At 54.1% G+C, this 64,246-nt stretch overlaps 7 protein-coding genes and 1 non-coding gene across 22 annotated transcripts in view; 5 read left to right on the top strand and 3 right to left on the bottom strand.

Moving 5' to 3' along the window:
* The window catches only part of ELP5 (elongator acetyltransferase complex subunit 5), a 6,626-nt gene extending 1,859 nt beyond the window's left edge, over positions 1-4,767 (bottom strand). Inside the window, exons 1-5 of one of the 4 annotated variants that reach the window (XM_088828845.1) lie at positions 4,719-4,767; positions 3,797-3,857; positions 3,630-3,710; positions 1,392-1,612; positions 124-305 (exon numbers count right to left, since the gene is read on the bottom strand). In XM_088828845.1, coding sequence (XP_088684971.1) covers positions 124-305; positions 1,392-1,612; positions 3,630-3,710; positions 3,797-3,857; positions 4,719-4,752 — 579 coding nt within the window. In that variant the 5' untranslated portion in view covers positions 4,753-4,767. Of the gene's footprint in view, positions 1-123; positions 306-1,391; positions 1,613-3,629; positions 3,711-3,796; positions 3,858-4,012; positions 4,232-4,718 lie in introns of those variants that run through there. The other 3 variants (XM_055405266.2, XM_055405275.2, XM_055405257.2) reach the window with 3 other exon arrangements.
* Positions 4,768-5,161: 394 nt separating this feature from the next.
* Positions 5,162-11,251, top strand: CTDNEP1 (CTD nuclear envelope phosphatase 1). The gene is made up of 8 exons (XM_055405288.2): positions 5,162-5,413; positions 8,374-8,440; positions 8,531-8,649; positions 8,861-8,932; positions 9,353-9,469; positions 9,698-9,809; positions 10,220-10,304; positions 10,599-11,251. The coding sequence occupies exons 1-8, from the start codon at positions 5,312-5,314 to the stop codon at positions 10,657-10,659; spliced, it is 735 nt and encodes a 244-aa protein (XP_055261263.1). The 5' UTR covers positions 5,162-5,311; the 3' UTR covers positions 10,660-11,251.
* A 1,035-nt stretch (positions 11,252-12,286) lies between these two features.
* GABARAP (GABA type A receptor-associated protein) lies at positions 12,287-14,319 on the top strand. Its single transcript, XM_055405312.2, has 4 exons — positions 12,287-12,503; positions 13,057-13,135; positions 13,274-13,392; positions 13,824-14,319. The coding sequence occupies exons 1-4, from the start codon at positions 12,414-12,416 to the stop codon at positions 13,887-13,889; spliced, it is 354 nt and encodes a 117-aa protein (XP_055261287.1). The 5' UTR covers positions 12,287-12,413; the 3' UTR covers positions 13,890-14,319.
* Positions 14,320-15,195: 876 nt separating this feature from the next.
* PHF23 (PHD finger protein 23) lies at positions 15,196-19,547 on the top strand. Of its 2 annotated transcripts, none has more exons than XM_055405241.2 (5): positions 15,196-15,434; positions 17,012-17,043; positions 17,209-17,301; positions 17,831-18,662; positions 18,763-19,547. In XM_055405241.2, the coding sequence occupies exons 1-5, from the start codon at positions 15,401-15,403 to the stop codon at positions 18,975-18,977; spliced, it is 1,206 nt and encodes a 401-aa protein (XP_055261216.1). In that variant the 5' UTR covers positions 15,196-15,400; the 3' UTR covers positions 18,978-19,547. The 2 variants fall into 2 exon arrangements, with proteins under 2 accessions (XP_055261216.1, XP_055261222.1); XM_055405247.2 differs by lacking the exon at positions 15,196-15,434 and adding an exon at positions 16,371-16,448.
* Positions 19,548-20,060: 513 nt separating this feature from the next.
* Positions 20,061-28,001, top strand: DVL2 (dishevelled segment polarity protein 2). 5 transcript variants are annotated; one of them, XM_088828844.1, is made up of 16 exons: positions 20,061-20,498; positions 22,776-22,845; positions 23,296-23,441; positions 23,569-23,678; positions 23,806-23,941; positions 24,025-24,118; positions 24,254-24,323; positions 24,413-24,552; positions 24,638-24,714; positions 25,336-25,403; positions 25,593-25,721; positions 25,841-25,972; positions 26,085-26,264; positions 26,692-26,910; positions 27,055-27,150; positions 27,376-28,001. In XM_088828844.1, the coding sequence occupies exons 1-16, from the start codon at positions 20,305-20,307 to the stop codon at positions 27,501-27,503; spliced, it is 1,989 nt and encodes a 662-aa protein (XP_088684970.1). In that variant the 5' UTR covers positions 20,061-20,304; the 3' UTR covers positions 27,504-28,001. The 5 variants fall into 5 exon arrangements, with proteins under 5 accessions (XP_088684970.1, XP_055261195.1, XP_055261188.1 ...); XM_055405220.2 differs by having other exon boundaries at positions 23,569-23,666; positions 24,028-24,118; positions 27,055-28,001; XM_055405213.2 differs by having other exon boundaries at positions 23,569-23,666; positions 27,055-28,001.
* A 147-nt stretch (positions 28,002-28,148) lies between these two features.
* Positions 28,149-33,398, bottom strand: ACADVL (acyl-CoA dehydrogenase very long chain). Its single transcript, XM_055405229.2, has 20 exons — positions 33,239-33,398; positions 33,091-33,166; positions 32,760-32,825; positions 32,598-32,670; positions 32,436-32,500; positions 32,196-32,330; positions 31,699-31,843; positions 31,319-31,448; positions 31,103-31,228; positions 30,582-30,780; positions 30,225-30,329; positions 29,710-29,796; positions 29,566-29,628; positions 29,372-29,473; positions 29,198-29,295; positions 29,047-29,119; positions 28,883-28,955; positions 28,718-28,790; positions 28,542-28,617; positions 28,149-28,457 (listed from the first exon to the last, which is right to left on the bottom strand). Exons 1-20 carry the CDS (start codon positions 33,298-33,300, stop codon positions 28,317-28,319), a joined length of 1,968 nt encoding a protein of 655 aa, XP_055261204.1. The 5' UTR covers positions 33,301-33,398; the 3' UTR covers positions 28,149-28,316.
* Positions 33,399-35,695: 2,297 nt separating this feature from the next.
* Positions 35,696-58,964, top strand: DLG4 (discs large MAGUK scaffold protein 4). 7 transcript variants are annotated; one of them, XM_055405164.2, is made up of 20 exons: positions 35,697-36,159; positions 43,688-43,852; positions 47,211-47,264; positions 47,403-47,453; positions 47,651-47,775; positions 47,872-48,041; positions 48,130-48,266; positions 48,419-48,563; positions 52,480-52,775; positions 52,889-52,991; positions 53,306-53,420; positions 54,709-54,885; positions 55,156-55,192; positions 55,301-55,328; positions 55,460-55,507; positions 55,616-55,717; positions 56,036-56,208; positions 57,124-57,233; positions 57,891-57,982; positions 58,173-58,964. In XM_055405164.2, the coding sequence occupies exons 1-20, from the start codon at positions 36,130-36,132 to the stop codon at positions 58,277-58,279; spliced, it is 2,265 nt and encodes a 754-aa protein (XP_055261139.1). In that variant the 5' UTR covers positions 35,697-36,129; the 3' UTR covers positions 58,280-58,964. The 7 variants fall into 7 exon arrangements, 6 of the variants coding, with proteins under 6 accessions (XP_055261139.1, XP_088684966.1, XP_055261156.1 ...); XM_088828840.1 differs by having other exon boundaries at positions 47,211-47,265; positions 47,395-47,453; XM_055405181.2 differs by having other exon boundaries at positions 35,700-36,159; positions 43,688-43,753.
* A 3,428-nt stretch (positions 58,965-62,392) lies between these two features.
* LOC129544832 (small nucleolar RNA SNORA1) lies at positions 62,393-62,524 on the bottom strand. Its single transcript, XR_008683576.1, has one exon. It is a non-coding gene; the product is annotated as a small nucleolar RNA SNORA1 (small nucleolar RNA).
* Positions 62,525-64,246: the final 1,722 nt, after the last annotated feature.

The following is a 64,246-nucleotide window of genomic DNA, read 5'->3' as shown; positions in this document are numbered from 1 at the left end:
AGGAGATAAAATGGGGGAACTGCTACAACGATGAGGGCCCAGGGAAGTGCTCCATCAGATCATGTGTTTTACTGCTCTCCCTCTCTGTCTGACCCCAAACTCCAGTCCCCTGCTTCTCCTGACCTGGTGGGTGGGGCGCTGTCTCGGCCTCTGATAGAGGATATGAGCTGATGCCTGGCCCATTGTTCCACTCAGGGTCACCTCGGTCTGAGCAAGGCTGCTCAATGCTCCTAAAGGGCCTAGGCCGTGAAGCTCTTCATGCAGCAGGCCCAGCACACGTACCTGCTCACCTGGGGGGGTGTCACCTGCAGAGGGACAAGAAATGTGGTGCACGAAGGGCAGTAGGGAGCATTCCAGGGATGCGAGGGATCACACAGTGGAGAGGGAAAAAAGGCCCACATCAGAGGCCCACATCTTCTTAGAACTCTGCCCAGATTCTGACTGACTTCAGTCAGTTTCACCACTCTGCTCTGACTTCTTTCAGGCCTCACCTTAATACACATTCTGATTCCAGCGTACTTCGTATCAAGGCACTGTTCTGACCTCAATCCTCAGGATCGCCCCAAGGCCTCCAGGAAGGAACTCATACTTTCAATGTTTGTTCTCCACTTGCTTTCAGCCTCATCTCTTGTACACTGAACTACCTGCAGTGTCCGGAACTTGTCAAAAATCCCAGTCGGTGCCTTAGATCCCCTCCCATCTTCCCTCTCTTTTTAGCTGCATTTAGTGTCAGGCACTACACTAAAGACTTGCATTTTTAGGTTGAACTGTATAAAACTGCTAACATCTGATCATATCTGACCTATAAAAACAAGCAGTTCCAAGTGGTTCATCCTAATACTATAAACTCCATCCTCCCTTGACTTTTACAGAGGAAACTGAAACACTGTCAAACCAAACACCTGTGTACCAAGCTGGGTATCTGACTCTAAAGCCCATCCTAGGAGCCACTGTACTTTAGGGCTAGTCCCAGAGCTATCAGCTGGACAAATTGGCCTGGTTGATCCTTTGCTCTTCAAGACATTCCTTCCTTAAGGTACTCTGTGCATGTTCCTTTATCATCACAGTCCTTATCAGACTATCCAGTAAATCACTTGTTTACTAGTCTGTACCCTTTACGGGACTTTGAGCTCTTGGAAGGCAAGGACACAACACAGTGTATGTATATATTTAACATCTGTTGAATGAATGAATGAGAGAAAAACAAACAAACTTGGAAAAGAAAAAAAGTGATTGATAGCATTATGAAGCAACCAAGAAACAGAATAAAGATCAAAGTGATGGAAGAAGGCCCAACTGGAGATCCCTGATATGTTTCTTATTAGAGTGGAAAGGGGCACATGGTTGACAGGGGGAATGTATGAGGGGAAGAAACAAATGAGGAGCCTCACCAGGGCAGGAGTCCTGATGGCTCAGGGCATGCAGAGTCTGACAGAGCGTGGGGCAGGGAAGGTGATGCAGCAACCAGCTGAGGGAATCAAGAGCAATGGTGACAGGGCCAGAACCTGTCCTCTTGTCCAGGGCCTTCAAGGCTTCCAGGGGCCCACCAGGAAGGACTTTCCCAGGTTTTGACCAGCTGAGAGGGTCTCTAAAGAGATCATGATAAACCAGCCTGTAAAGGGAAAATAAAAGGCAAGATTATACTGCTCCCCTGCCCCCGCCATCTCCAACTTTGGCTTCTGATCTTTGTGGTTCTGTTTCTTTGATTTTCACTAATATTTTAAACAGCAGTGAAAAGGTGTTTTTTTAAAAAACTGAAAGGTAGAATATAGTGACTGACAGCACAGACTTTGGTGTCAAACAGCCCTGAGCTCCAAGCTTGCTTCTACTTGCCTAAGGTCACCTGATACATTACTTCATCTAAGACTCAGTTTTTTCACTTATAAAACAGGAATACCAACCTCCTGACATTTAGCATAGTGCTTGACAAGTTCTAAACACTTGATAAATGTTAACTATCATCATTATCAAATATTTCCTGAGTGGTGCCTAAAATGTATCATTCTCTGAATGGATAGAGAGGAAGGAGAGGACCTGAGACATGGTTCCTGCCTGTAGAACAGCTTAGAGAAAGTCAAGAAGCAAGTATAACAATTCAGGAAAAGAAACTGGCATGGACTAGAAATCCTGGGAAAGTTTCACAGTGGCAGAACTTGTTCCCAGACACCTCCTTTGTATCTTCTGCCTCTTTTGTGAATGTCATCTTTACAGCATCACATCTACTCTAACAATTGATACAAAATTTGGGCAGATGTAAGCTACCATTATCCAGCTAACTACGCAGACCAGGAAATAATTTTTCTTAACCAGCCAACATAGGTTCAGGGACCTCCTGATCTAGGTGCTTTTCTCTGCCCCACATCAGTCTGTAAGCCCTGGAAGATGTACCTCCTTTTACATTTGTCCCAAACTCTCCACCCTGCCTTAAGCCAGGCCTCTGTCTCCTTCTATCTACCATTATTCTCTGAGATTTCATTGGAATATGAATCCTGTCTACTTCAATCACTGCTCTAACCTAGCACAGTTCCTGGTTCACAACTAGCTCTTAACCAGCACTTCTACATCTGAGAGAACCTGCATTTTTGCAAAATCCTTCCCACTTGGTCTCCCTAAGTCCAGGCTCCCCGCCCCCAACAGTGTGGAGTCTTTCTAACAGGTATGATGTTATCACTCTCCTTTCAAATTTTCCTTTTCATGCTCTGTAAGACTTTTCGCTATTATCAGATACTGCTCTTTGTCTGACCTCAGGAAGCTCCTGCATCTTCCACAAACAGGTATGGCTTCCACGTTGTTGTTTAGTCACTAAGTCGTGTCCAACTCCTTTGTGACTCCATGGACTGTAGCCCACCATGCTCCTCTGTCCATGGGATTTCCAGGCAAGAATACTAGAGTGGGCTGCCATTTCCTTCTCCAGGGGATCTGCCCGACCGAGGGACTGGACCCGGGGCTTCTGCTGCATCTCCTGGACAGTAGGCAGGTTCTTTACCTCTGAGAGACCAGTGAAGCCGGATGGCTTCCATATCGCCTCAATTATGCATAAATTGTTCCTTCTGCTTGTAGGACAAATCTCTATGTAGCCTGCAGTTAGTGCTGATGTATGTTGATCCCTAGACTCTGATTAACTCAAAAGACAGAACGTGTTTCTTCTTAGTCTCCAGAGTAGTCTCTAATGCTAGCCTGTGCTGTCGGCCTTTTATTACTTTATTCCTTTCATCTTCTGTAGTCCCTGTTTTGGATTCTCCAGATACTATTCTTCATCATTCCACTTACTAATTCCTACCTCCTTTGAAAGACCCATTTCCATTCAATGAATTGTCGACTAGGCTTTAAGCTTCTCTGGTGGCTCAGATGGTAAAGAACTGGCCCGAAAGCAGGAGACCTGGGTTCGATCCCTGGGTGGGGAAGATCTTCTGGAGAAGTGAATGGTAACCCACTCCAGTATTCTTGCCTGGGAAATCCCATGGACAGAGGATCCTGGGCTACAGTCCAGGGGTCGCAGAGTCGGACACGACTGAGCAACTGACACTTTCACACTACTACATATCAGGTTTTTTCCCTGTTGCTGGAAGGGAAATTCCTCAGTAACATTAGTCCCAAATCCAATTAAATTTCTTCCAATTTGCACTTACCGGCTGTTGATACTGGAGTCAAAACCTTCACGAAACTCTTCTTCGCTCACTTCACAGCCCAGGACGTGGACTTGCTCCCCACTGAGGCAGAGATGAGGGGGACTGTTTAAGAGTGGGACCCAGGCTCCTTTATCGGATGGAACGGCGAGACGCTGGGGGATACTCACCACAACGCAGATTTCTTGACAAGTGCCTTCAGGAGACTACGCCCCTCCCACTCCACGGAGTCTGAAAGAGCGAATGATAAACAGCCTGAGAATACTAAGGTTTTCGCATTCACGAGGTGGTCGAGACCTCCACCCCTGGCTTGTGACCTATGGCCCCTCCTTTCCACCTCCGCCCCTTGAGCCCAGTTCCGAAGCGCCCGTGCCTTCGACCCTCACCTCGAAGCAGCACCAGGCCACCAAGAGCCAACAGCGACTCCAACATCGCCAATATGCGTCCCGACCCTCTTCGGACGCCCTCTGATGGCGTCACTGCCCATTGCCCCGCCCCGTCCACATGAAAGGGGCGGGGCACCCACGATCCCTCCCACCACTAAGACCCGGTATAGTCTGGAGAGGTGATTAGATTCACTATCCCAGAAGGCTCACGGGGAATAGTGCCTCCTAAGTGCTGGTACATACACGTAGGGACAACCCCCCTCTCTACAATTTTACCGTGACCGGGGCGGAAAGAGCCGTTGGGGCAGTTGTCCGTGGGAGGGGGAGGTGGCCGCGCGAGTCTCAGACCTTCCGACGGTCAGAGACTCGGGGACAAGTGACGTCACTCCGCCCAGCCCATGCAATTCAAGGCGGGCCTGCTTTGCTCCGGGCCCCGCCCCCCATCGCCCCCGCGCACGCGCAATATTGGGGCCTGGTTCGGAGCACGCCCCACTTTCCTTATTCCCACCCCCATAGACCGAGTAGGGGGAACTTTAGTCCAGGTGAAGCGAATACACGTCACCACCGGAAGTAGTGTCAGAGGGGAAGAGGAGGGGGGAAGAAAGGAGGAGGGAGCCCTTTGGGCGGTAAAATGGCGCCTGTCAGAGTGGGAAATCCAGCTGCAGAGGCTGAAGCCCCGCTCCCCAGCGGTTGAGGCGCCCCTGACCTCGGGGAGGGGGAGGCGGCTCTTGTCCAGCCATCCGCGTCCTTTGGCTCCCCCTCCCCTTCTTCCTGGGTCCTTGGCTCACCCGGCCCGTTCGCCACCGCCTCCGCGGCCCTTCGCGCGCCGCTGCCCCCGCCCGCCCCTTTCCCGCGGGCAGCCCCCTAGCGCGCCTGCGCAGCGGGCCACCCTCCGCTTCCCCCCTTCCCTCCCCCTTCCTTCTCCCTCCCTCCCTTCTCCCTAACCCCCTCCCCCATAGCCCCCTCCCCCAGTTCTCCATCCCCTTCCCTCCTGGTCTCGGAGGACCCCACTGTCGCCTGACCTGTCTCGGTCCGCAACCTCGGCGAAGCCGTCGGTGCCACTCCCCGCCCATGTGGGCCCCCGCGGGCTGCCCACGCCTGTCCCCCAGCTCCCCGTTCCGCTGGGCTTTCCCCTCGTCGTGGGTGGCTTTGTGAGCCGCCCGCTCCGTGCCCCTCTCTGCAGCCTCTTCTGCCACTCGGGGCCCCCGTTCCCCCTCCCGGTGGCGGGGGGCTGCCCCCGAGGGGCTGGCGGAGCTGGGCCGCGGGGGCCCCGGGGCCGGCGGTGCCGGGGTCATCGGGATGATGCGGACGCAGTGTCTGCTGGGGCTGCGCACGTTCGTGGCCTTCGCCGCCAAGCTCTGGAGCTTCTTCATTTACCTTTTGCGGAGGCAGATCCGCACGGTGAGCCTTGGGTGGGCGCTGGTGGTGGTGGGGACCTCTTGTCAGCGGTGCTCAAGGGTTCTCGGAAAGTGTCGGGCCTCTGTTTGGGCCTAGGAACCGAGTCCTGGCGGTAGCTTCTACCGCTAGAGAATTAGAGCACCCGTAGCTGGGCATGAGGTGGGATGGGGAAAAGGAAGACCCTTGCGGTAGAACCGAGATGGTGGAGGGGGGCAAGACGGTAAAAGGATTTGGCAATTCTTGGGGGCCAGGGCGGTGGGTGGGGCTCTCTTTAAGAAAGCTAAAGTTGTTGCTAAAGAAACCGAGAGGCGGGGAACACCTGTTTGATGGCAGCAAATCCATCGATGTAGGCTAGTCAAAGACCCTCATATTATTTGGAATCTCCGTGTGTGTTTGGTCTTAAGACAAGGAATATATACATACCGGCTCCTGTGCCAAGGGTGGGGGTGGGCAAGAATGGGAACTTAGGAAAAGCCCTGGGTGTGCATGAGAAACCCCTGCGGTTCAGATTAAGGGAACTCTTCCCAAAAGGTCCTGAAAACCCAGTTCATAGTGTGAGTGTGAATATTTAGGCTTATCAAGACTCTGGGATTGAAAAACGCATAAAAATGCGTTTATGACGGTCATCTTTAGTTGCAGAAGGGAGCACATTAAAGTTTGAGTGTCCTTATCAGAACACGGTGCTTGTCAATTGTAAAGACTTCAATCTGAGGGCATGCTTGTTTTTTCCAGGAGACCCCAGCGTTGCGAGGGATACTGTGGGGAGTGTATCTCTGGGTTCCCTCCCCCTAGCTTTTCTCCAAGGTTAAAGCTCCTTAGGCTAACATAATTTAATAAATGTGCTGTGTGTTCTCACCCCCATGGGGGAGAATCCACTGAAGGAGGCTGGGCAGGACTCAGGGAGTTGGGGTGTTGAGAATCTTCAGTCTGTACTCTGGCATAACTGAATAAAACTGGAAGAAAGAAAATCTGGTAGGGGCTGCCTAGGTAAAATTTCCAGACAGCCCTGAGTGGTAGTGGTGAAATGGGCCTGGCCTTGGCTTCAGTGTCTCCTTTATCAGTCTACTTTCACTTTTTGATTTAGGGTGAGGATTGTTTCTGGGTGGTCATGATTGTAGGCAGGGCTGTTTCCCCAAGACAAGGGTTAGGAACTAAGAAGAATCTGAGGTCAGAGATGCTGAGATGCATGTGTGGCTAGCTCCTAGGGTTTTCCTTCCATGTTAGGTGCTGTCCCCTCTTCCTGGCCTTGCAGAGAGCATCCCCCTTGCTTCCCCTTCTTTTAGGGGAGAAAATAGCAGTTTTCTGGGTGCAGAGATGTGCACCAGCCCACCAAGAGACAGGTTCCTTGACCCCACAGCCTTTTGTCTTCCTTTCCTTCCTTCCAGTCTGGTTTCTCCCCCTGCCCTCTTTCTGGCATATGCTTAGAGCATTCCCTACATGCCCAGCATGTGCAACCCGAGATAGCAGGGCAGGACACCCGAGCTGTTGCGGCCCTCATCGGCAGCCCTGTGAGAAAAGAAGGGCAGATTCCTTGGGATTAGGGGGAGAGGGCCCTTTGGTTTGCAAGTGGGGAACCTGATTCTGGTGAGGCTTGGCGCCTAGGGATGGACTGTGCTTAGAAGAAAAGGGCAGAGGAGGGAATCACCAAGCTCTGCATGCAAGAGACCTGAGTGTTGGAAACAGGAGCCTCTAGAGAGACGGACAAGCTGGAAGCCAGGCTGCTGACATCCTTGTCCCTTCCTCACCTCCCACTCACAGCCCTTCACTCTGGCCTTCTCGGTGCTCTATCAGTCTGCCTGGTGAGTGGGGCTTTCCGGTGTTCTCTGCCTTGCCCTGGGTACCAGGATAAGGAGGCTGTTCAGAGGGCTGAGGTTCTCTGCAGCTTGTGACTTGGCTAGTAGAGAAGAAATGGACAGGTGGCTGGTTAAAATAGGCCTGGTGGCCCCCAGCCAGAGGAACTTAGCTGACCTGACAACCCCTGGATTCCCTCAACCTCTGTTCCCCTTAGTGACCCAAGGACCTCCCCTCCTGATAGCTACCCTCTGTCCACTAAGGATTCTGAGGCGCTCAGCTTCCAACACGAGGTGATGGGAGCTGTCACAAAGAATTCTTGAGGTGGAGGTAGGCAGGGCCATGCATTTCCACGTAGAAGGATAATATCATGTATAACAGGACAGGTTCTTGGGTTGGACTGCAAGGGTACAATCGTGGCTCCACCATTTCATTGATTCTAGTGTTGAGTGACCACCCTTGCAATAGTGTTCTAGGAATACAGCTATGATCAAAACAAAATCCATGCTTTCATGGTCTTCATTCTTACTGGAGGGGCAAACCACTAATTCCTAGCTGTGTGGTCTTAGATTATTTAACTTCTCTCAGCCTTGGTTTCTTCATCCTTAAAACATACTATTGTTATTATTAGGGTTGTTTTGAGGATTACATCAGTTCAGTTCAGTCGCTCAGTCATGTCCGACTCTTTGCGACCCCATGAATCACAGCACGCCAGGCCTCCCTGTCCATCACCAAATCCCGGAGTTCACTCAAACTCATGTCCATCAAGTCGGTGATGCCATCCAGCCATCTCATTCTCTGTCGTCCCCTTCTCCTTCTGCCCCCAGTCCTTCCCAGCATCAGAGTCTTTTCCAGTAAATAACCCTAAATTATACCATGCCCAATTTATAGGGGCTTCCCATGTGGCTCAGCTGGTAAAGAATCTGCCTGCAGCACAGGAGACCTGGGTTCGATGCCTGGGTTGGGAAGATCCCCTGGAGAAGGAAAAGGCTATCCACTCCAGTATTCTGGCCTAGAGAATTTCATGGACTATACCCATGGGTCACAAAGAGTTGGATACAACTGACTTTCACTTCACTTCAATTTTTAGTAAATGTTCAGCATGTGCTTCCTATTGTTAGTGGGGAAGATTTCCTTGTCCAGGGTTTAACCCTCTCTCTTGCTATTCTTAGGTAATTCAGTACCAAACTGTTCGATATGACATCCTTCCCTTATCTCCTGTGTCCCGGAATCGGCTAAGTGAGTATGCTGGCTGGGAGGAACCCTAGGTGAGGTCGGGTTCAAGGTCTTGGCTGGAGGTTGGTTTTACCCCTTCCCCTTGTGGTTCAGGCCAGGTGAAGAGGAAGATCCTGGTGCTGGATCTGGATGAGACACTTATTCACTCCCATCATGATGGGGTCCTGAGGCCCACAGTCCGGCCTGGAACACCTCCTGACTTCATTCTCAAGGTGTGTGGGAGTGGGAAGTGATGGAATAACTTGTGTCTGTAATTCTGCTCAGATTCTTTCCCAATCCCAGAGTATCTCGTCCCTGGCCCCATCCTTGGGCCCTGGGGGCAGCCTGATAAAGGGGAGCAAGCAGTGGGAGGGTAGGGGGTGTCCCTGAGGCCTGGGTGCAGGTGCTCAGGATTTCTCCCAGCCCTGCTGTGTTCCTCCGCAGGTGGTAATAGACAAACATCCCGTCCGGTTTTTTGTACATAAGAGGCCCCATGTGGATTTCTTCTTGGAAGTGGTGAGTTTGCAGAAGCTGAAGGCAGTTCTGGGATGAAGGAATGGTTTTAGGGCTCTGGGAATGTAGAGGATTTGGAGGAATTAAGGGATCAGGAGAAATGGGCAGGGGCAGTTTTGGAGAGGGGAGGTTGTTGGATGGTCAGAGAATGGCTTTCCATAGTTAGGGTTCATTTATTGTGCTGATGCAATTCTGTTTTTTCGTGGCCTTCCTGCTCTCTTGTTCTTGCATCTCTGAATCTTAAGTGGGTATGATGCCTAAAACTTGGAGTCTGAGGACAGTTTCAAATTTTTGTGTTCTCAGAGATATTCAGTGTTGCTGAAAAGCCTGAAGATCTACACTGGAGTCTTAGTAAAAGGGAACTATATGTCCAAATGAACAATCATCTCTTCTGACAGCTTCCTCTTCTCCAATCTATTTCAGGTGAGCCAGTGGTACGAATTGGTGGTGTTCACAGCAAGCATGGAGATTTATGGCTCTGCTGTGGCAGATAAACTGGATAATAGCAGAAGCATTCTCAAGAGGAGATACTACAGACAGGTAAGGGACTAGAATCTAAGCCGAAGAATGAGGCTGGCGAGGCAGGCCATCAGGGAGGGACTTCAGTTTGAGGCAACTGCCCAGGAATGGGACCTTCTAAGGGTGTGTGTGGGGGTACTACATAATCCCCTTTTGTGGGAACTGGCTGCCTGTGGGCATTGTTGGGATTGGGGGAGCAATCACAGAGGGCGAGTCTCCTTTTGATGCCCAGCCCACCCTGCCTTCCAGCACTGCACTTTGGAATTGGGCAGCTACATCAAGGACCTCTCTGTGGTCCACAGTGACCTCTCCAGCATTGTGATCCTGGATAACTCCCCAGGGGCTTACAGGAGCCATCCAGGTAAGGGAGAAGGCAGTGAGTCTGGCAGGACTAGAGTGGTTCTGAGGAGGTATTTTGAATGCATGGGGCTGGGATTCCCTGGTTTACAGTAGGTCAGGATGCAAGCTGTTTTTTTTCATATGAGAGTGTTCCCTGCCTCTCCCGCAATATCTGTTTCATAAATCAGATTTTTCATATCAAATTTGCTTTAGGTAAGACACAAGGCGGAAGTTTGACTAGAAGCCTTACCCTAGTATGAGATACGGTGATTAAAATTTAATTTTGTTTTGGAAGACAAATACAGGTTTTACTTAGGTCACTGAGTTTGGGAGGGAGGTTATGTATTTTAAAGTAACCACCGGCAAATAAAAGGGAAAACACCCTTTCTCTCTTGAACCCTTTATTCTCATGTGCCTTTTCACCCACCCTAGACAATGCCATCCCCATCAAATCCTGGTTCAGTGATCCCAGTGATACCGCCCTTCTCAACCTGCTTCCAATGCTGGATGCCCTCAGGTAAGGGAAGCTAGACTCTTAGATTTCTAAGGAGAAGAGTGGTAGGGGATTCCAAGAAGGAATAAAAGTTTGTCCTGTTTTACTTCCTTATCTCTTTTCCCTAAGAATATAATTTTTGAACCTAGGTCTTAAGAAAACTCACCTTTAGCCATTGGGTTTTGGGCCAACTGAAGCTCAGTCTGATGAGAAAATGGTGGCTCTTTCTGTCCCACGTCTTCAGTGAGGCTGCTTTACACTAGTGTGAGGAGGCTGTCCCCATGAGGACTCTACCAATGCAAGTTATTGTCGTCCCAGGTTCACCGCTGATGTTCGTTCTGTGCTGAGCCGAAACCTTCACCAACATAGGCTCTGGTGACAGCTGCTCCCCCTCCACCTGAGTTGGGGTGGGGGGGAAGGGGAGGGTGAGCCCTCAGGATGCCGTCTGATGCCCTGTCCAACGGTGAGGACTGCCTGGGCAGGGTCTGCCCTTCCCACCCCTCTCTGCCCTGGGAGCCTTGCACTCCCTACGGAGTCTGGATGGACACAAGGGCCAGATCCTGAAGCAGCCTCACTCTAACTTCGTGTTCGCACTCCTGGAAACCCCACACTGGGACATAAGCGGAGACCTCACAGAGCCGCAACAGTGTCTGGTGGAGAGACACGACTGGCCAGAGTGAGACAGACATTCGGTAATCCGGGAGGCTCAAAAGAGAAGCCAAGCCAGCTTTGTTGTGATTTGATTTTTTAAAAACTCTTGTACAAAACTGATCTAATTCTTCACTCCAAGGGCTGGGCTGTGGGTGGGAAACTGGATTTTGGGCCACTGGACTTCCCCCAAACTTGTCCCCGCCCTTACTTTCCCTCTATTTGCCCTTCCTCCTAGATTCCTTCAGATCTGTAACCAGCTTTCTCTCTCCCTTTTTTCCTTTCTTCTCTTTTAAACCATGCATTATAACTTTGAAACCAAAGCTGCCCTAGGTCCTTCTCTGGGGTTTGGGGAAATGAGGGAGGGGTTTTTGTTCACATCTACCCTGTCCACTAGGCAGAGAGAGAAGAGCCTGCTGTAGACCCTAAGGGCAGGGGTAAGGGGAGTGTTGGCTTTCCCTGGCAGGAAGGGTCTTAGTGACAGAATGGGCACCCTGGCGGGGAGTGAAGGGACAGCTGTGTGTCCTGAGAGAACCTGAGTTTCAGTGCAGTAGGACGAAGTATTAAAGGAATAGAAACCTCGACGACAAGAAAGGCCAGGCTTCGTCTGCAAGACTGGCATGTATTAGCTAAGCAGGCGCCTCCTTCGCGCAGCGGGCTCCCCGGCTGGCCCGGCCCCACGTCCCCACCTCCCCGGGGCCCTCCTCCCCAAGCCCAAGCCGGCTCTACTTCCACGCGCCCGCCACGTGACGCTCCGCCCCTTGAGATCACATGATTTTCTCGGGCATACAGCGGCTGTGTTCTTCCGCGCTGACGTAGTCCTTACCTTTCAGACCTCCTCTCCAGTCCCTATTGGTCCACTCATTACTGGAACTTAGCGTCCAGTGAGTCTCTCCAAACACAGGTTTCGTTTCTGCCCTCTATTTCCGGAGACCACTTCCTCCACTTGGGTACTACTTTGTTTTGGTGTCAACGGCCGCCTTCAGCGTACCAACAGATTTCGTGAATAGCTATCCTTGTAATTATCTGCTTTTCCTCTGCATTACTTCCGAAAAGAGCTTTCGGAGATCCAAGTCTCAAATTAACGGTTACCATCTTTTAGCCCTATTCATCGTTACCTCTCTGGGGGGAAAGTCGGGAAATGGATTTTCAGTTATTTCCGACGATAGCAAAAGGCAACCATCTTTTCTACGCCGCCTGCGTAATTTACAAATTGATTCCAAAGCGATTACGCTGACGGCGTGAGAGAGGAGGTCAGTAGGTGGTGCTACGCTACTGGCGTTAGGGCAGTTACGCCAGTGGCGTAACATAGCACCCTGGGAGGCCCCTGTTGGCCGGGGGCGGGGTTGGTGAATAGGGAAGTGGCGCAAGTCCGGGGATCGCTCCGCTGAATCCGCCCGCGCGTCGCTGCCGTCGCCGCCGCCCCCTGCCCCGGCCCCCCCGGGTTCCCTCAGCCCAGCCCGGTCCAGCCCGGTTCCCGGGAGGATGAAGTTCGTGTATAAAGAGGAGCATCCGTTCGAGAAGCGCCGCTCTGAGGGCGAAAAGATCCGAAAGAAATACCCGGACCGGGTCCCGGTGAGGACAGTAGCCAGGGCCGAGGGCGCGGGGCGCTGGCGCTGGCGCTGACGCCACAGCCTGGGCTTGAGTCCGGGACCCACAGCCCAGGCATCAGGCTGCCGGTTGTGGCGGCGTTGGGAACGAGCCCCAAACCGCTGTTTCTGGGACTGGAGGTGAAAGGAACGGGGTACCAAATAGGGCTGAAAGTGAGGAGATGTAGACTCGAGAGACAGACCTTGGGGTTCGTGTGGGAGGCTGTGGGGCGTTTGACAGTCTGAGCTTCACATAGGGTTTTTGAAATTGAAGCTCTGGTTGGTCCGAATAAGTCATCCTTGTCTGATTAACATCCTCGTCTGATTGTTTTTTATGACGCCGTATTCAGGGATCTTGGATGTTTAGGTGAGTTAGAGTCAATGGGGTCAGAATTCCTATTCAGGGCTGCGCCGCGTGTTAAGAGACAAAGAGAAGTGAGTCTGTGGTACGTGTGGGTGCTAGGAATGTTGAATTCTTGACAAGTGGAGCTGTGCTTCTGTGTATCTAATGTCTGCTATTTTTATCTTCTCTTTAACAGGTGATAGTAGAAAAGGCTCCCAAAGCTCGGATAGGAGACCTGGACAAAAAGAAATACCTGGTGCCTTCTGATCTTACAGGTGGGAAACTGACCCAGTACCCAGATTTGTTTCCTGGGGGTGGGAGTGCAGTCTCTGATGGAGAAGACTCCACATAGCAGGTGTTCATTTGAGGGTATTTGTGATCTCTGACTTTATCAGGCCTTGTATTTTTGGCAGTTGGTCAGTTCTACTTCTTAATCCGGAAGCGAATTCATCTCCGGGCAGAGGATGCCTTGTTTTTTTTCGTCAACAACGTCATTCCACCCACCAGTGCCACGATGGGTCAGCTGTACCAGGTATGGTGCCTGGGAAGTAGAGGAGGCTTTGGGGAGGAGTTGGAAGCGCTTGAGAGGCAGAAAGTTTGAAGTCAGCAGTTCTTGAACCAGCTGGCTTACTTAGCTCTCAATTTTATATTCACCCTTAAGATTTCCCCATCGTTCTGGGTTAGGGATTTGGATAGGGCAGTGAGCCAGAGTAACTGCTGTGGTCCAGACTCCCCTCCAGCCACTCCGTGTTCCAAGGTAGTAGAGATCTTATTGTCCAAGACTGTGGATAGGATAATACTGCCCAGCACTTACGCTCTGGAGCAAGTGAGAGAGAGAGTCAAAGCACTTGTGTTTGGGGTCTTCAAAAAGAATGGTTGTGGAAGAATATGTCCCAGTGCTGGGTGGTTCAAGTAACTAAAGCTCAGATGCCTGAACGCTGTTATTTTCTCCCTTCATCCCAGGAACACCATGAAGAAGACTTCTTTCTATACATTGCCTACAGTGATGAAAGTGTCTACGGTCTGTGAAGCTGCTGCCCCTAAGGTGGGGGGTCCCATTCTACAAAGAGAGGTGGCCCCCCTTCCTTGACCTACTCCTCCTTGAGGTTCAAACACCACCTCCCTTCTTCAGGACCTGCACTTCCTAATGTTTGAGACTCTCCTCCAGACCCTCTTAACACAAGGATTAATGGGGGAGATGGCCTCTTATACCTCTCCTTTCTTTCTTCCCCTTTCTTTACCACCTTTCCCATTCTACTTTAGACTTCTTGATTGTCAATCTCTGTCACATCTGGTGATTGTTTTGGTTTCTGTTCCCTTTCTAACTGCCCAAGGGGCTCAGAGCCCCAACAATCCTTTCTTTTCACTACCTTCTTTTTTGGGGGTAGATGGAAGGGACTGAAATTGTAGGGGAAGGTAGGAGGCACATCAATAAAGAGGAAACCACCACCAAGCTGAACTGGATTTTTTCTTTGTGTTGTTCCCCTCCCCTTTTTGTTCTCTTCAAGTGGTGGGGAAAGAGTAGGTTAGAGGGAATAGTATATTTTGGTTTGTTCAGCTTATGTTGGGCTTTTCCTTGTGTATATAAAGAGTGTGCTTTTGTTGTGATGGATGGAATACTGAATATCATTTCATGAAACTTCAGTTTTATATACGTGCATATGGATTGGGTCCTGAGGTTAGTAAAGTTTTTTACAGTGGGTTCCTGTGGATAAAGTTTGAAAGCACCTGCTTCAGGTAAAACATCCAACTGTGTCGTAACTTTTTGGATTAAGGAAGAGATTTTCGAGTATGGGAGGTAGTGAAAGGACTCCGTCCTCAGATGTATGTCGCTTTGCCAGACTTTGTGCCGGCGTAAGGGATCCAGTGGAGTGGAATCCAAGGGAGGGAGACGACTGGGAGGAGGGAGCCATTATCACCGGGAGAACTTCATTTCCCAGCAGCCTTCCTCTGTCTAGCCGGAAGTGGGGGTGGTCCCCGCGGGGGTATAAAGCTGCAGAATTGAGGCAGTATGGTGGCCGAGAGCTCTAATCCCTTCTTCCCGTTCTTTCTTAACTCCGCCTAGCCTACATTTCCCAGGAGCCTGCGCGCACTCTTCCGCTCTCCCCTCTGCTCCCAATCTCCCCGCCACTCCCCGGGGGAGGAGAGCATTTTAGTGCGCCTGCGCCAGTCCGTGGTTTGCTGGGAATTGAAGTTCCGGATGCTTATACAGGCCCCTTCTCGCTCACCGCGGACTGACTACAATCTCCTTGATGCATTGCGCGTTAGCGGCCGCGAAGGGAGGGGGAGAGAGGAGGAGGGAGGGTGGAGAGGAGGAGGGAGCAGGCGGCCGGCGGCGCGGGGGGAGGGGGCCCGGTCCGGGAGTGCGGGAGGCTGTGGTAGAGGGAGGTGGCGGCAGCGGCTAGCGGACTCGAGTCACAACCGAGCCGAAACAGACACCTCTGTGGAGCGAGGCAGTAGGAGCACCGAGCACCGGAGGCGGCACCGGAATCCCCGGCTCAGGGGAAGGGGGCGCCGAACCGGGAGGAGGGTAGGGGGCGATGCTGGAAGCCATGGCGGAGCCCAGTCCCGAAGGTGAGCTCTCGACCGGCACAGGGCGCTGAGCCGGCGTGGGGCGGGCGAGGAATCTATTGGCAAACTTGGAGGTCGAGCCCCGGAGCCCAGCAGGGGAGCGCGGGGAGGGGGTCGGGGGCCTGCCCCTGAAGGTGGGAGAGTGACGAGTTGAGAGACCTTGGAGGAAAGAGGAGTGCGAGACTGGGTCGGGGGTAGTTGGGAGATTAGACGCTGTGTGTGTGTAGAGGGGGTGGGGTGGGATGGGGGAGTGGGAGCTGGAAACCAGAGCTTCGAGGGTTAGGGGCCGAAAGGGCCTCCGGCAGGTTGGGGCCCTAGAACTGAGAGGTTAGGGGAATCTGGGAGCCGGAGAGTTGTTGAGGAGAGAGGATGTAGGAGAGGATTGAGTGAGGAGCTCGGTAGTTCGCCGAGGCGGGGTAGTTTGTGGCGGTGGTGCCGGAGCTCCCGGTAGTTGCCGCCGGAGGTAGCCCGGTGATTGTTGGAGGGGTGGGCAGATAGTTGTGGGGAGACAAGGGGGCCTGGGCATTGTCTGCGGTAGAGGGACTTATGCCGGTGGGTAGCTGTGGGGAGAGGGAGCCGGGGAGCGACGAGAGCGGGGTAGTTTGGGGGGCGGTGGGGCGGGGTGGGGGTTTAAGGCCGGCGAGTCGGAGGGGGGGTTTGGTCGGCGAGGGTTAGAGCCTGGGAGTTGCGGAGGGTGAGGAGGGCAACGGCGGCGGCAGCTGGGGTTACTGGGCAAGCAGAGTAGCTGGGGTGGGGGCTAGAGTTTAGGGGTCTGTAGTCTAGTGACTTGGTGGCGAGTCCGGGGGCGGAGGGGGGTCGGCGGCCGAAGAGAGCTCGGAACTGGGCCCGGGGGCCCGGCGGGGAGCCCGAGGAGCTTGAGACGGGGAGGGGCCAAAGCCCCGGATGGGGGCGGAGGGACGCCGAAATTGTGGGGAGCGCGGCATGGGGGGGGCAGGTGGGGCCGCGTCCGGGTGAGAGCTCTCTGGTCTGTCCCGGCCGCGAAGTGGCGTTGTATGTGTGAGCCCGTGTGTGTTTGGGGGTGGTGGGGGTGAGGGGCGCGCCGGGCCTCGTGCTCGAGTAGAAGGGGCCGGAGGGCGGGGAGCGGTTCGGCGTGGTCATCCTGGACCCTGGGGGCCGGCGGGCGGCGTGTGCAGGCGCGGAGGGCCCGGGGCGGTAAAGCGCGGCGGGGTGGGAACTCGGGGCACTAAGCGCGTGTGAAGGACAGGGGCAGGCGGCAGCCCGGGCTCGGTCCAGGGAGCGGTATGGCGGGGTGGGGCGCGGAGAGAGCCGAGGAGCTCGGAGTCTAGAGAAACCGTGAGTTGGGGGGGGGCGGGGCGCCAGGCCTCCGGTGGGGGGGAGGGGAGCGCTATAGCGAGGCCTGAGAGGGCGCCGCGCCCAGGCTCCGCCCCTCGCGGGGCGGAAGGGGGAGCAGGGGCGGGCCCAGCACCGCTGGGGGCTTGCTCGCCCGGCTGAAGGACCTGGGAGTGGAGGGGGTTCACTTGGGACCGCGAAGGTTGAGAGGTGGGGTTTCACACCGACTCTTTCCTAGTGCCTTGACTCAGCTTTTATTGCTTTTACAGATCCACCTCCGACCCTTAAACCAGAGACTCAGGTGAGGGTTTCCCATTCTTTTGCAGCCCAATATTATTGCAGCCCCCGCCCCACCCCCCGGCCTCTCTTCTCTCCCTCCTCCTTTTCCTGATTCCTCACTTGGGGGACTATGCCTTTGGAGATGCCCCTCTTAAACTCTTGTGTGATAGATATTTCCTTCTTTCAGCCACCAGAGAAACGTCGGAGAACAATTGAGGATTTCAACAAATTTTGCAGTTTTGTTTTGGCCTATGCAGGTTACATCCCCCCTAGCAAGGAGGTAGGGACAGTACAACTGACTGGAGGGTGGTGTCCTAGGGCTGTAGAGGAGCTGTTGAGCTTATGAGACTTTGTTACTTTACATACCAAGCCTCGAAATTACATGTGAAAGACTTAAGGAAATGGGAATTCTGGTGGGAGAACTAGTATCTGGGGTGGGAGTGGGATTAATAGATGGCTTGAGTGCAGTGAATGGTTTTGGGGTGTTCTTAATGGAAGGTCCTCTGGGATAAGTGTTAGGAAGCTGGAGATAGTAACATATGAAGCTGTATAGAAACAGCTGAAGAAATACTGCTCTGGTCTAGGGGATGCAGTGTTGTGAAGGCAGTGGGTGTTGGGGAGATGGTGAGAATTTGAGGGCAGAGGTAACATGGAAGTGTTCAAGAGGAGATGTTGAGGAGAACTGGGATGGTGATAAGTGTTCTGAATACAGTGAGATTTGGTGGTTTTGGAAGGATATTTTTGTCTGGTATGTAGAGGGGCTGAGATAAGGCTGGGCCCCCTCTGACCCTGGTTTTTTGTCCTTTAAGGAAAGTGACTGGCCAGCCTCCGGCTCCAGCTCTCCATTGCGAGGTGAGAGTGCGGCAGATAGCGATGGCTGGGACTCAGCCCCCTCAGATCTCAGAACCATCCAGACGTTTGTTAAGAAAGCAAAGTCATCCAAGAGAAGGGCGGCTCAAGCAGGTCCCACCCAGCCAGGACCCCCAAGGTCCACTTTCCCTCGTCTGCAGGCCCCTGACAGTGCCACTCTGCTGGAGAAGATGAAACTCAAGGACTCTCTCTTTGATCTAGATGGGCCCAAAATGGCATCTCCACTCTCCCCCACGTCCCTGACACATGCCTCCCGGCCCCCTGCTGCTCTCACCCCAGTGCCCCTTTCCCAGGGGGACCTCTCCCAGCCTCGAAAGAAGGACCGAAAGAACCGAAAGTTGGGGCCAGGAGGGGGGACAGGCTTTGGGGTACTACGGAGGCCCCGCCCAGCCCCTGGGGATGGGGAAAAGAGGTCTCGAATCAAGAAGAGCAAGAAGCGGAAGTTGAAAAAGGCAGAGCGGGGGGATAGACTCCCACCTCCTGGGCCTCCCCGGGCACCCCCCAGCGATACAGACTCTGAAGAGGAGGAGGAGGAAGAGGAGGAGGAGGAGGAGGAAGAGATGGCAGCGATGGTAGGAGGGGAAGCCCCAGCCCCTGTGCTACCAACACCTGAGGCTCCTAGACCCCCTGCCACAGTGCACCCTGAAGGAGCCCCTCCTGCTGACGGTGAAAGCAAGGAGGTGGGCAGCACTGAAACAAGCCAAGATGGAGATGCCAGCTCCAGTGAAGGCGAGATGCGGGTCATGGATGAGGATATCATGGTAGAATCAGGTGAGAAGTCTGGGGCTGCCCAGGGGCAGCTGGGTTGATGGGTCTTGGGGTAGTGTGGATCCAAGAACTCAGAACACCAAACATACCTTCTTTTTCCCAGGTGATGATTCATGGGACCTGATCACGTGTTACTGCCGAAAGCCCTTTGCAGGCCGGCCCATGATTGAGTGCAGCCTGTGTGGGACGTGGATCCACCTCTCCTGTGCTAAGATTAAGAAGACCAATGTCCCTGACTTCTTTTACTGCCAGAAATGCAAGGAACTGCGGCCAGAGGCCCGGCGATTAGGGGGGCCTCCGAAATCTGGAGAGCCCTGACACATGCCATCTCCAGGCTGGAACTTCAAATGGAAACGTGACTTGGGAACTGAGCCTCAGGGTCAACATGTCCCCTGAAGCTGGGATGTTGTCTCACTTTGAGGCAGAAATTCCCAAGGGAGACTGGTTTGGAAATGTGTGGTTTTCCTACCCTACCTTTGCTTCTCACATTGTGGACTTGAACTTGGACCCATTGCAGTTGTGGGTGGGAGGCTCTTTGGGTCCCTAGACACTTAAACTGTCCCTGCCACTGCTCAGTTTCTGGGCCAGGGTTAGAACTGGGATGGAGTGGGACAGTTGTCTATAAAACTCTAGTGTAAATATAGCACTCCCCTCCCTCATCCTTTCTTCTATCTCACTCCCCATTTATTCTACACCGGTTGTATTTTTAATTTAGGACTTCCCCTTTTGAGCGTGGCAGCTCAGAGGTGGAGTGCCAACCAGAGCTTGGCCGAGGGAGGAAGGAAAACAGAAAGGTGACGATTTCTCACCTCTTTTGTTTTTAATAATACTGGCCAGCTGTTTGTACAGACAGCCTGCGTGTTGTAAATAAAGCAGAGTGGGCTCTTCTGTGTTTATAGCCCTCACTGACTGTCGTGCTGGGGAGGGAGGCTTTGGAAAAGCTGGCTGGAGGTGGTGCTGAAACCCACCTCTCTACTAAAAATAACTTGATTGCGCCTTTCCCACCAACCCTATGACCTCAATTGGCTTTGCCCCGCCTCATCCCCAGTCAAGGACCACCACCCCCCAATTCCCACCCACACCTCCCACGCGCGCGCTCCAACGCATGAAAGTTGCTTGGAGTTTCCTGCCAGAGCAGATAAAGCGGACAGGCATTGCTTGCTTCCCCCCTGAGGGCAGAGCCCAGCCTGGTAGGGGTAGTCGGAGGACGCGGGTGGGGACACACACGGAGGCGGAGCCGCAGAAGGTTGGGGGACCGTTGCTGAAAGCAGTAATCATATGGTGGGGGTACTAGGCGGAGTCGAGAGGTCACGTGACCACGAGAGGATCACGTGGTGGAGGCGTTTCTAAGGGGGGTGGGTCAGTTCTGATCACGTGACGTGGGGAGAGGTGGGCGGGGCGCTGGAGGGCACTCGCGAAGGCGGTGGCGGCGGCGGCGGAGCCCGCGGCTTTGGGTAGCACTCCACAGCCTGCCCCCCTCTCTCCGCCGCCACCCCGCTGACCCCCGCCTTCCTCCCCTTCGCACCTCTCTGGCGCTGTGTTGGTCTTGGTGCTCGTGCGTCGGTTCGCGGGAGTGCGCAGGCGCGGCGGGGGCGAACAGCCCCTTTGGGTGGGCGGCGGAGCCAGGGAGCGCGCGGGCGAGACCATGGCGGGCAGCGGCGCGGGGGGCGGTGGTGTTGGGGAGACGAAGGTGATTTACCACCTGGATGAAGAAGAGACTCCCTACCTGGTGAAGATCCCCGTCCCTGCTGAGCGCATCACCCTCGGCGATTTCAAGAGCGTCTTGCAGCGGCCCGCGGGCGCCAAGTACTTTTTCAAGTCTATGGATCAGGATTTCGGGTGAGCGCGAGGCCTAGACCAGGATGGGTGGGGGCTGTGCTTTTGTGGAGTGGGTGATATTGAGGGGCACCGGGCTACTTTGGAACATACTGGGATTTTCTGGGCACTAGTGGAGCGGATTTTACTGTGCTGGTGTAGATTGGTTATCTCAGGACGGACAACGTTATGCTTGGATAGATTGAGGCGCACGGAGCTGTAGGAGGACAGACTGGGCAGTGCTAAACCAGATTAGAGAAGATTAGGCTATATTGGAGTAGACTGGGGCACAGTGGTTTATTTTCGGGTGTTCTGGACAGCGATGAGGTAGGTTGATGTATCCTCTGGTAACTACATTGTGAGCAGTCCTGTGCCACACAGGTTGTGTAGGGATATTGGGAAACCTGCTGATGTCAACTGGGCTATACTGGGCCAATTTGGGATGTTCTGTCTGATACTGAGGCAGACAGGATTGTTTGGGGGATATTCTAGTCTGTACTAAGGCAGTGTGCTGTATTGGGCTGCCATTATGGTCTGCACTGGGTTCTGCTGATTGATCTTCCTTTCTTTGGGGGCCTAGTTTTTTTGGGGATACTCAATATAGGGGTACACAGGGCTGACCACGTCTGTGTTAGTACAGACAGCTGTATTGGGATATTCTAGTCTATATTGGTGTAGACAGCTGCGTGTGGGGACATTCTAGCCTATACTAGAATAGTTTGGGGCTATCCTGGATAATTTGGGATAGTCTGGAACCTTAAATAATTCAGGGTAGGCCTTTTTGTGTTTTATACCTTTAGGACTGTACGCTTTGTCCTCAATCTCAGCTCTTGAAGGGAGGCTGGCTTAGGCTGGGTTAGCCTGGATTCTAGGAAAGCTGAGCAGACTGGACTTTACCAAGAAAGACTTGGACGTTGGGATGGTGGTACTGTTTTGGGAGTTACCTTGTATTGAAATTCAAGGTTCTTCTGTTTGTCGGCACTATGTAACCTGGGGCATTTAACTTTGTTCATTGATTTCATCTGTGAAACAGTTAACCAGAGTAAAATGCTTTAGCACAAGTGCGTAGTATGTATGTTCTTGGTGAATGGTCTTTGTCTTTATTAGCTTGCAGTCTACTTCTTCAACTACAATGATACAGAATAAAATCACTTGACAGGCTGGACTATGTTGAGATTGGATTATGTTGTGAAGAATACAACTGTTATGCTGAGACAGATTGGTAGTGACTGGGCTGTGTCTTCACGTTAATGATAGATGGGATTGAGTTCACATATATCCAGGGTAGTGTTCTTGCCTGGAGAATCCCAGGGACGGGGGAGCCTGGTGGGCTTCCGTCTATGGGGTCACACAGAGTCGGACACGACTGAAGTGACTTAGCAGCAGCAGCAGAATCCTGTTAGGCTAAAGTGATAATTAGACAGGAGGTCCTAATTTGGGGGGTGAATGTGTTTGAGAGTGTTCAGGGCAGAATGTCTCCTAGTCGGTATGTTTATTAGTTTAGCCAACAGATATTTGTTAGCACTTGGGCAGCATTAGGTACTTTGCTGTGTGGTCAGGGACTTGGTGTTGAACAAAATTGGCACTGATGATTTCGTGTGGTGGTTGAAAAGAAGGAGCAAGTTCGGTCCATTGAAGGAACCCATGGGTGAGATCGCCATCAGGGCTGGGCTTTGGGGTCTGTCAGGAGGAGCAAATTGCTTAATGCAGAGTTTGTGCCAGGTAATGCACAGAGGAACAGGGATCTGGGCATCACCACTCCTTAGAAGCGCAGTCTACTAAGTACTATTCTTTGATCTAATGGGTGTTTTTACTAGATGACAGTACATTTGAACATCCAACTGAAAGTGAGTTAGAGAAGACTAAGGAAAGCTTAAGATTAGAGACATAGACGAGGACCACAAAGCCTTTGTGGGGCAGTTGTGTGTGGAGTGGGGTGGAAGTTGGAGGCAGGCTGCCTGTGAGGCTTCTAAGGTTAGATATTTGGGGCAGCTAGGGCAGCCTTAGGGGAATGCCTTTGAAACTGGGCTGAGAGGTTTGAATCAGACTCTTGGAAAGCTCTGGAACAATGCTGAGCCCAAGGTTGAACTGGGGAGAGAAGGAGAAATAAGGAAAGGGAATTCAGTTTGGTGATTTCTTGGGTGTAAGAGTGAAGTGCCTCAATGTCAGAGAAGAGGATTTGCCATGGTGGGAGGAAATCAACATCCTTGAGCTGGATGAAAATTGGGAGAAACTTCGAATGCAGGTGGGAGTGGGGAGAGCTGCTGCAGTTTCATTAACCTTTATCTTATCTCTTGGCAGGGTGGTGAAGGAAGAGATTTCAGATGACAATGCCCGCCTTCCCTGCTTCAATGGAAGGGTAGTATCCTGGGTAAGCAGCCTGGCTTTGAGGACCAGTCCCCCTGGCACTACCCAGCTCCTCCAAGCCTCAGCCTGTGCCCACCACATCTCAGCTGCTGGAATCTCTGACTGTTTGCTTCCTTACCTGTTTGTTTCTTTGTGTTTGGCTGTGCACCATGTGGCTCTCCCAGCTTGGGATTGAACCCGGCCTTGAGAGTGAAAGCACCAAGTCCTAACCACTGGACAGTTGGGAAGTTTCCATCCTTCTTAGATGTTAGGAGAGCCAGCCCGTTGGAGCCTCTCAACCTTCTCTTTCTGGAGCCTCTAACACTTGCTGCTGCTTTTTTTCTGTGTGCTTTTCTCCAGGTTCTCTCAGGCCCCATTGCCTTTTCTAGTTCTTTCTCTTACTCCCACCTCACAGGCCTTCACTTCCCTATTGAGCTGTGTTGGTTTTTTTTTTATATCACTTATGCCCTTCTAGCTAGTGTCATCAGATAACCCCCAACCTGAGATGGCGCCCCCAGCCCACGAGCCTCGGACAGACCTGGCGCCTCCACCCCCACCTCTGCCGCCTCTGCCACCAGAGAGGACCAGTGGCATTGGGGACTCCAGGCCTCCATCTTTCCAGTGAGTCCTTGGGATTCTTGCATCCAGGGGAGGGAGATGAGGGAATCCAAGCCCCATGGGAGGGGAAGCCGAGGGTTTGGGGCCCTGTCCCACTGATGCGGGTCGGGAACCCTCTCTGCCCGTCTAGCCCTAACGTGTCCAGCAGCCGGGAAAACCTGGAGCCCGAGACAGAAACAGAGTCAGTGGTGTCTCTGAGGCGGGAGCGGCCTCGCAGGCGAGACAGCAGTGAGCATGGCGGTGAGGGGGACCGGGCCTGGGAGCCGGCTAGAGCGGGAGCTGGGGAGGGGTTAGCTCCCACCAAACATAAGCATCTGGGCCAGATGCAGTGAGGAGCCTGATTCCTGAGGTGCTTCTTCTTCCTCAGCGGGGGGCCACAGGCCCAGCGGCCCCTCCAGGCTGGAGCGCCACCTGGCGGGGTACGAGAGCTCCTCCACCCTCATGACCAGTGAGCTGGAGAGCACCAGCCTGGGGGACTCGGACGAGGACGACACCATGAGCAGGTGAGGCTCCTCGGACCTCCCCAGGGAACTATCCCCCTTCCCGTCCTTTGCTTTGGCCCCACGACCGCTGCCCGACCTCCCAGCAGGTTCAGCAGCTCCACAGAGCAGAGCAGTGCCTCCCGCCTCCTCAAGCGCCACCGGCGGCGGAGGAAACAGCGGCCACCCCGCCTGGAGAGGGTGAGGGACTTCTTGTGGGTCAGCTGGACCTCCCTTGGGGAAGTTGAGGGTTCAGGCCTTGGCCTAGACGGTCTGAGGCCCAGAAATCCCAGGGTGTTAGAGGCAGTCCTGCTTCTTCCCCTTTGCCCACCGCAGGCCTCGTCCTTCAGCAGCGTCACTGATTCCACCATGTCTCTCAACATCATCACAGTCACGCTCAACATGGGTATGGAGGGGCTGAGAGGAGCTGGTCTCCAGGGTCCCTGGGGGGCATGCAGCTGGCGCTTCCCCTCATCACTTGACTTCCCTCCACAGAAAAATACAACTTCCTGGGCATCTCTATCGTGGGCCAGAGCAATGAGAGGGGAGACGGTGGCATCTACATTGGCTCCATCATGAAAGGTGGGGCTGTGGCAGCCGATGGGCGCATCGAACCCGGGGACATGCTTTTGCAGGTGAGCTGGAGCAGGGCCACGCACTGACTTGGCCAGCACTCTCAGCCCCTCCCTCTCGCCTTTGACCCACTGTCCCTCCTGCCAGGTGAACGACATGAACTTTGAGAACATGAGCAACGATGATGCAGTGCGGGTGCTGAGGGACATCGTGCACAAGCCAGGGTGAGCCTGTGAGCTGGTCCAAGTCCTCAGTCCTCTTTCTTTGCCTTTTCACTTTTTTTTTTTTTGGTTTTGTCATAACACAAAGGGGGGAAACATAACATAGAACTGGTCGAAAAGTTTATAAAACAAAAATGCATAGTATGTTGAGTCTGGGGTGAATGGGTGGCCGTATCCCCACCACTTATGTCATGACCTAGAAGTTTGCTGACCCACAAAGGGTCCCCTCATTGTCCCTTTCTGCTCCCTCCCATCTCATTCTCCTAGAGGTAACCAGTCTCTTGATTCTTTGGTCATCACCACAATAGTTTGCTTGGCCCTCATTTGACTGGCCATGCACCTGTCTTTGAACAACAGACTTTAGTTTTACCTGTTTCTGTTCTTTCTCTGAGTGGGATCGTGCAGTGTGTTCTCTCTTAGGTTACTCAGCAGTATTTTTTTAAGAGTGACCTGTGTTCGTCACCCTTATTGTGGAGCCTTTCACTGTCACTTTCTCAGGCCCAGTCATGTCTGTGGTCTCTCCTCTTTCCCTCTTTCTGTCCTTCACCCATTCTCATTCCAGGCCTCCCCTCTCCTCAGGCCTCTGCCCTTACCCCCACTTGACTGACCTTCTCTTCCCCACAGCCCCATTGTGCTGACGGTGGCCAAGTGCTGGGATCCCTCTCCCCAGGCCTACTTCACTCTCCCCCGAAGTGAGTGATGCTCAGGGGTCCTACAGTTAGGAGGATAGGGCAGGAATGGGTACTCTTGGCCTCCACGCTACAGGGAGTGGAGTGATAGCGGGGCACAGCAGAGCTGGAACAGGAGTCTGAGTCGGGGAGGGACGGGGGTGACTCTCTGTGGTTGAGAGGTGACCATCCTGGTGGCCTTTGCTGTTGCAGATGAGCCCATCCAGCCGATCGACCCTGCTGCCTGGGTCTCACACTCTGCTGCACTGACTGGCACCTTCCCACCTTATCCAGGCTCCTCGTCCATGAGTACCATCACCTCTGGGTCCTCTCTTCCTGATGGTGAGCCCCCCGGCCCATCTCATCCTCTAGCTGTCTGCAAGGCCACCTGGTGTGTGGTGTGACTCCACTGTTCCATGGACCTTGGTCCTAACTCTGACTCCCTGATTGTCCTCCATCAGGCTGTGAGGGCCGGGGCCTCTCCATCCACACAGACATGGCGTCTGTGACCAAGGCCATGGCTGCTCCAGAATCAGGACTGGAAGTTCGGGACCGCATGTGGCTCAAGATCACCATCCCTAACGCCTTCCTGGGTGTGGCTGGGCTCTGGGCAGGTGGTAGGGGAGGAAGAGAAGGAGACCAAAACTGGGAAGAGGGGTGGAAGTTAGAAGAACTTGAGGTCTTTCTCTCTCTTGCACAATCCAGGCTCGGACGTGGTGGACTGGCTGTACCATCACGTGGAGGGCTTTCCCGAGCGGCGGGAGGCCCGGAAGTATGCCAGTGGGCTGCTCAAGGCGGGCCTTATCCGGCACACTGTGAACAAGATCACCTTCTCTGAGCAGTGCTATTACGTCTTTGGAGACCTCAGTGGTGGCTGTGAGAGTTGTGAGTGCCCCTATCCTGGCCCACGTAGAGCGGCCCTGGTGGCCTTGTCCTGTGTCTCCAGCCCCAGGCCTAGCCCAGAAACCAGCCGGGGCTGCTGTGGACACTGAGCAGCACGCGTCCTTCAGTAGTCCTTGCACTGGCTGAAGACGGGCCTGGGGGTTGTAGCACATCCACCCCTGTTGTGCTGGATGAGCTGTGCGCAGGTTCAGGGTTGTGTCTGCTGGGGAGGGGAGACATGGGACTAAGGGTGGCTCTGGCCGCGTTCCTGCCCTGACAGCTGTGGCAGGTGGGACATTCCCTATCAGAGGCCTTCCTGTTAACCCCCGCCACGGATGGTTGTGGGGAAACCATTCCCAGTTCCTCATTTGATGTCTTGGCATCCTGGCTTCTCAACGCAGTGATCCTAGATCTCTTCTCTGCCTTCCAGACTTAGTCAACCTGTCTCTTAATGACAATGATGGCTCCAGTGGCGCTTCAGACCAGGACACTTTGGCTCCTCTGCCTGGGGCCACCCCCTGGCCTCTGCTGCCCACTTTCTCATACCAGTACCCAGCCCCACACCCATACAGTCCTCAGCCCCCACCCTACCATGAGCTCTCGTCCTACACCTATGGCGGAGGCAGTGCCAGCAGCCAGCACAGCGAGGGTAAGTTGCCGACAGATCCCCACATAGCTGGGTCTGGATGTGGGGGCCAAGGCGAAGCCAGGGAGCAGAGGCTGGAGCAGGGACTGGGGAGGCTGAAGGACCTGGGCTGTGGCTCAGTCGCTCCTGTCCCCTCTCCCCCCACAGGGAGCCGGAGCAGTGGGTCAACGCGAAGCGATGGGGGGGCGGGACGCACGGGGAGGCCTGAGGATCGGGCCCCTGAGTCCAAGTCTGGCAGTGGCAGTGAGTCTGAGCCTTCCAGCCGGGGTGGCAGCCTTCGGCGGGGTGGGGAACCTGGTGGGACTGGTGATGGGGGCCCTCCCCCATCCAGGGGCTCATCAGGGGGTGCTCCCAATCTCCGAGCCCACCCGGGGCTGCATCCCTATGGCCCACCTCCTGGTATGGCTCTCCCTTATAACCCCATGATGGTGGTCATGATGCCACCGCCCCCACCCCCTGTCCCTCCAGCAGTGCAGCCTCCAGGGGCCCCTCCAGTCCGAGACCTGGGCTCTGTGCCCCCAGAGTTGACCGCCAGCCGCCAAAGCTTCCACATGGCCATGGGCAACCCCAGTGAGTTCTTTGTGGATGTCATGTAGAGCCCATGGTGGGGCCACATTGGATCGGCTGTCAGTGTTTGGTGCTCCTGTCTTGTGATTGGATGTCTTGTCAGTCATGTGCTCATCACTACTCTGGTGCTTGGACTCAGCCTATCCTGTGGGCTGCTGTCTGCTGTGAGGTTGTTGCCACTGTGACTTTCCAGCAGTGCCTGGTTCCTCCCCTTTTCTTTGGGGTTCAACAAGGGACCTTTGATTATTTTTAGCTTTATTGTTTTTTATAAGCCTTTTGGGGGGTTAAAATAGATTTTCTTACATTTTGGGGACTATTTTTTTAGTAGATAGTTTTTCTTTTATATGAAGAATCCTTGTCTCCTGGGCCCCTCCTTCTAACCCTTAGATGTGACCTCCTTATCCATTCGCCCAGTCAGCTCTGTCCTGAGCAGGGTGGGAGGGTGGTCATTGGTACCCTGGGACGTGGAAGGGGGTTGGTTCCCCTAGACAGCCGTCAAAGGAATCTGGGGTAGTTGGTTTTGGGGGCCATGTAGCTGCTTTTGTTACTCTATTTATTTTAGTCACTTGTATAAAACACTAAATAAAGCAATAGGGGCAAACTCCCCACGCCTCTGGCTCCTTTCTTTGGGAGGGAGGCAGGCAGCAAGGGAAAGGACAGATACAGTCGCAGAGTGTGACTTGTTAGAAACTTTATCTGTGAGGCAGTAAGTGCTCCCTCTGAGAGCAGGCACAGTCATGGGCCGGGGCCCCCTTCAAGGTAGAACCAGGATGGGCAGGAAAGGGGTCTGGGCTTTGGCTTGAGAAAAGGCACATTTTGGGCTAGGCTGTAATTGAGAGTACTCAGAAACCAAGGGGATTGCTGGTGACCACGCCACCACGCTCCACCAGGGCCTTGGAGATGCTTTTGAAGTTACGGAAGAGCTCCTGCTGCTGGGGGTCAGACTGCAGGGCAGTCATGTTCTCCCGGATCCGAGCTGCAGCCTGGGGAGGGAGGGGGAGGGAGGGGGTTGAGACCTGTTCAGCGACCCCCTCCAGCCCCCTGTACTCAGTAACTCTGGATCTCACCTCGATACACCAGCTGTCACAGAGCATTTTCTCATGCTGGGCTGTGGGGTAGCCTTCACTCAGGGATCTTGAAGCCCTAGTGGGAAGCAGGAGAAAAACACATTTGGGCTGTGACCCTGGCCCAGGGACCCCCCCACCCACCACTGCGACTCAGGTCTCCCCCACTGCCTCCTCACCTGGACAGAACCACCACCATGGCGTAGAGGTCAATGGCACTGTCTGCCAGACGCTGCAGCAGAAACTGTTCATCTGCCAGGTAGATGGGTTTGCAGGGGGGTGGTGAGAGGGTCAGGGGGAGGGAGACGGAAAGTGGGGGTGGGAACAAGGTCGAGCTCACTCACTAATGATATCCTTCTTGTGTTTTATCAGCTTGGCCTCCACCACGGTGGCAAACTGCTCCAGAGCCTGCACTGCCTGAGGAGATGGGATGGTGCCCGGGGTGAGATGAGGCCTGGCCCCTCAGCTTCTGATACAGGCTGCCCCTCCACCTTGACTGCTTACGTACCAGCTCACCACTCCGACTCAGTTCCTGGTGGATGATGCCGCTGAGACTCAGGCCACTGCCCAGCCCTGCCCGCCTTAAGAGGAAGCCAGAGGGTGACTGGTTAGTTGCCATGCACTGTCCCGCCCCACCACGCCCTGGTCTCTAAGCTTACCGCCTCAGCTGTTTGCCTGCCTCTCCTAGCAGGAGGCTGGCATTCCCAAAAGGGTTCTTTAGAGCATTGCCAAGCCCAGAGAGTTCCTTCCCTTTGTCCTGTGGGGGAGGAGGGCCCCATAGTCAGAACTCACTGTCCTCCCCACCAACTCCCCCTGATTCTCCTCCCTCTTACCATGCAGCCCTGCAGAGCCACAAACAGCCGGAGAATGTCATTTGTCCCCTCAAAGATCCGGAAGATGCGAAGATCTCGGAGCACACGCTCTACCCCAGGCTCCTACCGCAGGGGAAGACAGATTACATGTCCCCGCTGCGATGCACCTGCCTCCTCCTGGCCCTGCAGCCACCCCAGCAGAGAAATGTCTGTACCTTCATGAAGCCCATGCCCCCCATGATTTGGATGCACTCATCTGTCACTTTCCAGGCTGCCTCCTAGAAACAGAAACACCCAAGATTGCTTTTGGAGCCAAGCTCCCAACCTGGCTCTCCCTCCCCACAGGCCTGGGACCTCACCGAGCCAAAGATTTTGCTGATGGCGGCCTCTATCTGGAAGTCCGTGGATCCCTGGTCCATGTTGGCACTCACCATGTACGCCATGGACTGAGGTTGGGACATAGGAAGGGAAATGGAAAAAGGCTGCATCAGACTTGACCTGGTCACCCAGATCTTAGAAGCCCAGGTCTGCCTTGGCCTTTGGCCCTTCCCTTCACCTTCCAACGCCATGGATTAGGCACGTCTGAGTATTTGGTCCCCTGGTCAGTTCATCAGGGGCTTGCAGGCATTTGACTTTTTGGAAGCGGGGAGGAGGTGAAGGTGGGGTGGGATAGACTACACTTCAGGGACCTCTGGAAGCACCTCGGTGGAACAGCATGGCTCTCCCCGTCCTGCAGAAGCTGAACTGGCTATGCCTCCCCGCATCCCCTAGGGCATTGGTGTAAAGCTGGAGACCCACTGCCCCAGGTGCTGCTGGGGGTTGTAGTCTGACCCATCTGGGAAGAAGGGCTCTGGGGACAGGGGGCAGCCCTCACCTCAGTCACATACTGCAGCATAGCCATCCGGGCCAGCTTCTCCTGGATCAGCCCAAAGTTGTGAATTTTCTCCCCAAACTGGGTACGATTAGCAGCATGATCCACCTGGAAGAGGACACGTGTCCCACTATGGTTCTCTAGTCTTCTCTTTCTGGGAGAGGGGCTGGGCTGCACTGGGAGGGATGGACTTTGGCCACAGTCAAGAGTCAGTCCAGGATGGATGGAGACCTAAGTGATTGCTGGTGGGGAAGGGTCTCTTGTGGAGGGAGGGCCTGCAGGGGACAGGGTCACATGGAAAGGGAGACAGTATGACTTATGCTTAGATTCAGGCTGGCCTGGGACAGGCTGGGTACTCACCGCCTTAGCAATGATGCTTTTCATGGTGCCTGCCAGGGCTGCAGCCATGCCAAACCTTCCATTGTTGAGAATATGCATGGCGACCTTGAAGCCGCCCCCCACCTCCCCCAGTACGTTTTCTGCTGGCACCCGTACTCCGTCAAAGTACACCTCTGCTGTGTTTGAGGCTTTGATGCCCATCTTCTTCTCAGGGGGCCCACTGTGACAGGATGGAGAAATTGCCATTGGGGTGGGGGAATTAGTCCCTCATTTCTAAGCCAGCCCGAAAGAGGTGCAGGCAGCATTTCCCAGCATACCCAGAGGTCTGAGGAGGCCTGGCTTTATCCTGCTGCTGTGCTCTGGGCGCAATGGTTGGTGGAGCCAAACGAGATCAGTTTCCTACATACTAGGCCCAGAGGGAACATACTGTCCAGATGCTCTGGATTTGCACACATCCCCAGGGTGACCCATGGCAGCCATCTGCCCTAGAACTCAGTACCACCGGCTCCCTGGCTCCCCCTCTTCCACCCCAGCCCACTCACTGGGTGACGCCACCAAAGTTCCTTTCCACCACAAAAGCTGTGATCTTCTCCTTCACAGCGCCCGTGGCTGAGTCTGTAACTGGTGTCTTGGCAAAGACTGTGAAGATGTCTGCCAGGCCCCCGTTACTGTGGAAAAACGAGAGGCGGTTAGGGCACGGAGGATGGAGCAGTGGGGCCTGGATTGGGCAGAGGGTGTTGAGAGAAATGGAAGAGTACCTGATCCAGATCTTGCTTCCGTTGAGGGTATAGTATTTTCCACAGGGGCTGGGCACAGCTGAGGATCGGATGGACGCTGCATCTGATCCACTGGAGGGCTCCGTTAGACAGAAAGCAGCTATAGTCTCCCCTGTTGGAGAGAGCGCTCCTTTACCCTGGGTTCTGATGGGCACGGGAGGCACTTTGGTGCCACCACCCACCCCTGGAGCACAACCATCCCTCTTTAAGGCCTCTGGCGATATTCAGTGACTTCTGAATGTCTTTCCCAGAATCTCCCTGACCCCCCCACCCTAGCCAACACACCCAGCTATGCAGTGATCTAAGTACGGCTGGCCTAATCGGCCAAGCCCCAATCTCTGGCTCTCCTAGGGCTGCCTCACCAGATGCCAGTTTGGGGAGGTATTTTTCTTTCTGGGCCTTTGTGCCGAAGAGCAGGATGCCTTTGAAACCGATGCTCTGATGGGCCCCCAGGACGATGCCCACGCCAAGGTCATACATGCCCACGATCTCCACCAATCGGGCGTACTGGAGGGGAAACAGGCATTGGCTGTAATTGGCTAAATGGGGACCCGCCCTTAACAGGGAAGCATGGGCAGCAGGAAAGAGCCCAACTTGGGTGTCCCTGCAAAGTGAATAGAGCAAGTAGGCCAATGGCAGAGGACACTGGCAGGTCTGTTTTAGGTCTTGATGGGAGGCAAGTACCCTACCATATCCTCAGGCAATCCCCACATTCGAGATCTGTTAGGACTTGGGAACCTAGTTTCATATTAAGAGACATCCCACAGGCCCCCAGAGCAGCTCATGGCAGAGACCTCTGCCCCAGGGGCAAGAAAGTAGAAGACTGGGACGCAGGAGGTGACTGTGGGGACTCCCTCACCTGGGTGTTGCAGAGGCCCACGCCACCCAGTTCATTGGGTACTTGCAGGCCAAAGGCCCCCAACTCCTTGAGACCTTGCATGGTGGTCTCCTCCACTCTTTCCAGCATGTCATTCTTGGCAGCATCGTTCACTTCCTGGGGAAGGCACAGGATCTCACCTCCAGGCTCCTTTTATTAAGGCTCCTTAACCTCTCTCCATCGGGAACCACACCCTCTATTCCTCAGGCTGGCATTGCTCACCTCAAAGAATCGGGTCACGGGCCCCACCAGCTCTTTGAGAAACTGTGTCTGGTCCTCGTTGAGCACTGCGGTGGTTGGAGTGGCGAGAAGGCCGGCAGGTCAGGCCAGGCGGTCAGGGGAAGCTGCCCGCCCCCGCCCGGCTCTGCCTACTCATTTACTTACCAGACGGGTATGGAAACACCTGATCGGTGGTGAGCTGGCCCTTGAACATCCCCACAGCAAAGGACTTAGATATCTGCGCAGGGAGAAGGGAGGGGGTATCAGGGAACAGTGTGGGGTGGGTCTGCCCCTGGTTTAGATCCTCCACAGCTTGGAGTCACGTACCGAGTTGGCCCGTTTTTCCCTGGTCGAAGCCTCAGAAGGCTGGGAATCAGACTGGTCCACAGCCGCCTGGGGAGAGGGATGGTAAAGGAGGCCGGAGAAAGGGATTCCAAAGTGCCAAAAACAGAAAAGCGGAAGAGGGGAGGGCGCATCCGACACCTTTCCCCTAGTTTCATCCTCAGGGCACCCTGGTTTGCCCTTTCCCCTACTTTGGGCGCCAGGCGACTGGCAGGTGACTAGGAGGGACCAAGAGGGAGACCCCTGCCGGCGGCGGGGAGGTGGGAGCCGAAGCGGACTCCGGCTTTCATACCCCTTAAAGGTCGCCGTCACTTACCTGGGCGACCCCACTGGCATAGGGTCGCCGGGCAGGGCCGGGCCGGGGCTGCCCCAGGAGCGCACTGGGCCACGAGCTGTGGGGAATAGGTGTTCAGTCCTGGCTCAGTGCCCGGGCTTCCTGCCCCCCTCCCCTGTCACACACACACCTTCCGCCCCGCAGCCTCAGCAGCTGCCGCCCCACGCTCGGAGCCATTCTCGCTGCCCGCATCTCTGAACCGCTTCGGTCGCCGGTGCCCTAAAAGCTGACCTAGAGCTGTTGCGGGTCTGCCAAAGTATAGTTCCCCAGCCCTGACTCATCCTCCACAATGCACCGGGTCGCGGTGGGCGGGGCTTCCGGCCACCGAAGCATGCTGGGAGTTGTAGTTCCGGAGCGCCACAGCCCCTGCAATCTGGTTGACCTAGGGTCATCTCCAAACGGCTGTTGTCGTCCCCCAAACAGCTTCATCCAACTAGATGAACTAGTTTGTACGAACTAGAGTGTAGCCAGCAGAAGGGGTGATGAGATAGGCTGAGTCGGAAGAGGGAGGAACTTAGGCATCTGCCCCCAGAGGGGTGGAGGGTAGACTGAAAGGAGGACTTCCCAGCTGGAGTTAGAAGGGAGAGATGGAAAGAGAGAAGTGTAAGAAAGATACCAGAGACGGGAATGGAAAGAGGATTCTGAGGTCCCGCTCAAATCCATCTCCTCCAACAAAAAAAGGAGGGAAATAAAGGAGTGGGTGACTCCAGGTGGGTGTGAATTGCCCAGGCATAGTATCTTGAGACCTAGGAGTTGTCACTAACTCTGGAAACACCTAAATTTTCACAATAGAGAGGACCCCCCATGTTTGCTGCCTTTCCCTTAGGGTCTCTGACACCTTCCTGAACATCTCTGTCTGTGCCCTCTTATTCTTCCCTGAGACCATGTGCTAGGCCAGACCTCTGGGCAGATGGATTCTTCCCAAGCCTGAGAGGAACTGTAGGAGTTCTCATGTGTTGTCCACTACACACACGCACACACACACACACACACACACACACACACACACATGTCTAGCTTTGGGTCAAGAAATCCTAGGCAATGTATGACCATCTTGTTGCCATTCTCACTGAGGACAAACCCAGGAGGAGACAGTGACAATTTCCTCTCTTTTAGGGCTTCCAAAGCAGAACACTTTAGGGCTAATCCTCTTTCCTGGCCCTCAGGAAAATGTAGTGGTCATGCCTGGCTTTGGGGAGAGGGGCCAAGGGTGTAAGGAGGAAGGTGGTGGTGGTGGTAATAGTACCTGGGGACCCCAGAAGAGTGGAACGGTGGGCGGGTCAGAGACTGCTTACTGTACCTGACAGCTCACATGGGGTGGGGAGAAGACAGCTCAGCTCCAACCCTGGTGGATTAGAGAGATTAAAGTGAGAGGAGAGAGAGATGTCTGAGGGGCCAGGACCAAGAGGTGAAAAACAGGCGTCCTTGTGACGGGGAGGCCTGGTGGGGGGCGTGGGGCCTGGACCTTTCTAGAGAGTCTGGGGTGAGAAGGCAAAGGCTGGGGAAGAGGAGGTGAGTGTGTGTGAGTGTGTTGGTTCCTCTGTCTCTTCCTTGTCCCAACCCCTCCCCCTCACTTGCATTTCACCAGCTCCCAAGTCGGCCCTCTGGCTCCTGGCACCCCCACTATTGCGATGGGCACCCCCTCTCCTTACGGTGCTGCACAGTGACCTCTTCCAAGCCTTGCTGGGTGAGTAGCCCCAGTTTTCTGAGGGGCAGCAGTGACAAGGGCTGGCCTGTGCTTACGAGGGCGATTACTGAACTTGGGGGCTGGTTGGGAACCTGGAGATCAGGCGTCAGTGTCCACCAGTGTTGACTGGAGGAGTTCCTCCTTTACCTGATGGGGATGGAGGTGAGGTGATGGCAGGGGTGGCCAGGGAGGCCTGGGGTGGGAGAGGTAACTCAAGCTCTGTTCCTGTGACAGACATCCTGGACTATTACGAGGCTTCCATCTCAGAGAGTCAGGTAAGGGGGTTGGGGGGTAGGCTCTGAATTCCTGAGGGGTGAGCAAACTACTGTTAACAAGAACCTGAGACTTGGGGGTCCCTGGGGATGACCTCCTGAGTCAGGGGCGAGGGGAGTGCTCTCTTTCCAGTCCGTTTGCTCTCCTGCTTCCCCTCCTTCTTTACCTGCCCCAGTTTCAGGCACTTAACAGTCGAGGACGCAATCACTTTTCAGGTTTCCTCCTGTAAATCCTGAGGGAGCCCTAGGCCCCCAGGGATTCCCTCCTGCCAGCCCCTCCCTCACTCCCTACCGGCTACCATGGCCTCTCTCCAGTATCTCAACCACCCTGGGTGCTCCCAGTCTTTGAGAGGCTGGGTGGGTGCTTCCTCCTCTGAGAAATAAACTCCCCCCTCACTGCCTCTCTGCTATCCTCACTGGTGACTGGCCGGGGCTCCATGTTTGCCTCAGGCCCTCTGGGCTCCTGCCTCCATCTCCTTTCCCATTATCCGGGTTCCTGCCAGCGCGGAAGGAGTTAACTCTACCGAGGCACCCCCCCATTCTCGCTCTTCGCTACCTCCTTCCCTCCCCCTGCTTCCTCTCTCCTCCTCTCTCCCCTTCCCTCCTCGGCTTCACGGCTCCCTCGGCCGCTGCCGCCTCTGACCCCCCCACCCTACTCCCCCGCCACGGCCCCTAGCCCCTGGCCGTTAGGCAAGACCTTCCCCTACCCCGGGGCTCCCCGACATCCAGTTCCCCTCCCCCACCTTAGCTCATGCCCCAGCCCCCGAACCCCGGGGCTGCCAGCCCCCGGTGCCCCCGCCCCTCCTGAGAATCGGGGTGTGCTCCCTAAGCCCCCTCCCCTCCACTGGGGACCCCTTTTAGGGCCCCCTTCCCCTCCCTCCCACGCTCCCCTACCCTTCCCTTCTCCAACCCCCTCTTTCCCCTCTCACCCCTCCCCCCATCCTGGCCCCCCCTGCAAAAGTGGGGTGCGGAGGGGGGAGGGGTGAGAACCCACGGAGGGGAGGAACGAAATTCCGATGAAGTCAGAGCCCCTTACCCGCCGCCGCGGCCAGGCCCCCCAACATGGACTGTCTCTGTATAGTGACAACCAAGGTAAGCATGATAGGGGGGCCTGTAAACTGGGGGAGGGTATGAGTTCGTGGGGAGGGGTTCGTCAGGCCTAATCTGCGGCCGGGGGCCTTGGAATGAGAGCATCAGCAGATGGGGGGTCATATTTAGTTTGGGGTTCATATCTGAGAAAATGCTGGGTTTGGCCACAGGTGCCCCCTGGAGTGATCCCTTTGTACCTGTAGAGAAATGGAAAATTGGGGGGTATTTTGTGACTTGGGGATCTGATGGATTTTGAGGTTCACCAATGATGTTGAGGGAGACTTATTTAAAGAGAAGCCTGGCTCACATGGGAGCCCTGCTTGGTGTATGTTAGAAGGTGGACTATGTGAGGGGGGGTTCCTCTTTCCTCCTGGGAGACAAGCTGATTTCCAGTTGCCTTGTCCAATTTCAGGGGGCTCCTGGCTTGAGGGTAGAAGGTTACTGGTTGTGAGTACCTGACTGGTCTGGGGGTGTCAGCTGGCAGGGAAGGAGTGGGCCTTCAGACTATAAAAGAAGCATCTTATATACATTTGGGGGTGTTCTTAATTCGAGGGGACTGTTAATTTCAGGATCAATCATATGGAATGGGGATAGTTGGGAGTTGTCAGAGAACTGGAACCTGACAGAGAATCACCTGAGGGACTGGACCAGGTGAGGTTAGGATTCGGGGTATTCCCTGGGGAGGTAGAAGGTTGCAGCAGCTGAGGTTGCCAGCTTCTTTGGAAGAGAATGAGAGGCTTGGGAAGAGGGGATTTGAGGAGGGGTACCAGGTGCGTGGTGAAAAATTTGGGGGTGGCCCAGGCAGGTGTCCAGCATCCTCACTTCCTCCCACACTGTATCTACCCTGGTTGGGAAAGAGGGAGACTAGCAGATGGAAGGGAATGTTCCTGTTACCCCTGACCCTTGGGATCAAGGTGGGGGAGGACACCTGGATTTAAAATTACTGGGGTGAAAAGGTGTAGGAGGAGGGCTGGGCTGGCAGCAGTGAAGATCTGTACAAGGGTGTTCCTGTGAGCCTGCCAAGTGCAGGAACTCCAGGATGGGGAACACTGGCAAGCTTCTGGTGGGCTGCAGAATATCTGGGTTTTGACTCTAAGACTCTGGGACTGGAAAGCTGGAAGCCTGGTGTGGAGGGAGGCTTGGGCGGGTGGCAGGCAGCTGGGGGTTGGGGGGTGGGACAGGAAGTGGGGGCCGGGGAGGCGGGGTCTGGGTGAGTCACAGGCTGGGGAGGGGGTTATATTTAGTGGGAACTGCAGATTCTCAGGGCAGGGAGCTGAGGACACACATGTTGCCTGCCACAAACTCACATACATGTATACATATGCATCTACACATGCGTTGTGCATGTGTGAGCATGGTTGGAGGAGACTGGAGGCTGAGGACCTTTAGGTCCAAGTCCCTATCCTCTCTTGAGGGCTACTTGCTTATCCTCCATTCTGTGGGCTTTGGGCTTTCTCCCATATTGCTGCTTCTTCCCATCTCTTGTAGTTGCAGTGGATTTTTGTGCCTCAGTTTCTCTGGCCTTCTTTCCTTTAAGGTCTGTCTGAGCCTCAGTTCCTCTTGACTTCTGCCCTTAGTCTGCCCCTTAGCCTTAGGTTTTCTGGCTATGGTCCCTTATGTGCAGGTGTACACAGAAAGCCAGTTGGAATGTGTGGGCTCTGCTTCCAACACGTGAACGCACATATGAGAGGGAGGGTGAGGGCCTTGTCTGCATTGGTAGCTATTCTGGGAGGGTGGGTTTATTCATCTCCCTTGAAGAATCCTGCTTCTTCGATGGAGCCCAGGGTTGAGCATCCCCGAAGGAAAGAGTCTTGCGCAGAGAGGATCATGCATTTTGTGGTTTTACAGAGGCGTGGAGACCCAGGCTTGCCACATTCCTTGGCCGGAAAACTTGTCAGTCTCGGGATGGCGGGGACTCCAAGTCCCATAAGGCTTTGAGGCAGGAGAACCGTCAATGTTAGAGGGTTGCTGCCCCTGGGGCTGTTGGGAGTTGTGGTTCATCTCTATCCAGGGCAGCGGAGGGTTAGCTCTGGAAGAGCCAGCAGGGGGGGCACATGGCACTTGTCCCCCCAGAATGCTGGGTGGGGTAGAGGGTGCTCATGCTTTGCGGTCGTTGAGCTTCCCAGCTACATCTGATTCCTCCATCTTTCATCGCCTATATTTAGATTTCTGCCGCAGTAATTTAAGGAATATTTATTGAATGCCTACTATGTGCCAGGCCCTGTGCCTTGCGCTAACTCTGCCTTATAGCTATCACTTAATCTTACTCTGCCTCGCTCTCTGCCGGCGTCTCTGAGCATCTCTCTTTCTCCCACTCCGCCCCCGTCCCTCCCCCTACTCCCGGCTCTGCTGCCGCCGTTGCCATGGTAACCGGCGACGACTGAAGTTGCGTGGCGGACTTGAGGGCCGGGCGAGGGTGGCGGAGGGCGGAGCAGAACAGTGGGGGAGGGAGGAAAGTGGGGAAAGACCGGGGGTATTTGGCTAGAGTCCCGGAGGCGAAGCGGTTAAACCCTCCGGGTGGTCCTTATTGGGCAAAGCTAAGGTGTCGGGGGCGGGGCAGTGTGGCCTACGGCCTCATTCATTGGGCGACTGGGGCGTGGCGGAGGGGCAGTGTGGGCGAGGCCGGGGGAGCGAATGGGCGGGAAGTGGACGCAGGCGTGGTCTCTTGGAGGCAGGTGGGCGGGGTCTGGCTTACTCTACCAAGGGAGGCGGGCAAACAACCTCAGAAAGGGGTGGGGCTTTAGGCCTGGGTAAATGAGGGCGGGGCTGACCGGCAGGGGCGTGGCGTGGTCCCATGTGCAGAGAGGAGACCGGGTTTGAGGGGCCTGTTGTCTAAGAAACTGCGGGGAGCAGGGGTCTTTGGAAAGGAGAATCCGGGGGTTGGGCAATCTGACGTCTCAGTTTTCCTAAGATGGAGGACAGTTAAGATTTCATCAGAGCACAACCTCCTACCTCAACGCTATGTTCCATGGAGACGGTTGCTAGGCGACGGCAAAGTCCTTGATTGCTGTGTTGCCAGGCGACGGGAAAACGGAAAATGGAGGGAAAAAGGAAATGGGGGATGGGGGAGGGTCTTAATGGCCATAGCGCCCACTGGTGGAGACGTAGGGCCTGTGCATTTTCTTTTCTGTAAGGAATTTCCGGTTCAGCCCCTTCTGCACTGGCTCCCTCTGAGGATACAAGCATTCTATCCAGATATGAAACTAGGGCCTTGGGGGTCATCGTGGGGGCGTATCTAACAGATTCCAATGAACGGGAAGAGAGGGGGCATGGGTCAGGTTCTAGGGAAATCCGTCCTCTCTACCATTTGTAGGCATTTTAGAAAAGCCAGAGAAGCAGATTTTAGGAGATTGCTCGCTGGGCTTTAAGAGTTGGAAAGGTGGGAGTTCAATGGGAGAATATTTAAAAGAGATGCTTTCAGGTTCAGTTTGGGACAAAATGGAAGAGATCTGAGGCAGTCATTTGGGGGTGTTATGGGAGATTTGTGGGTCACTGGAAATTGCAGGCCAGATCTTATTTTGGTAAATATTTTTTGAGACGTAGGTGTGGGGGAGATAGATATATTTGGGAGTAATCTTCCAACAAAGTTGAAATTCAGAATCGGGGGGCGGAGAGGAATGTTGAGATGTAGGGGAGGACAGCCAGAAAAGGGAATAATGTATACATTTAAAGATACAGAAAAGGAATAGAGAGATGTCTTTTAATCTACAAGTCTGGTAATAAACTGAAGAGGTTGCAACTGAATTCAGAAGGTCAACTTTAAGGTCCCTTAAGTATTCCCCGAAATGGGATCTGGTGGTACTGGGGCATGGTATGTTAGAAAAGTCATGAGTATCTCATTAGGTTCAAGGATTTGGAGAGGGAACCCCAAGTGAATTTGAGGACTGACTATTTGGATGTTTACATTAGAACAAGGGTAATAGCTGCACTAATTTCAAGGTCTCTGTTAGCAGACTGGGGAAACATAATTTTAAAAGGGATGATTTAAAGGGTAGATTAATTTGAGGGCACAACAGTATCTGTGGTCCTTCAACTCTTGGAAAACATGTGGGGCTTTACTGATGGTTAGAATAGATGTCTTGACATCTGTGGGGATGTTGTCTACATTAACAATCATTGGGAAGGTTGGGGGGAGGGGATTGTGGGAGGCAGTTTAGATCCCTTGGGGGTCCTTCTGACGTGAGGGAGAAGTGCTGCTTCCTTCCCTGCACCCTGAGAGTCCAGGGAGGTTTTGTAATAGGGGTTTGTCGATTTTAGGGGTGGGAGATTAGATAGCATAAGGGATCCCAGAGAACCAGAGCGATAAATTGGTAATTTTAGGAATGTCTGTATTTGTGAATGAATAGGAGTATACTGTGCACGGTGAAGTTCACAGAGAAACAGCTGGAACCAGGGAAGTTGATGGCTAAGAGGGTCTCCCCGCACCCCTTCTCTCCCATCGTGACGCTCTCCCGCACTGCGCAGGCGCCGTCACCCCCCCGCCTCCGGCCGCAGCCTCCAGTTGCCGCGGCCGCCGCAGCCCCCGCCCCTCTGCCCCTCCCCCTCCCCAACCCCGGGACCCTTGCTCTCCCACCCATCCCCTCCCCTCAGTCCCCCTCCCCTTCTCCATGTCGGCTCGGAACAGATTCGCCTCCATGTGTCTCTGCGTGGTACGTGCCGCGGTACGGGCTCCGGCCCCGCTCCCCTCTTTCCGGACCCCCCAAATCTCGGGGTTCAAGCTTCAAGTGCTGTCGCTCTTCCTTCTGCTTGGCGGGGTCTCTGGGTGGCAGTGTCTCGCGGACAGTCGCAGTGGGTCGCCCCTCCTATGATCATTCACTTTCACTCACAACCCTCTATTCTAGGGGTGCAAGCCTCCGTTCCAGGTCATTCTTGCAACTGGGGCGGTGGAGAGGGGGCCAAAGGGAAAAGAGCAACAGCGACCCCAGGCCTTTGACTTATCCTATGCCTGTGCCTTAATATATTGGGGGTTCAGACTTGGTCCCAATCGCACTGGAGCTGTCACTGGTCGCGGCCCTGAGCCCCAGTAGCGTAAAGAGGGGACCCTCATTCCTAGCCTGCCTTGCATTAGTAGTCCTTTAGTCTGGGATGAGAGGTGCTGACCTCAACCCCCACCTCCCAGTTTGTAGTTTCCTAATGACTCTCCCACTCCCACCTCTCCAGAGGTTTTTCCTTACTACATTCACTTTAAAAACGTCCAGGGACTGAACATAGGCCCTAACCTCCTTCAGCCACATTCTGGGAACTCTGGTATCCTTTCCTTGTGCCCCATCTCCCTGACTTAGTCACCAGATCAGGAGGAGCCTTTTTCTCAGTCCCATACACCCCGCCCCCCGCGGGGGTAGGGAAGGGAGAGGTGTCTGCAGTCTCAGTGTGCTACAGCTTTTCTTTCAATTCCTCTCTAGAATAAACAATGAAATGTCCCTTTCCACGCTTCCATTTTCGTTGTGTGCATCCTGACATTTCTTTATCGCGATTCAGGAATTTTCCCAGTGAGGTGGGGGGAAGATGGAGAGGCTTTGTGCTCAAACCCTCCCTGCCCCGTCCCGAACTCCAAAAACCTGAAGCTGCAGCCCTTGGCCCTGCCTCAGTTGTCACGCAGGGAATTGGGGGCTTTGTGAAGAGAGAAGAAAGCAGTCTCCTTGTCTCCTTCTTCCCTCCCTGGCCCCTCCAGTTTTGGGGCTTTGTCCCTCAGCTCTTGCACTATCCAGGCTGAAGACCACCTTTTCAGAATGTGGCACAACAACCTCTTTCAGTTCATCGAATTCTGTTACCCAAGAGGGCCCAGCTTGGAGGAGGATTATTTAGTTTCTACTTCCCCTAACTTCCCTTCTCCAGTTTTTGTGTTCTTGGTATGGAAACCTGGAGGGAGCTAGGAGTTCTTTCTCCAAGTCTGTCTCCAAGGCCAGAAAACAAAGTGTACCTTGATGAGCCCCTTTTCTTTCTTTAAGACTTCAAACATATCAAGGTGGGACTTCCCTGGCAGGGTCTAGTGGTTATGACTCCACACTTCCACTGCAGGGGGCATGGATTTGATCCTGGTCAGGGAACTAAGATCCTGCATGCCCAATGGTGCAGCCTTAACACAAAAATGTATCAAGGTGCTCCTTGATCTCAGCTGTCTCTGTGTTCTGGATTAGAGAGTCTTAATGGACCGTTTTCCTCTTCAGTTCTCCTACTTGATCCTTAACCACGGCCAAAGTGGACTACATCCTCAGCCTTGGCTCCTCATCCTCAGAATTTTCAGAATCATACTGTGTCAGGCATTGACCTTGATAAGCCTCCTCCAGTTTGATCTTGTAACCGTTGTCCTCTGAATGTTGGGGTCCTCTCAGCTTCTCAGATACTCTTTTTGAGAGGGCAGTCTTGCCTTCTCTTTCTACCCATGTGTACTGGGGAGCTTATTCTGTCTTCTCCAGGCTCTGAGAGAGCCCTACACATGGTAACCTCCCCTTCCTCCATAGAACCTGGCCATGGGGAGGGTTTGCTTCTGTCGGGGGCAGAGGCACTACCCTTCATTACTGTCTCCAGCTGCCCTCCTCTCTCTGGTCCCTCCATTAATCTCATTTACTGGTATCTGTATTAAGCTAGTAAGGGAAGCCCTTGAGATGGTATGCAGTGAGTTAGGAAGGGGAATCAGGGGTCAGGTTGAGTCTTTCACTCCTAAAGGCCAAAGGGAGACCAGGAATTTACTCTGAGGTTCTACCCACTTCCACAGTCATCGAACCTGGAAGCTGGCATCCATTCCTGCCCCCTTTCTGAGCCCTACCATCTCTGTTCCTCCCCCACCCTCCCCCTTCTAGTATATCCGATTAGCTGGCTGGCCTCTGGGCATTTGTAGAGGTGGGGAGTCCCGGGGCCCCCTTGCCGAAGACTTGGGAGACAGCAAGGCCAGCTGGACCGGTTTAGCTTTGTCCTGCCAGGGGGGCTGATGCCAAGTACCTGCTAGCTGAAGGGCTTGACTGCGGTCCCTGCCCGGGATGTGCAAAGTGCTGGGGAGTGATTCCTTCCTGGGGCAGAGGCTGCAGTAGGGAGACTGAGGCAAGGAGGGTGGAGCGGGGTGGGATGAAGTACAGAGTGGGAGAAGCAACTCGAAGGAGGGAGGTTACAACGCGGGGAATGGGCCTGAGGTAAAGAGGAAGTGGGGGGAAGCTGATGAGGCAATCTAAGATGCTGGGGATGGAGGTAGAGAAGCGGGGGCTGGAGCTCTGGGAAAGGGGTGAAGAAACGGGCTTCAGAGGAGGGGTGAGCTGGGGAGAAGGTGGGGGTCCTAGGCTGGGAGTTGGAAGAGTTGCGGGGAGGGTGCGGATTTGGGAAGAGAGGAGAGGTGCCAAGGGCCTGGCGGGAGAGGGGGCTGTGGGGAGGGTGGAGAGAGGGGAGCCAATGGGCTGGAGGACAGGGAGGGGGAGGAGTTGGTCAGGCCCCAGGGCCTTCCGCACTGCACTGGCGGGGGGAGCGGAGGCGCGCCGGGCCGGGCCGCCTGGAGCCCGAGGCGCTGGACCGGCCCCCGTGACGCCTCCATCCCCGTCCCCAGAAATACCGCTACCAAGATGAAGACACGCCCCCTCTGGAGCACAGCCCGGCCCACCTCCCCAACCAGGTAAACGCCCCCGAGCTGGTGCACGTGGCGGAGAGGAACTTGTCCCACCTCGAGGCCGTCCAAGGGGTCGTGGGCCACGCCCACTTCTCCCCCATCAAGGTAGGAGACTCAGGCGGCCCCCTCCCCAGTGCAGCCCTCGGAGCCTCGGAGCTACAACTACCCCCAAGGCCCGGTAGGGCGAGAGCCGGAGGTGGGAGGCGGCTGGGGCTGGGGGGCTCGACTTGGGCTCCTGGGGCCAGGGGAGGGGGCATTGGGGGCGTTGGAAACACCTGGTTCCCAAAGAGGAGAAACAGAGGCCAGGCAAGCGGGAGAGGGTGTAGTTTACAGCCCTTGTGTGTGTGCGTGTGTGTCTGCGTGTGTGCGCACACGTGCATTGAGATGCGTGTGTTCCCCAGGATGCTCCCCGCGCCTGAGCCCTCTTCATTCCTTCACACACCCCCACCTCCGTTTCCATTTTCTGTGTCCAGAGCTCTGTTCAGAACTCAAGCTGCCCTCATTTGCTCTTGGCCCTTCGCTGCCTCCGCCCCCCACTTCCGGCCTCTGGGCCTGGCTCTTCAGCCCTTTCCATCTGTCTGGCCTGAGATTTCTGGTTGCCCGGCCTTTCTGCCTCTGTCCCCTGCCTCGGCCTTTGCACCGCTCCTGTGCCCTCCCCTCCTCGCTGCCTTTTCCTCTCTGCTGGCTGGTGCTGGATGCTGTCTCTCTCTTCCTCCCACGCACTCTCCTCCCTCTCCCGCTATCCCCAGCTCAGGCTCTCTGGCCTGGATGAGTCCTCTGCCTGGGTCAGCCGGCTCCCTCTCTCCGTGTTAACCCCTTTCCCTACTCATCACTTCTGTCCTTTCCTCCTATGCCTCCTCTTCTTCTCCTCTTGGACTCTTAGCTCCGTGCAGATTTCTTTCTGTGCTCCCCCCTCCCCCCATTATTATTCACCACCACCTGTTTCCCCTTCTTTTCTGTGCTCACAGTATGTTTTCCCTTCTCCAGTCCTGGGGAGGTCCTGTTTTTGAGATCTTCCATTCTCCAGGCCACTTCCCATCTTCTTCCCCCTCAGTCTTCTCTTCTGGGGGTGTAGGCTGGGAGGAATGGAGTGTACCAGGCTGGCTGTGAGATTCAGGGGAACACTGGGGTCAGGGGTGAGAGTCTAGGATCTTGTGGGATGTCCCGGGAAGGGGGAAGTTGTTGATGCTTCACCAAGAATATGGAGAGGAGGTTCCTGAGTTCCTGAGCCTGGGAATGAGGAGGCAGAGGCTGGGCAGCAGTGGGTTCTGGGGTGAGAAGGAGGTGGTAGGAGAGGAGTTAGAGAGGGAAATACCATTCTCATGCAGGTAGAAAAGTGGAGAGACAAGAGGAAGGTGAGAGGTCCCAGGACAGGAGACAGGAAGGATGAGACGTGGAATCAGGGAGGAGGTTGACCTGATCGAGAGCCAGGAGGGGAGGAGATGGGTGCAGAGGATTCCTGTGGAAGCCTGGGGGCTGCAGGGACTAAGGAAAGAAGACTAGAGATGCTTTTTTTCCCTCAAGATGGGGCCATTCAGTCCCCGGGCGGGGAAGGGGAAGAGGAGTGAAGGTGGTCGTACAGAAGTAGGGAGACTTGGAATCTGCATCCAGGAAGCAGAGGGAAGTGAGTGCTGGAGGCCCTGGGTGTGGGAGGGAGGACCCACAGCAAGGCCTGAGCTGGGGGACAGGAGAAGTCTCAGTTTTCAGAGGGTTGAGAATGAAGGATTGTGACTTGGGTATAGAATCTTGAGGGTCAGAGAATGAAGTAAGGAAGAGTGGTGGTGATCTCTCTGAGGAATCATAAGTTAGGATGGAGGATAAGAGCAGGAGACTGATGCCGAATGGGCCTGGGCAGGGGCACAGGGCGGGGAAGCAGATGGAGAATGGAGGCTGGGGTTGGAAGATACTGGGTGGGGTGGAGAGAGGGGTGTTTTATCTACAGCTACACAGATGAGATGAGATGAAGGTAGTTGGGGATAAAAGATGGAGCCTGGGGCAGGAAGGTCTAGGGTAAGGATGGGGATGGCAATTGAAGACAGGCTGTGGGACAGAGGATGGACACGCGGATGGGATGTTGGCAGTCAGTGGCTATTGTCGGACAGTAGCATTTGCTGAGATTTGAAGGGTCAGAGGATGGATTTAATAGATTTATGGGTATGAAATCTATTACGGAGCTTGAAAATATGTAGTACTGACATATCGCAGTAGGAGAGAAGAAAGACCCCTTGGGAACGAGAGAGCGAGGAGTCTGGGCAATCCTTGATGAGTGCCTCGCGCTTGGTAGGCTCCAAATAAATATTTGTTTAAGGAGGAGACAGGTTGGGAACCCCGGAAGGAGGCTTTTGGCTTCCTTCCCCCATTGCTATGGAAACGTGGTTTCGGTTGCCCTGGCAACTGGGGAAGCCCCTAGGACCGGCCTAAAGCGGCCCTGCCCTAGAATCTAGAGACCCTGCTGTGTCGAGGCGACTGACGTCAGGGGCCTGGGCACACCCCGCTTTAACCCTTTCCCGGATGAAATAGGGTAGGGGTGGGGGTAAGAGTAACGAGAGGCGAGGACCCGGATGTCTTTTACCACTCCCCTTTCCTGACGTTCTTTCCACTGCGTAGGGTGAGGGGCTTAGGGGAGGGAGGAAGGAAGGTTATTCAGGAGGCGCTGCGCCCACAAACCTCTTCAGCCTGGGACTTCTTTCGGCCGGGCTACCTGGGGGGCGGGGCCCAGAGCAGGAGAGGCGGGGCTAGCGGACCAGATTCTGCCTTTCGGAATCTGGTCGCTCTTAGGCCACGCCCCATCTCCTCCTCCCGTTGTCCTGGCGACAGGGCCTCCAGGAGGTGGGTCTCCCCAGGCCTTGGCTGGGCTTAGATACCGTTGCTTGGCAACAGGATCCCTAGAGGAAGGAGTAGATTGAATGGTGGGTGGGCGAGAAGGAGGGTGGGGCCTGCATCTTGGGGAACCCCGGATTCCGGGGGCCCAGGGTTTAGGGCACATGTGTGTGCAAATGAGGGGCAAGTCTGAGGGAGGGTTATGAAAAGATCTGGGTGTTGGTGGGTAGATAGGGATGGGGTCGGACCTAGTGGACAGGAGCCCTGTGGTATGTGTGTGTAGTACATAAGGCATGTAGCACTCTGTGGTGTTACATCCGGTGAGAAGCTCCCCCCTCAGCCGGCCCCCCCTCTCCCGGCTCTATACCATCTGCTGCTCCCCCATCTGGCTGTCTCTCTCTTCCTGCTTCTCAGACACCTCCTTCCACATGCAGGGGGCCTGGGCTGGGCAGAGTTGGGGCCAGCACGTGTACCTGTGTGTTTGTAACGTGGATCAAGGCTGGGTCCTTCAGGGAGTCGAGGGGAACAGAGCGGGCCAGGTTAAGAGGCTGAGAGGGTAGCCATGGTGGGGGGATGTCTTCGTTACGGGCTCCCTCTTGAGCCAAGGCTCAGGCAGCTTTTCATCTCCTTTTTTCCCTCGCAGGCCAATTCTCCCCCTGTGATTGTCAACACAGATACCCTAGAAGCCCCGGGATATGTGAGTTGTTTAGATTTTGGGGCTTTTACAGAAGGGAGGAGGGAGGTTCAGGTCCCAGCAGCAGGGTAGGGTCAGGTGCTCAGGTGCAGGAAGTCTGTCTCATGGCTCTTGTGTTTCTGGCCCGTGCTGGAGTTGCAGGTGAACGGGACAGAGGGGGAGATGGAATACGAGGAGATCACGCTGGAAAGGGTGAGCAGGCTCATCAGCCAGGTCCCCCCCCTGCCCCTTGTCTGTGCTTCTCTCTGTGCCCCTGTTTTCTCAGTGGCCAGCCTCTTAACCGTCCCTTCCTGCTCTGGTCACAGCTCCCCAGCCCTCTCCCCTCCCCTCTCACCCAGTCTAGAGTAGGCGGTGAGGGGAGCTGACCCTCTTCCCCTCCTTCTGCCCAGGGTAACTCAGGTCTGGGCTTCAGCATCGCAGGTGGCACTGATAACCCCCACATCGGCGATGACCCTTCCATCTTCATCACCAAGATCATTCCCGGTGGGGCTGCAGCCCAGGACGGCCGTCTCAGGTGGGGAGAGGAGACGGGTTAGGATTCTGGCTCCCTTGAAAGGGAGGACCAGGGCGGCAGGAAGCTCCTGGCTCAGTCCCACCTTGCTGCCCTCAGGGTCAACGATAGCATCTTGTTTGTCAATGAAGTGGACGTGCGGGAGGTGACCCACTCAGCAGCAGTGGAGGCCCTCAAAGAGGCAGGCTCTATCGTCCGCCTCTACGTCATGCGCCGGAAGCCCCCGGCTGAGAAGCTCATGGAGATCAAGCTCATCAAGGGGCCTAAAGGTAGCAACCCAGTTAGGTAGCCACCCCCCTCCTGCTGTCTTCTGCCCCAGGGGACCTGGGGACCCACCTCTGCCCTCCCTCCGCCTAGGTCTTGGCTTCAGCATTGCCGGAGGTGTCGGGAACCAACATATCCCTGGAGATAACAGCATCTATGTGACCAAGATTATCGAAGGGGGTGCTGCCCACAAGGACGGGAGGTTACAGATCGGAGACAAGATCCTAGCGGTGAGTGGGGACCCCCATCACTCTTCTAGCCCACACCTGGGTCTTGCCTGCTGGCCTGGTGCCTGCCCAGGCTTCCTGATGGGCTCACCCTCAGCACATCCATCTTAAGGTTGTTTCCGGTTCCGTCTGAGCTCTGCTTCCCTTGGCCCCAGGTCAACAGCGTGGGGCTGGAGGACGTCATGCATGAGGATGCCGTGGCAGCCCTGAAGAACACGTACGATGTGGTCTACCTAAAGGTGGCCAAGCCCAGCAATGCCTACCTGAGTGACAGCTATGCTCCCCCAGACATCACGACCTGTGAGAGCCCTCCAAACCCTGGAGCTCCCCATGCCCCCCACCATCACCCCATGACATCCCCATTGACTCTGCCTCTTCAGATCCTTCCCCTGAACTGGCCTCAACCTCTGTCACTTCCTTTGGTTGGAAAATAGATGGAAAATTGGTCACCATCAAAGAACTAGAAAAGATTGTCAATAGTCCCTCCCCCAGAAGGCACTAGATGGTTTTATGGCTAATTTTATCAAATCCTCACGGAGTAGGTAATTCTTACGCTTTTTCTGAGTATCCGTTCCGTTCCGTCGCTCAGTCGTGTCCGACTCTTTGCGACCCCATGGACTGTAGCCTATCAGGCTTCTCTGTCCATGGGATTCTCCAGGCAAGAATACTGGAGTGGGTTACCATTTCCTTCTCCAGGGGATCTTCCCGACCCAGGGATCGAACCCAGGTCTTCCGCATTGGAGGCGGACGCGTTAACCTCTGAGCCACCAGGGAATTAAAACATTTCACATTTCATTTTATAAGGGCATTTGAAAATGGTCACAAGGATAATGTAAGAAAGTAGGGAGTTCCCTGGTGACCTAGTGGTTAGGATTCCGGGCTTTCATTGCTGTGGCCTGGATTCAGTCCCTGGTCAGGGAACTAAGATCCTGAAACCCCATGGTTCAGCCAAAAAAAAGAGGAAAGTATAGGTTAATTTTGCTTCTGAACAGAGATGTAAAAGTTTCTAATAACATAGTTGCAAAACAAACACAGTGGCATATTAAGGGAGTAACATTGTCACAAAGTCGGGTTCATTTTAGCGAATTAAAGGTGTTTCCATATTATGAAACCTCTAAGTATGAGTCATTGTAGTTAAAAAGTTAAGGGAGGGATGGACTTCTTTGGCAGTCCAGCAGTTAAGACTCCATGCTTCCAGTGCAGGGGGCACCAGTTCGATCCCTGATCACTGGTCATTGGGGAGCTAAGATCCCACCTGCCATGTGGCATGGCAAAAAAAAAAAAAGGTAGAAAAACAGTAAGTTCATTTCAAACAGATGTGGGAAAGGCATTTGATGAAATACAACATCCTATTCTGAGAGGGAAACTTAGTATACTAGGAACAGAGGAGTTTTCCTTAACATGATTGAAAAGTCTTATCAGAACCAACAGTGAACACATTGTAATGATAAAATCCTATCTGTGTGTCCATTAAGTTAGGAACTAGGCAAGGAAGCCTCTTCCTGCTACTGTTAGTCCACATTGCTTTAGAGCAGGATTTCTCAACGTTGGGACTGTTGACATTTTTGTGCTTGATAATTCTTTGTTGTGGGAGCATTGTTCTGTGCACTGTAGTAGTTTAACCGCAGCCCTGGCCTCTATCAGATGACAATGGTACCCTTCCCCTCCAGTCAGAAGAACCAGAAATGTCTTTCAGTTCAGTCGCTCAGTCGTATCCGACTCTCTGCAACCCCATGAATCATAGCATGCCAGGTCTCCCTGTCCATCACCAACTCCCGAGGTTCGCTCAAACTCATGTCCATAGAGTCGGTGATGCCATCCAGCCATCTCATTCTCTGTCATCCCCTTCTCCTCCCACCCCCAACCTTTCCCAGCATCAGAGTCTTTTCTAGTGAGACTTTGCCAAATGTCCCCTGGGGGCGGGGCAGGGGGGGGTGCTAAATTACCCTGCTTGCGAATCACTGCTGTAAAGATTTCAGGCAGGGTAGCAAAAGAAAAAAGAATAAATGTTACCTTTCAGTGGGGAGAAACAGACTTATCCTTATTTATAAATTATACTTTTGTCCATCTAGATTAAAATCTAAGTGAATTAAATGAAAACTTTAAAAATAATAGGTAGGGTTAAGAATGTGGCCATACGTAAGATAAAAAGCAAGAACTAGTAATTTCCCAAAGAAAATATAATGGGTAGAAAGATCCTTTTTACCATAGGAGAAAAGCTATAAAATTCTTGGAGGACTTCCCTGGTGGCCCAGTGGTTAAGACTTCACCTTCCAATGCAGAGGGTATGAGTTCAAACCCTGGTCAGGGATCTATGATTCCATATGCTTCTCAGCCAAAAAACCAAAACATGAAGCAGAAGCAGTATTGTAACAAATTCAATAAAGACTTTAAAAATGGTTCACATTAAAAACATTTCTAAAAAAAATTCTTAGAAAAATAAGCTTGACCAGAGGGCAGATTTATATCAGTAAATGACCTGTGTCAGATTTATATCAGGTAAATGATGAAACTTTACTGAAGGGCATAAAAGAACGCTAAAGAACTGGAAAGTCACAGCATGTTTCCTGATGCAAAAAACATAATATGCTAAAGATCTCAGCCCTCTCCAAGTTTTTCTCTAATTTTATGCAATCCTCATCAGAATGTTAATGTTCACCTCCCCACCCCCTACTGGAAAATTACATTTGGGAGAAGAGCTAAGAAATTTTTGGAAAAGAATAATGAGATGTGACGACTTCATCCAAATCTGAAATCATACTGTAAGACCATATTAAAATCACATGGTCTTGTTTCTAGACACCATAACCTATCAGAGGGAACCTTGGCTCCTTGGAGAAAGGGCCAGATCTAAGACATGAGCAAGGAATGTGTAAGATGAACTTGTAACATCTTTCTTATTACCAAAACTCTTTGTGACCCCATGGTCTGTGGCCCATCAGGCTCCTCTGTCGGTGGAATTCTCCAGTCTAAAATACTGGAGTGGGTTGCCATGCCCTACTCCAGGGGATCTTCCTGACCCAGGGATCGGACCCAGGTCTCCTGTACTACAGGTGGATTCTTTACCATCTGAGCCACCAAGTTTTCACTTGAGAACTTTCCCATTTTCTAGCAAAAGCATTAAAAGAACAAGTTATCTTTTAAACCTTTAAAAAAAGAAGAAAGCAAGGAAGATATTCAAGGGTTGTGTCAAAGACAGAAGCCAAATTGAATTCAGCCAAAACTCAGTAAATATTTAAAAATCTACAGGATTATAAGGATAGTTCAAAACAACTAGATACCTTTGAAAGATGCTAGGGAACTTGTACATTCTGAATACTGGCAAGCAAAGAGTCAAACATTTATTCTCTTTTCCTATGCATATTGCACCGTAGAGTGACCAGTGGTTGACCTGGGAACATTCTTTTTTACAGACAAATTCTGACTAGTAAATGTTCCTCCCTCAAAAAAAAGAAATATGCATGGGCATTATTTGTCATCCTCAGTGAACTGTCAAGTCCAGCCAGTGATGGTCAGTGGCTGCTAAAACTCTTAGGTGAGAGGCTAATGGCGAGCTTTATAATGGATGGAGCAGATTGACAACACCCCAGCCTACAGATTTGTATCTCAAAAAAAGCAACCTGACATCGTGTCCTGTCATGATGCAGAAAATACGCAGCAGCATCTAGGGAATACTTCTGTCAGAAATTGAACTTGAGTCTATACAAGTGACCACTTGACAGGAGATGCACGGCAGGGATATAAGCAGTGATCTACTTGTTAGGGTTTCCCACTATTTCCTAAAAGAAGGTGGGAAATTCTGCTAGACAAGTGACCTAGTTTTCTCACCAAATGAATGACCAGGAAGTGGGGGAAACAAAGGGAGAGGAATTTTATAGATGATATGAGAGATGGTTCAACCGAACTAAAACCCCCAAAGCCTGGTATTAATATTCCCCTTGTCTCCATACCCCTGGCATACCTAGGTCATGTACTCTTCAGATCCACTCGCCCCTAGGAGAACCCACCCCTACCATGACCTTTGAATTCCTGCCCCCTGACATTGCTGTGACCAGATGTCCCCTATACACCCCAGCCTCGTTTCTCTGGCACAGTGACGTCCCCTTCCCCTGAGCCTGGTTCTGCTGCTTTCCTTGGGAGGAGGTGGAGTGGTGGGTGCTATCTCCCTCCGTGCATTTTCCATTGCATCCGTCCTTCCACCCATGTCTTCCTTCAGCTTATTCCCAGCACCTGGACAATGAGATCAGTCACAGCAGCTACCTGGGCACCGACTACCCCACCGCCATGACCCCCACCTCCCCTCGGCGCTACTCCCCCGTGGCCAAGGACCTGCTCGGGGAGGAAGACGTCCCCCGAGAACCGAGGCGGATTGTGATCCACCGGGGCTCCACGGGCCTGGGCTTCAACATTGTGGGTGGCGAGGATGGTGAAGGCATCTTCATCTCCTTCATCCTGGCCGGCGGCCCCGCGGACCTCAGTGGGGAGCTGCGGAAGGGGGACCAGATCCTCTCGGTAAGGGAAGGCCAGCCTCTGCCCGGACCGCCCCCTCCACTCCAGCCGGGGCTCATGTAGGCTGGAGCCTGGACCCCATCTCCAGTTACTCAAGCTCTCCCTGCTCTCTCTAGGTCAATGGCGTTGACCTCCGCAATGCCAGCCATGAGCAGGCTGCCATTGCCCTGAAGAACGCTGGTCAGACAGTCACGATCATCGCTCAGTATAAACCCGAAGGTACTGGGCCCGAGACACGGGTTCAATCCCTGGGTCAGGAAGATTCCCCTGGAGAAGGAAATGGCTACCCACTCCAGGATTCTTGCCTGGGAAATCCCATGGTTAGAGGAGCCTGGCGGGCTACAGTCCATGAGTTTGCAAAGAGTTAGACGCGGCTGAGTAACTAAATGGGAATAACCAAGCCGGAAGCTCCCCCCCCTCAGATGGTGCTCAGAACTCTGTCTCCTGGCTTCTGCAGAGTTTGGGGGAGGGGGAGGGGAAAGGCTGACAGTAGGGAGGGGCCAGAGCTCAGGAACCTTCTTGTCCTTCCTCAGAGTACAGCCGGTTCGAGGCCAAGATCCACGACCTTCGGGAACAACTCATGAACAGCAGCCTGGGTTCAGGGACTGCCTCCTTGCGGAGCAACCCCAAAAGGGGTTTCTATATCAGGTTGGATGCTTCCTGGCTGGGCCTCTCTTCATTTCATGGCCCCTTACCCCCAGCCAGCTCTCCCTCCTCAATCTTGCCTGGCTCCTGTCCCACCTCCCACTCCAGGGCTGGAGACGCATAGGTTAGCATTGAGAAACACTCCATAGTGACTAGAAAACAGCCTCAGCCTCAGTGATCCCTACTGCTTCCTAGCCCCTAGTCACCCTGGCACCTCCCCCTGGACCCCCAGCTGCTGCACAGTCTGGTAACTCAAAGGTTAATGCCTGGCAGAGCAGGGGGCCTCTCAACTTTTGGAATATCGCCCAGCCCCATGGGATAACACATTCCAGGGGAAGTGGACCACCCCTTTCTCCAAGCTGACCCTGCCTCCTACGTGGCATTTTGCTACCTTTTTAGGGCTCCTTCTCCCACTGGCTCCTCTTTCTTGTCTGCCCCAGGCATAGGCACTTTGTCCGAGCTTCTTCCCTTCCCTCCCTCTGGGCTCCTGGTCTGCTCACACGGCCTCCCCTGCTGCTTGCTCTGCCAGTGTGTCTCAGAGCAGTCAGCCCAGGCCTGACCTCTTCCCCATGGTCCAGACCTGCAGCTCCAGCCATCTGCTTTCTGGACGCATCCCTGGGGTTGTCCCACAGGTGTTCACACTCAGCATGTCCCAAAGCTAGCTCACCTCTTCTCCCGTTCGCTCCTGCGCTCTGTCCTGCCCAGTCGGTGTCTCTCTTCCTGAATGGCACTGCTGTCTGCCTCGCTCAGCCCGTCTCTCCTTGCCGGGTCCAGTTGGCTCCCAGGGCTGGTCAGTTCTGACTTGCAGATGATGCTGATGATGCTGGAGTCCCTTCCCATCTTTCCAGCCCTGGTACTCTGCTCGGTGTCTCTGGTGTCTCTGCAGTCATTCCTTCCCTTGTCCTGACCCTGGAGTTGTCACTTACAGGTGGTCACTTAAGGCTACCCTACTGCTGAGGGTCGCCGGACTTGGGTCCTTGCTACCCCTGTGACTGTGATGTGCATGCATATGGCAGCTGCTTTCTCAGGAGGGTGCTGTTCTCAATCTTACTCTCAAAATCGCCCCCGATCCGTAGGCTGTCTGATCCCTGACACAGTGAGGATTGAGTGGCTGTTCATAGTTGTAGAGCTTTAGGTTCCCACACAGTTCTGGGGTTCCTCAGAATCCACAGCATCGCTGGGAAAGCCACCAGCGGCCATCCGGGTCTGTAGACCCCTCGGCAGAACCTCTGGGCTGGGTCTTGGGGGCCTCGGCCCTCACCAGACTGACTGGAGGCTACCTGCCCTCCAGGGCCCTGTTTGACTATGACAAGACCAAGGACTGCGGCTTCCTGAGCCAGGCCCTGAGCTTCCGCTTCGGGGACGTGCTTCATGTCATTGACGCCAGCGATGAGGAGTGGTGGCAGGCGCGGCGGGTCCACTCCGACAGCGAGACCGATGACATCGGCTTTATCCCCAGCAAGCGGCGGTGAGCCTTCCTGCCTCTGGAGCTCCCAAGGGCCCCAGGGTGGGCAGCCAGCAGGGAGGGCATGGGTCCACCCCCAACTTCTTAGGGATCTGTCTGCTGACCTTTCCCGGGCACCACGACTCACATGAGCCCTTAGGACAAACACCTCATTTAGGAGCGTGAGGCCCAGGGACTGCTGGGAGATGGAGTTCTCAGCTGCCCTGGGGGGTGGGGGCAAGAGGGCCCCTCACTGGGCATTTCTCTACCCCCATCCCTCCATGTATCCCTCAGGGTTGAGCGACGGGAGTGGTCACGGTTAAAGGCCAAGGTAAGTGGAGAAGGCTGGGAGCTCTGGTGGAAGAGCGGAGGTGGGGGTTATGTGGCATTGGTGAGTCTGGATTCTTGACAGACCGCATGGCCTGCTCTGTCTCCCTAGGATTGGGGCTCCAGCTCTGGATCACAGGGTAAGTTGGGTCAGTTTGGGAAGACCTGTGGGGAGAGGGGCCCTGGGCTTCTCTTGAGTCCTTGGGAAGGCAGGTGGGGGCCCTGCATCCCCTGCCTCCAAGGCCCTTGCAGATGCCCTGCCTCCTGTTAGGTCGAGAAGACTCGGTTCTGAGCTACGAGACGGTGACACAGATGGAAGGTGAGCCCTGGCAGCGTGCCCCGGCCCAGCCCCCCTGCCCCGGCTCTGCCCCTCCCCCACCGCCTGACCCCGATCTCTGCCCCCACCTGACCCCCACACTCTCCTCAGTGCACTATGCTCGCCCCATCATTATCCTCGGGCCCACCAAGGACCGCGCCAACGATGATCTCCTCTCCGAGTTCCCCGACAAGTTCGGATCCTGTGTTCCCCGTGAGTGCAGGGCCTTGGGGGGCGGTGGAGGGTGGGGCCCAAGGGGTCACAGGCAGAGCCACTTCCGAACACAGGGGTTCTCAGACAAGAGTGCTGCTCAGCCATCCTCACGTCCACCGGGACCCTCCCAGGCCAGGGACTCGGACGACCCAGAGGTGCTGGGGGAAGCAGCTCCACCCCTCTCCCCTGGCCTTGGTCTCCCCAGCAGCCCCCTTCCCCAGAGGACCAGCTGGGCTCTCTGGGGGGTCGCCGTAGGCAGGGTTGAAGCTGGAGGGATGGTGGTTAGATCTTTGGGGGGGCGGGGTGACTTCCTGGCAGATACGACGCGGCCCAAGCGGGAGTACGAGATAGATGGCCGGGATTACCACTTTGTGTCATCCCGGGAGAAAATGGAGAAGGACATTCAGGCCCACAAGTTCATTGAGGCCGGCCAGTACAACAGCCACCTGTATGGAACCAGCGTCCAGTCCGTGCGAGAGGTGGCAGAGCAGGTAGGAGCCGCGGCCCGTCCTCCTCCTCCTTCCCGCCATGGCCTTCCTCAGCTCTCTAACTCTCTTTCTCTCTCTGTCTCTTTCCCTGCTGGGTCTCCACTCCGCTCCTCCACCTCCTTCTCCTCTTGGGCAACTCTGTCTGACTGCCTGCTCTCTGGTGCCCTGCTCCCCACCCCCCGCCTCCCCCTCCTCCCTCCCTCCCTTGGTCCCTGACCCCAAACTCCATGCTGCCATCTGTCCCCTCTCCCCGTCTCCTTGCCCCAATTCACCTCTCCTCCTGTGGCCTTGCCCTTGGTGGCTTGGCCCTCCACAACTCGGTCCCTCCCTTCTGCCGGCTTCCCTTTGGCCCTCTCCCCTCTCCCCTCACCTTTCCTGGGGTCTCCACTTGCTTCTCCCACTCCTCTGCCATCACCTTCTCCCTGCTGCCCCCACCCTGCCCTCTTCCCTCCACGGCTCCTTTCTCCATCTGCCTCTCCTCCCTCCCATCTGTCTCTCCTTGTTCCTTCCATCTGTCTGTCCTCTGTCTGTCCTCCCCTCCCTCCTCCCTCTATCCTACTTCCTTTCTCCTTCCTTTTCTCGCCCCAACTGCCTGACTCCGCCCCCTTGGCCTTGCTCTGCGCCATCCTTTGGGCCCCCGCCCTGCCTGTCCTCTCTGTTCCCTTCATCCCCTCCCTCCTGTGCGGGCCCCTCCCTTGCTCTCCTCTGTCCCTCTCCTTTTTTCACTCTGTCTGTCTATACCCTTCCTGCCTCCACTCTCTTTGCCCACGCGTCTTTTGACATCCATCTCACTTCCCTTTTGGCCAATCTCGTGTCCTCCACTTTTCCACGTCCTGTGTGTGGGTCCTGTCCTGCCACCTCTGTCTGTCCTTTCCTACCACCTGCTGGTCCCCCTCCACCCACCCTGCCTGCCCTCAGGGGAAGCACTGCATCCTCGATGTCTCGGCCAATGCCGTGCGGCGGCTGCAGGCGGCCCACCTGCACCCTATCGCCATCTTCATCCGCCCCCGCTCCCTGGAGAATGTTCTGTGAGTATGGTCTCAGGGGGTTTCCCCTCGGCTCTCCCACACCAAGCCCCGGGCCTTAGATGGCCTCTGTGTTGAGCTCTTTCCTCAGAACCCTGGACAGCAGCTCCAGCAGCCCTTGAGGGGAATTGGAGTTAGAACCCAGAGGGCGCAGGGAAGCCCAGGCCTCTTCCCTACTCTTCTGCCCTGGGCTAGGCAGGACTACAACTCCCAGCAGCCCCTGGGGCACACACCTGCTGGGCATCGGGGCTGTTGGGAATTAGAGTCAATCCCTTCACTGGGCTGCCGGCTGGAAGGATGAGGTTCTGGAGAGGTCCCTGAAGTGGCCACACCTGGCTGGGGTGGGTCATGGGGAGGGGGCCCATCTCTGGCCCCAGAGGATATTGGGAATTGTGTTTTTGCTTCATGCTCTATATAAGAAAATAGTGGGGACATCCTTGGTGGTCAAGTGACTAAGACTCTGTACTTCCAATGCAGGGGGACCAGGTTCATTCCCTGGTCAGGAAACAAGATCCCACATGTCCCATCTAAGACCTGGGCAGTCAAATAAATATTATAGAAAAAGAGAAAATAGTGGTTGCAACTTAACATCCCTGGACAGGGGAGATCAAGGCAGGGCAGGACCCACCCTCAGGTCTGTGTCTCTCTCACTCTCCACAGAGAGATTAATAAGCGGATCACAGAGGAGCAAGCCCGCAAAGCCTTCGACAGAGCCACCAAGCTGGAGCAGGAATTCACAGAGTGCTTCTCAGGTGAGGCTGCGGCTAGCCCGTGGCCAGCACAGGAGGTGCCTTTGGCGCAGATTCAAAAGAGGGACCCCCACAGGGTGGGTGGTTTAGAAGGAGGTGTCCCCTTTGGGTGGGTGATCCCATGGCTCATGGACTGGAGAATTAGGAGAAGGTGCCCTTTGCCCTGGGCCTGACTCCCTGTTCCCGCCCCCAGCCATCGTGGAGGGCGACAGCTTTGAGGAGATCTACCACAAGGTGAAGCGAGTCATCGAGGACCTCTCAGGCCCCTACATCTGGGTCCCTGCCCGAGAGAGACTCTGATTCCTGCCCTGGCTTGGCCTGGACTCGCCCTGCCTCCACCGCCTGGGCCCTTGGTCTGGACTGAATTGCCCAAGCCCTTCCAACCCCCAGCCTCCCTCCCACCCCTTCTTATTTATTTCCTTTCTAACTGGATCCAGCCCGTTGGAGGGGGGACACTCCTCTGCATGTATCCCTGCACCCCAGAACTGGGCTGCGGAACCCCAGGAACCTGGGGTCTAGGGGGGAGCCCCGGGCTCCTGATCCCAAGCCTTGGCTCCTTAGGACCCCTTGCCCCTGCCCGCCCCCAACGCACACACAGACCCACTGGGGGGCCACCTGCTCTCCCCCATCTCTTCCCACACACTTTCCGGAAGTCAGGGCCCCCCTCCAGGAGCACCCCATTTCAGGGCTGCAGGCCTCCGCGCTCCCCCCGAGGCAGGGTCTGGGGTCACTCCTGCCCCCATCATAACTCCCCAGGTCCCTTGATTTCTCTTTTTTTTTTTTCCATTTTTTTCTTCTCAAAGGTGGTTTTGGGGGGATTAGTGGGGGGATTCCACCATGAGCCCCCTGCATTCCACATGCCCCCCACCTATTTTCTTTGCCGGTTTGCATGAGTGGAAGGTCTAACTGTGGCTTTTTATTTTTTTTCCTGGGATTTTTTTCTTTTGTTTTTCCTTTTTTCTTTTGGGAACGGGGAGGGATGGGTCTAGGGAGTGGGAATGTGGGGGGGAGGGTAGGGGGGGCAGGGTTGGGGGTCGGGTGTCTGGGAGCCAGGGGAAGACTGGAAATGCTGCCGCCTTCTGCAATTTATTTATTTTTTTTTTCGAGAGAGTGAAAGGAAGAGACGGATACTTGAAACCCCTGTGTGTGGCCTGGTTATTTGGGACCCGGGTGAGGAGGGAGACTGGGTGGGAGTATAGGGATGGGTCTGGTAGAGTCAGATCCTTCTCCCCCCACACCCATCACCTCTCCCCACCTCCCCACAGACAGAACAGAGTGGCCTGAAGGGGGCCTTGTAGGAATCTGCAGATCAAGGCTCCAGCAAAGAATGGGCCTAGGGTGGGGGCGGGGCTGGAGTTCCATCCTAGGTCCCTGATAGAGCCAGGAAGAGGACCTGCAAATGTAGCTCAGCCCTGACCCCTCTTCTGAGCCGTCTCAGCCCTGTGGGGCAGTGTAGAGTCTGCTGTCAGTCTCTAAAAAAAAACAGAAGACAGTTCATTCATGTTCATGGAGCTGTGGACAGAGCTGGGCTCTGGCAATGACCTTCACAGAAGTGTACCCATAAGAAATGCTGCATAATTATTCATTGGATTTCTTTTTTTTAAATTTGATTTCTCTATGTCTGCCCCCACTCTGTAGGAGATACTTGAAGCAATTTTTCAGATAATAAGGGTGGGGAAATAGAATGCGATACCAAAGATAAAAATAGATGTGTTAGCTATGAGGATGAATATGATTTCTAAACTTCCTGGTACACAAGGCAAAAAGGGAGATGGTCCACTGCATTGTGTATATATGTATGTATGTGGGTTTCCCTCTTGGTGCAGACGGTAAAGAGATCCTGCTTTGATCCCTGGGTCGGGAAGATCCTCTGGAGAAGGTAATGGCAACCCACTCCAATATTCTTGCCTGGAGAATCCCATGGACTGACGAGCCTGGCAGACTACAGTCCATGGGGTCCCAAAGAGTCGGACTTGACTAAGCAACTAAGAATGCATATGTGCATATGTGTACATGTATGCTGCTGCTGCTAAGTCACTTCAGTCGTGTCCGACTTTGTGTGACCCCATAGATGGAAGCCCACCAGGCTCCCCCATCCCTGGGATTCTCCAGGCAAGAACACTGGAGTGGGTTGCCATTTCCTTCTCCAGTGTGTGAAAGTGAAAAGTGAAAGTTAAGTCGCTCAGTCGTGTCTGACCCTTAGCGACCCCACGGACTGCAGCCTACCAGGTTCCTCCATCCATGGGATTTTCTAGGCAAGAGAACTCGAGTGGCTTGCCATTGCCTTCTCCGGTGTACATGTATACATATAAAATATTTTACAAAGGAGAAAATGTGGTTCTTCTAGGGAGTCAGATGTTCCTGGCTTTCGGTCTTAACTGAAGCTTCGCAGGTGCTCTGTTGGATACTGGTTCCCAGCTTCCCTTCTGCCCTTGTTCCTATGCTTAACAGGCTTCTCTTACTACAGCCTCAACTACAGCATAAATGAGCCATTGATGGTACCGCTGCGGGGATCCCACCTACCCATTTCTCTCTCATTCAGGGACCCCAGAAAGGAAAGCTGAGGTGGGGTGGTTAAGTCCTAAACTGTGCAAAAGGGCAGTTTTTGTAGCCATCCCTGACAAAGTTAAGAGTTGGATGGAAAAGAGTAACCCTCAGGGGCAGTGTTCAGGTGATGGGGGTGAGGAGGTAGGTATGGGAGGGTGGGGGGCTGCCCTAGCTTGACTGGATCCAAGGCTGGAGGCAGAGATCCCCAGAGGTGTGACCCTTAAACCAAAGGTCCTCTCTGGACTGCCCCATGGTTTTCTGAGCAGCACTGTATCCAGCAGAGGCCAGTCCTGGGGCCGGGCCCAGCCATCTGCCTTTCAAGAAACCTAGGTGATTCTCAGGTCTTGCTTGGATGGAGAAGTACCACTTTTCCCAATAACCCTTCTTTTAGCATTGTCCTGCGTAGGAGCAAATGGTTAGAGGTTATGCTCACATTCTCTACCATTGGGCCTGAAGGGAGAAGGCTGTGAGCCGAGGAAGGTGTGTGCAGGTAATGCGTCTATATCTAAGGGGTTAAGGAGAATTCACCAAGAAGGGGTAAAATCCCCTACTTCTGCATGCGTTGTGTTCCAGATTACAGAACTGATACATGTACCTTATAAAACTGCAAATAAATATAGAAATACATATGGTTAAAAAAAGTTCCTTCCCCATCTCATTCCACATACCCCTTAGAGAGAAGCGTGTTAGCAGTTTGGGATGAATTCTTCCAAATCTATAAAGAGCACTTTACAGTGGGTTCCCACACAGTTGTCGCTCAGTCATGTCCAACTTTGCGACCCCATGGACTGCGGCACACCAGGTCTCCCTGTCCCTCATCATCTCCCAGAGTTTGCCCAAGTTCATGTCTGTCAGATCAGTGACACCCTCTTCTGCCCTCAATCTTTCCCAGCATTAGGGACTTTTCCAATGAATTCAAAAGCTGACTCCTTCCCCCCTCACCACTTTTATTTATTTTTAAATTTATTATTTTTTAAAAAGCCCATGTCCTCTTTACCCCCGTCTACTTCCTTCAACAAATACTTATTTTGAATCTCCCCTTGTGCCAGGCAGTGTTGAAATGCTGGGGACACAGTATCCCTGCCTTCAGGGAACTTGGGTCTCTTCAGTGGGGACAGACGGTGGGAAGTAAGGGTGTTCAGGGAATTTAAGGTGATGATTCTGTTGAAGAAAGGAAGTGACTGCTGGGGGTGTGTCCTTGCTGGTTGACACAGGTTGGTCAGGGAGGTCTCTTGGGGCAGCCTTTGAGTTGAGAGCGGACAAAGTCTGGGGTGGGGGAGTGTGCCAGGTAGAGGAAGTAAAGTAGGAAAAAGTTTGCAGTGTTGAGCAGGAGGAGGTCAGGGAGTGGAGCAGGGTTGGAGGAGAGAGAGAAGTAGAAAGTGATTCCAAGGAGTCAGCCAGGCCTGAGGCCTTCAGGTGGGTTTTGGGGTTTTTTTAAGTGTAAAGAGTTTTTTTCTTTCTTTTGAATTATGTATAACATACGTTTATCTAAGTCAATAAAATGTTAATGAATTTCGCATTCCTTAAAATTCCACTGATTCTTTCCACTGCCAATCACCTTGGTTCCTCCCCAGTCATAATCTTCAAAATAAGATAGCTCTTTCAAAAAGAAGTTTTGCTCAATCCACAGCTGTTATGTAACTCAGCCCATAATTCTTTTAGTTGCGACTCTTTGAGCACCAGTGAAATATGGACACACTTAAAAATTCCCCACCTGTAATCTTTGGGATCCAATTTCCTCAGGCAATTTACTTTAAGACTAGAAGTTAAATGTAGCAAGTAGGTTGCTGTTTATTCCTTCATCTTTCCTAATATTGAAAAGCCTTGTTATATCCAATTTTTACTCATGAGCCTAGAAAAAAAAAAAAAAGTTACAGGTCTCACTGTCACCACTGCTATAAAATTACAGTGATGGAAGCAAAACCTGTGTTCTCCATGTAGCCACATTAACATCACATTGATGTTATAAACGCTGTGAAAATTCCCCTTGGGGGGGCGGTTAAGATGGGAGTGGCCAGGTTGCCCAGGGTCCTGGTGGAGAAGTTACGATAGGGGGCAGCAGAGAGCCAGGGAGGAGGTGGTCATGAGTTTCAGATGAGAGATGTGTCACTCACTGGCCAAAGAGCTTCACTTCTCTGGGTCTCAGTTTCCCTAGCTGTTAAATGGGAACAATAACCCCCTGGTTGGATTCTTGCAAGGAATAAAGGGAAAAAACACATAAAACCTTTGGCACACTGCCTGGCCAATATAAGAATGTGGTAAGAATGGTTGTTCTTGGCCTCTTGATCTATTCTCTGTTACTGAGTAAAAATGAAAGTTAAATAAAACTTGGAAGCATTTGGAGTTTTAAAATTTCCTAAAATTTTCACCCTCTAAATCGAAGTAGGAAGGAGGAGTCCCAGAGAAAGTCCTGGGTCACAGGATCCTGGCTGTCCCAGCACAAAGACAGTGGAACCAGGGCCAGGACCACCCATGGGAAGGGGAGGAGGCGGGACAGGTGGGCTCTCACTCTGTCCCAGGGAAGGGATGCTGTAGCCCTTGGGTGGGCTTATCAGGTCACATTTTAGACTCCTGGCACTGAGCCCTTCCAGCCCAAGTGCATCTCCCCAGCCTCTCCTGTCTTCCCTCCACCCAAGGCCAAGTCAGCCTCGGCTAGATCTGGGGAACCACAGGTCACCCTCTTTGGAAGGTCAGCACTGAGCCTCCTCTGTGCCCCTCTGGCTGTTTGTCATCACCTCTTCTACTGGGGTGCTGGGTATGTGACTCTGCAGCCTGCAGGGTGATGAGAGGCGGCTGCAGTTCCAACCTTCTGTGTCTGGGGTCCACTCCAAATGCCAGATTGAAAGCACTCAGAGAGATGTGGGCAAGGGCCGAGGGGTCAGGACCCAGGTCTCCTTCTCCACAGAAGGGGCGGGGGTTGTCTTAACTCAGATGGCACCTCAGGACCCCAGCTCTGTCCCAGGGAAGTTGCTCATACCCTCTGGGATTTAGGGAAAGACACCCTCTGCTCTGCTGACCAGCCTTCCCCTCTCCCCTCTTGCAGAGGCTCTGAGATAATGCAACTCTTGGCTGTCCTGCTAATAACAATGATAAAAATAGTGTGCACAGAGCACTTGGTATGTGCCACTGTGCTAAGGGCTTTCCACTCATGAGCTTATTTAACCTTGACCTGACTCTCAGGTGGGCATTAAAGTGCTTTCCAGATAAAATGAACTCAGATCTGTCTGACAGTGGCCTCCAGGTTCTTTCTGCTGCACTAGACTTCCATCCCTTTTACGTCCTTCCTGGGGACCTCTGGCCGTCAGTATCCTTCCTTCCCAGTGTCCACACACACCCTCTCCCCGCCAACCCTTTCTTGGTCCTCCAGCTGCCCAGGGCTCTGCCTCCAGCTGCCAGAAAAGCACTTCCCTCTTCCTGACTCACCCTGATAGGAGGCCCAGTCCCCTTTCTCCTTGACCATCTTTAATCTGGCACTTGGGTTCCCCACATCTGGCCCTGAAGGTCACCCCCACTTCCTGGGGCTCTTTCTTCTGCTTCTCCCTGCAGGTGGAAACTCCATCCTGGGCTTCTTTCTTCACACCGTGCCCTTATCACAGGGCAGCACCCAGGACTCTGGCTTTATCATCACCAGAAACCTCTGGTCTCCAGATGTCCACTCAGTCCTCTGCAAAATTTTGTCTGGGTTACCTTCCCTCTCTGGCCTCAAGCCTCACACTTTCT

Source organism: Moschus berezovskii, chromosome 20, assembly GCF_049115385.1.
Source record: "Moschus berezovskii isolate FMDL1 chromosome 20, NW_MosBer_1.0, whole genome shotgun sequence".
Classification (NCBI taxonomy): domain Eukaryota; kingdom Metazoa; phylum Chordata; class Mammalia; order Artiodactyla; family Moschidae; genus Moschus; species Moschus berezovskii.
The sequence above is the reverse complement of the archived record's forward strand: the minus strand, read 5'-3'. Positions and strand labels throughout refer to the sequence as shown.

Coding starts and splice junctions, on each gene's coding strand:
- CTDNEP1 (XM_055405288.2), top strand. CDS start 5,312: ATGATGCGGACGCAGTGTCTGCTGGGGCTGCGCACGTTCGTGGCCTTC. Junction 8,441..8,530: donor TGTGTCCCGGAATCGGCTAA/GTGAGTATGCTG, acceptor CTTGTGGTTCAG/GCCAGGTGAAGAGGAAGATC. Junction 10,305..10,598: donor CCAATGCTGGATGCCCTCAG/GTAAGGGAAGCT, acceptor TTGTCGTCCCAG/GTTCACCGCTGATGTTCGTT.
- GABARAP (XM_055405312.2), top strand. CDS start 12,414: ATGAAGTTCGTGTATAAAGAGGAGCATCCGTTCGAGAAGCGCCGCTCT. Junction 12,504..13,056: donor AATACCCGGACCGGGTCCCG/GTGAGGACAGTA, acceptor TCTCTTTAACAG/GTGATAGTAGAAAAGGCTCC. Junction 13,393..13,823: donor CGATGGGTCAGCTGTACCAG/GTATGGTGCCTG, acceptor CCTTCATCCCAG/GAACACCATGAAGAAGACTT.
- PHF23 (XM_055405241.2), top strand. CDS start 15,401: ATGCTGGAAGCCATGGCGGAGCCCAGTCCCGAAG. Junction 15,435..17,011: donor GGCGGAGCCCAGTCCCGAAG/GTGAGCTCTCGA, acceptor TTGCTTTTACAG/ATCCACCTCCGACCCTTAAA. Junction 17,044..17,208: donor CCCTTAAACCAGAGACTCAG/GTGAGGGTTTCC, acceptor TCCTTCTTTCAG/CCACCAGAGAAACGTCGGAG.
- DVL2 (XM_055405198.2), top strand. CDS start 20,305: ATGGCGGGCAGCGGCGCGGGGGGCGGTGGTGTTGGGGAGACGAAGGTG. Junction 20,499..22,775: donor TCTATGGATCAGGATTTCGG/GTGAGCGCGAGG, acceptor ATCTCTTGGCAG/GGTGGTGAAGGAAGAGATTT. Junction 23,679..23,805: donor AGACAGCAGTGAGCATGGCG/GTGAGGGGGACC, acceptor CTTCTTCCTCAG/CGGGGGGCCACAGGCCCAGC.
- ACADVL (XM_055405229.2), bottom strand. CDS start 33,300: ATGCGGGCAGCGAGAATGGCTCCGAGCGTGGGGCGGCAGCTGCTGAGG. Junction 31,229..31,318: donor GGAAGCAAGATCTGGATCAG/GTACTCTTCCAT, acceptor GTTTTTCCACAG/TAACGGGGGCCTGGCAGACA. Junction 29,474..29,565: donor GGGGCATGGGCTTCATGAAG/GTACAGACATTT, acceptor CCCCTGCGGTAG/GAGCCTGGGGTAGAGCGTGT.
- DLG4 (XM_088828840.1), top strand. CDS start 36,130: ATGGACTGTCTCTGTATAGTGACAACCAAG. Junction 47,266..47,394: donor CCTAGAAGCCCCGGGATATG/TGAGTTGTTTAG, acceptor GGCCCGTGCTGG/AGTTGCAGGTGAACGGGACA. Junction 57,234..57,890: donor CGCTCCCTGGAGAATGTTCT/GTGAGTATGGTC, acceptor CACTCTCCACAG/AGAGATTAATAAGCGGATCA.